Raw genomic sequence first — 72,089 nt, forward strand, 5'->3', positions numbered from 1 at the left:
CTAAGAGTTAACACAGTTTTTGGCGACAATGATTCTTGTTTTTGCAGCGAACGACGGCACGGATGGATGACTAGATCAACGCACGACCTGGTTATAGATCGAACTCGACGCCTTGCCGAAAGGCAAAGGAGACGTGAGGCTTTCCAGCAAGCGGCGCAGGGAATTAGAGCGGATCGCTCGTTTTCCAACATAATCCGGAGAGTAGCGGAGGACTCCCTCTGATTACAGCAAACATCGCACTCGGACGACGGCAACAGCCTAAGCAACCTCCGGGAAACCGAATCCCTTCTCCAGGCGTTGGCAAACGGAGAAGGCGAAGAAGAAGCCTTTTCAACGTATGAATTGGATTCCAAAGGGGAATACAGCGTGCACACGAACTACCGTAGCAGCAACGAAACCCCGGGCGGACCGGAGGACGAAGGATCGGACACCTTACCGACACCGGAACCAGAAGTGTTAAGGTTGGAACCTCCGGAACCAGCAGAGGAAGAGCGACCTCCGACACCGGAAGTCGAGGAGGAGAGGCCGCCGTCACCAAAAGAAGAGGAAAGACCACCGAAGCCGGAAACAAATCAGGAAAGACCACCGATGCCGGAGAAAAACCAGGAACGACCACCAACACCGCCAGCCCGCGCACCGATACCGGATGACGACATGTCGTTCCAATACTCCAAGTATAGAGATGATTCGGACGCGGAAGCTCATGTTCACGCCTTTGAACAGACATGGCAAGCAAACCATGTGTCCCAACGATTGACCCCGGAGGAAGAGGAACGCTCTAAGATAGCGGAATTTGCCGTCACATTGGAGGGACCGGCAGCAAGATGGCGTCGGACGCAGGACCCGTCTACCATCACCACCTTTGCAGATTTAAAAGCTAAATTCTTGCATTTTTTCCAAAAGGAGGTGGACCAGACAGTAATGGTGGGCTTATTTTATACCATCCGACAGGAGGCAGGGGAGAGCATTCCCCAGTTTGTCATCCAGTTTCAACGGATGCATAGTCAGCTTGCCCGCGCACCCCCGGAGGAGGAATTACGGACTATATTCCTAAATGCGCCTACGCACGGTTTGCACGGTAATTGACTTCCACACGGTTTGCATAGTAATTGACTTCCGCGCAAGTACCATCGACCAGGTCATTGACTGTGTGAGAGAGATGGAAAAGACAAGCTCCTGGCTCACACTGGGAGCACTCCAACGGGCGTTACCGTCCGATGAAGACCTCCGGTTTCGGTAAGCAATACAGTGTACAACCTGCTTGAATTCCGGACACTCGGCACTAGAATGCACTATGAGGACGCAATGTGTAATCTGTCAATCCAAGGGCCATACGACGGATAGGTGCGAGTATAATCTATTGAACCGGCAAGCACCACCCGTCCGACAAATAGAGCCACGCAGCAGCTGGGATGATGAAGAGGAACGCTGGCGGCGAATGGACCGCGACCGACCAGCACAGGATGTCCGGTATGGTGATCGACGGGAGAATGATGTCCGGTACGGTGATCGACGGGATAACTATGACCAGCATGATAGATATGATCGGTACCGGGATTACAATAGACGATACGAACATTACGATCGGGAGCACTCCCCCGGGTATCGTCAGCAACGGGAGGAATACAGCAGATATAACGACCAACCTCGTCAAGAGTACCGCAATAAGAAGAACTATAACAGAAAACGGCATTTCATAAAAGGTGGCTACCCACGGGATCCGGAACAAGGCGCTTCAAGCAGCCAACCGGCCCAAAACCCCGTGCTTACGAAGGGACCGGCCTCAGGTACAACAGACAATGCCGAATCCAGCAATACCCGGAAAGCCTACTGCTACTACTGCTGACAGGAAGGCCATTATAGTAATCAATGCCCGGCGAAGACCTATGACAAACGACCGGCAGTAAATATGGTAGTCCCTGAAGTGGTAGATCTATAGCAGGTGACCACAAGGTCGAAGGGCATGGCCAAGGAATGGGAGACGCAGGAGACCATCCGGAAGCAAGCGACGGAATGGGTGAAGAAAGCGAACAAGCAAAATGTCACAGACTTATAGCAGCAAAAGGAGAACACCGTAGGGCTTGCCGGCGGCAGTCACTCCGAGAACGAGACATGGCAGGCGTTGCAAGAATGCCAGATTACGCTGCCACTAGGAAGACTCCTACAGCTCGTGCCGAGATTCACGGAAGGATTGAAGACAGCCATGACGGAAGGAGAATCATCACCGGCACCGGTACTCTTCTAGAATCCGGAGGAGGGACCAACAGTGGTGGACACCAACAGTCCGGTAATTACTGCCATTATAAAAGGGAAAGAACTCCCCGGCACAGTAATAGACGGAGGCTCCGGGGTGAATGTAATAAGCCTCCGGAAGTGTGATGCCCTGGGAATCCACGAGTGGGAGTCGTGTCCGTTCTGGTTACGAATGGCCGATACAAGCTCAGTGCGCCAGACAGGATTAATACGAAAATTAGAAGTCATCGTTGGCGGTCATACATTTCACATCTCGGCAATAGTGCTACAATTACAGGCACAAGGCGCATACCCGCTATTGCTGGGGCGGCCGTGGTTGAAAACGGCACATATCAAACAGAATTGGAGGAAAAATATAATTACCTTCCGGCGAGGAAAAGCCAAGGTACGGGTACCAACACAACCAAGGACGAGCACTGGCAAGGAATGTACACCGTTGTATGCAGAGTGCGTCAACCTACTAGAAGGGTTAGCTGACGAAGAAGAAGCTCAGTACTTGCAGGAAAACCCGAAGATCGTACCCCTCTTCGAAATTGACATTGCTGAAGCAGTAGCACCATACTTACTGCAGCCGGAAGAGACTGAAGCAGAACCGGATAAAGACGCAATCCAAGAGTTACAGCAAGCGCAGGAAGCGTTGGAACGGGAAATGGCCGTTTCACATCGCGTAAAAGCGTCGCAACTTGAAGAGGTGAACCTAGGGACCACGGACGAAGCAAAACCGGTGCACATCGCCAAGGAGATGAAGTCCGAAGACAAAACGGCGATGATTACACTTCTCACGGAATTTCGCGACGTGTTCGCCTGGTCATACGAAGACATGCGAGGGCTCGACCCTTAGTTATACCAGCATCAGATTCACTTGAGCAAGGACGCAAACCAGTGGCACAGAGACGGTACCGGATGAATCCCAATTATGCCGCCAAAGTCAAGGAGGAAATCGACAAACTGCTAAGAGTGGGCTTTATCTATCCAGTAAAGAAAGAGACATGGCTGAGCCCGATTGTAGTCATACCGAAGAAGAACGGAAAAATTCGAGTTTGTGTGGACTACCGGAAACTCAATGCAGCTACGGTAACGGATGCGTTTCCACTTCCGTTCACAGATGGAGTGTTGGATGCCGTCGCCGGCCATGAGGTCTATAGTTTTCTAGACGGATTCAGCGGGTACAATCAGATCCGGATGCACCCGGACGACCAAGAGAAAACGGCTTTCGTCACCGAATGGGGGGTGTTTGTGGCCGTGGTGATGATGTTCGGACTCAAAACCGCACCGGCAACATTTCAACGAATCATCATGGAAATCTTTGGTGAATATATTCCGGCTTTTATGCAGGTTTTCCTTGACGATTTCGCCATCTATAGCCGGGAGGAGGACCATTTTCAGTACCTCCGTCTTTGTCTAGAAAAGTGTAGAGCGTACCGGCTAAGCTTGAATCCGGCAAAGTGTGTATTTGGCGTGTCTAGTGGAACCTTATTAGGACATATTGTGAGCCAAGGAGGTATTGCAGTCGACCCGGATAAAGTGAAAGCCATATTAGAAGCACCAGCACCGGCAACGGCAACGGCATTGAGCCGGTTCTTAGGCCAGATCCGGTGGCACAGCCGGATGCTCCGATACTTGGCCGACCTGGCTACACTGTTGCATGCCGCCGTACATCGAACACCATTCCAGTGGACCGACACCGAGGATAGGGCGTATAGGGCCCTCAAGGTACTATTGTCACAAGCACCAGTAGTGCAGCCTCCGGATTGGAGTAAAGAATTTCATGTGTTCGTGGACGCCTCCGACATCGCAATCGGAAGCGTACTGATGCAGCTTACGGAGCCAAAGTGGTACCGGCCAGTGTACTATGCCAGCCGAAAGTTATCCCAAGTGGAACGGAACTACTCTACCACGGAATGGGAAGCTCTAGGGATGATCTACAGTGTGACAAAGTTTCGGCATTATTTATTGGGAAGGAAGTTTTCCTTCCATGTAGATCATTCGGCACTCCTCTACCTGGTGTCCAAGGCGTCACTCACCGGTAAATTGGCCCGGTGGACCTTACTGTTACAGGAATTCGAGTTCGAAATATTCCACCGACCCGGTATACAGCATGCCATAGCGGATTATTTAAGCCGATTAGAGTCCGGAGAGACGGGCGACGGAGTAGCGGACGAGTTTCCGGATGCGGAGCTGTTTCGAGTCACTACGGAAACGGTAGCAGATGAGACGGTGGCACAGGAAGACAAGTGGCTCACAAATATGCACCAATTTCTGAGCACAGGACTGCCTCCGGAAGAGATGAACCGGGACGAAAGGAAACGCCTGGCGGTGCAAAGCCGACATTTCTGCTTCCTGCGAGACACACTTTACCACAAGGGCGTGGACGGCATTTGGAGACGGGCTGTGCGCAGCGATGAAAAGGACCTCATACTGAGGGAAGCCCACTGCGGAGTTGCCGGAGGTCACTATGACGAAGATGCGACGGCCAGGAAAATATGGCAAAGTGGCTTATGGTGGCCAACTACATTAAGAGATGTTGTACGGTACGCAAAAGAATGTGACCTATGCCAACCAACAGAGTAGGGTCGGATGCCACACCAGCCTGTACTACCACTCGAGCCATTCCAAAAGTGGGGGTTGGACTTTGTTGGACCGTTCAAACCACCGGCAATGAGAACAGGTAATCGGTACGTCATCGTCGCGACGGATTACTGCACGAAATGGGTGGAGGCCAAAGCCTTAAGAGTGAACACCGCTGCGTCAACGGCAAAATTTCTATACGAATACATCTGGTGCCGTTACGGATGCCCAATCGAATTAATAAACGACCAAGGGGGGGCACTTTCTCGGCCAAGTAGTTGAAAGCCTGACGACATTCTATGTCGTTGTCCATAAACGGAGCACGCCATACTATCCGCAAGCAAACGGGTTAGCTGAATCGACGAACAAAACGCTCCAGAATATCCTCCGGAAGATTGTCAACGAAAACCGAACGGATTGGGATACCAAGCTACATAGCGCGCTTTGGGCATACCGGACAGCATATAAAACGAGCATCCGAACAACACCGTTCCGGTTAGCGTTCGGACTAGAGGTAGTAATGCCAGTGGAATTCCAAGTACCCAGCTTACGAATCCAGCTACGGGAAAGGCTGAACGAGAAGGAGTCGGAGGCAATACGGTTAGCAGCGCTGTGTGAACTCGAGGAGCAACGACTGGCAAGCATCCTGCACTTAGATTTGGAACAACGGTGACGGAAAGCATTTGTCGACCGGCACCGGAAAGGAAATGAAAAAATGTTCGCAATCAGCAAGCCGGTGTTAGTATTTCAGGCCCGGATGGGCAAGATGCCGGGTAAACTACGGTTTAGATGGATCGGCCCGTATTGGCTGACACGTGAGTATAATGGGTCCTACTAGTTAGGGACACTTGTCGGCGAAGTGCTAGGCAAATGGGTCAACGGATTCTGATTGAAGCCATATAGAGGACCGATGCACAAAAACCCATTTGAGCAAAGGACCGACACCGGTGCGGAAACGGCAACCTATGAGGGAAACGGCAACCACCAAGACGGCAGAGACGGCGAGCCGGTATCTGGGGAGAATGAGGCCGGTAAGGGTCCGATAGGACCAACGGACAAGTAACCTCACACTAACATTTAAAATAAAATAAAATAAAATAACGAAGTAATCATGCAAAAGCGAGGTATGAATGGACGAGAGAGCGAGGAGCGAAAAGGTATGTAGTGGGCATTTAAGCGCCACCACAAGACATAATGCTATTTTAGTACACGACGTGCACACACTCGAAAAAGGCGCCAGAATGCACAAAGAAAAACCACTGCGCGTGGACACCCTCTACTTTCGCGAACCCAGGAGCACAGAAGCACCAAGGCGCTGGAAGATCATCAGACGAGAACCTACGCACAGAGAACCCCCGCTTTCTGAACTCTCTCTCTCTCAACCTCACTCTCATCACCATCCAACCTCGCCACCACAATCCGACCTCGACACAGACATGGACCCGCAAACGCTGTCAGAAGCCGCCAAGAAATGGCTAAACCAACACGGGCTCGAGGGCTTCTTGACGATTATGGAGGTACCGCCACACAAAGAAGCCGACAAAGTGATCAAAGATATTGACACAGAGGTCATAACGGCGGAGGCGATCCGTGCGTTAACAGGCCTTCCGGAGGGAGGCATACTCACGATTGACAATCCGACCTCGGAGCAACTCATCAAGTATTTTGGTGAGTACTCCCTAGCCAGCAAGGGCTACCGGACACAGGGCGGTGGAGATATGATGTTTCGCGAGATTGTTCGTGTGCTCCACGAATACGGCCATGTGTACCCTAGACCCCCTGTCATGCCGCAGAACCGGGCAGGGATGATCATCGCCACCTATGAAGGGATCAAGGTGGATTGGCCGGTATTGATCGCAGATGGGTTGTGTGCGGCGATCGAGATCGTCAGAGGCAAAGACGCCAAAAGAAGGCCGAGACAGACGGAGGATATGGCACGCAGTAACGCAGTGGCTCACCTTACTTGTGCCACCCGTCCAGCCCGTCCAGCCCAAGAAGCGGGGAAGAGTGGCGGACGGCACCCCAAAGACTGCTTCCAAAAGACAACAGTTGTTGGCCTCTAAGGCCACTAAGGGGAAGGCGGCGGACGCAGAACAGGCGAGAAAGGAGAGCGCCAGCCAGAAGTGGCCAACGGATGTGCAAGAGGAACCACCGGTACGGCCCGTAAAGGTTACACTCCGCCGACTGGTGAATAGAGAAGCGGACCCCTTGGCGGCAAAACTCAATGCCAGGACTCAGGAAGAGGAAATAGAGGAGGAGCCTACGGAGCACCTCCAGCGACGGTCGTCGGCAAGGACCGTTGAGGCAGCCGGGAAACGTTCGGACCCTCAGACGGAGGGAACACCGGCTCCCCATACTGAGACTCCCACGCCAAGGGAGGAACCGGAACCGGTGCGCATGGCACCGGAATCAGAAGCCCCTGCACCACTGGCAACACTGGCAAGTCCCATCCCACCAGAGCCGGAAAGGTCAATGCAGCCTCCCTCGGCCAACCAAGAAGAAGCGCAAGGGGAACCAGGACAGCAGGGTGGTCCACGGGCAGAAACAAAATTGCAACTCGGCGCAATCAGGCAGGACCACCCACCTACAAGCGAGCCCATCCGTCAAACCTCTGTTCAAGCGCAACAACAATGCACCGGTAGCCTGTGGCTCCGGTGGATAGGCGAACAGATTGCCGGAGCAGTGGGGTATATTGAGGCAGAAGAAAGAGCGTAAAGTGTTGAGAGACAAGCTCAACATCGGCCGGATTGGCTGAAGAAGCCGAGGACCGGATCGGTTGGGACTGATCGGTTAGGCCGAATGCGTAAACCGATACGCAGACCGGTGCGTAGGTAGGGCCGGATCGGTGCGTAAACCGGGAGGCCGTTAGGAAAGATATTCTGTAAGGAATATATTTGGGAGTTAGTGTAGGAGCTCTTAATGAGCATTGAAGTACTGTCAGTACTTCTGTCAGTCCTTCTAGGGCTTGTATAAAAGTGTTCATTGAACACACATATGTATAGAGTACTTCTTTGTTGAATATAGTTCTCGTGTTTTTCTCACTATCTCTGTCTCTCCCGCGTATACTGCATAAGCTCAAGCTCTCCATTAAACCTGAGCGTTCTTCCTTCTGTTCGGTCTTCATACTTTCTTCCGCACGCTACTTTTTACATGGTATCAGAGCGGGAGGGTTGAGAACCTCTCTGCAACCGACATAGCTTGACGAAGAAGAACAAGAAGAGCGATGGATAGAGGCATGGCGAGCTCGCTTCCAACAGAGAAGCTCGACAAAACCAACTACGCGTCTTGGTCCTACAAGATGCACTAGTACCTGCTCGGGCACGGCTACTGGAGTTATGTCGAAGGAGCTAATGACGCGGCACCCGAATCGACACACAGAGATTTCCCGTCATGGGAGCAATCGGCGAGCAGGGTATTATACTGCTTCGCGTCGTGTGTGGGCGAACAGCTATTAAGCTATGTTCGGGATGCAAAGACGCCGAAGGGTGCGTGGGAAAATCTGAAGAAGATTTTCGCCACGAGCACCACAGCCAGGAAGCTTCAGCTCCGACAGGAGTTGAGCAACCTACGACAACGCGACTTGTCGGTGGCGGACTATACCTCGAAGATCAAGGATATCTGCGACTCCCTCGCCTCCATAGACGTGAACATCGAGGAGAGCGAGATGGTCCAGATCTGTCTCGGAGGTTTGGCGTCGAAGTTCAGAGCGTTCTGAACGGTTGTGTGTACCCAGGAGAGTACGTCGTCCTTTTTCGACTTACATTCAATGCTCCTGGTAGAGGAGAACCACGCGGGTGCATCTACAAGCACGCACACCGACAGCAGAATGTTGTACACGGAGGGAGATAGGCCCCGTGGACGTGGAGGACGAGGCGAGTCGGCGCGCAATGGAGGCTGCCGACGAGATCAAGGAAGAAGGCACCGAAGTGATGCCGACAGCAACTTTGGACCCTCCGGAAACAGGGGGAGTCGAAGCGATGAGAACCGACAAGGGAAGGCCATCGTGGAGTGCTGGTATTGTGGCAAGAAAGGCCACAGGGAAAGTGAGTGCTGGAAGAAGCGCGCCGCAGGAGGAGCGTCAACACCGCAACAGCAGAAGAGCTGATAAGGGCCACATGAGCAGACAAGCCGACCGGAAGGGTCGAAGCGCGCGGAGTCGAATAGGTCGAGGAGCGCGAGCAAGGCGTGAAGCCAGGAGGAACCGGAGTTGTGAGCCCGAAGATCCCGAAGAGCCTCAAGTTGAGCTTGAGGGGGAGTGTTGAGAGACAAGCTCAACATCGGCCGGATCGGTTGAAGAAGCCGAGGACCGGATCGGTTGGGACTGATCGGTTAGGCCGAATGCGTAAACCGATACGCAGACCGGTGCGTAGGTAGGGCCGGATTGGTGCGTAAACCGGGAGGCCGTTAGGGAAGATATTCCGTAAGGAATATATTTGGGAGTTAGTGTAGGAGCTCTTAATGAGCATTGAAGTACTGTCAGTACTTCTGTCAGTCCTTCTAGGGCTTCTATAAAAGTGTTCATTGAACACACATATGTATAGAGTTGTGAATAGAGATTGAGTACTTCTTTGTTGAATATAGTTCTCGTGTTTTTCTCACTATCTCTGTCTCTCCCACGTATACTGCATAAGCTCAAGCTCTGCATTAAACCTGAGCGTTCTTCCTTCTGTTCGGTCTTCATACTTGCTTCCGCACGCTACTTTTTACACAAAGCGAACGGTTGCTCGTCACAACCGAACAACTAGAGACGGCCCGGTCTAGAATCCGGTGCCTTGAAAAAGACTTGGATCAGGTCACGGCAGAAATGGCCTTAACGGCAACACAGATCCAATCACAGGTGACTCCGGTAAGTGTACAGAATAAAGAACCAGACCAACCTGTACATACTAATAAGACCCCGGCAAAGGAACCCGTCACAGAGAGAGATGCGGCGCAAGCCCAGGAGCTTGCGGAATAGAGAGATGAACTTGCCGCACAAGAAGCGTAATGAGCCGTGAACAGGAATTGAAGACAGCGGCCGAAGCAGAATTAAAGAAGACTGCTGAGAACCTCCGCCGGGCAGAGGAGAGCCTCCGGAAAGGCCATCAAGCGTACGACCGGTTAAGGGAGGAAAAAGACAAAGTGCTGCAGGAAAAGGACAAGTTGTGGAAGACGGCAGAAACGGAAATTGAACGGCTAAAGGAAGAGCTTCGCCAGCAGAAGGACCGCGAGGACCGAGCCCGTCGACAGATCAACGCACGGCTCAAGCAAAAGACAGATGATTTTGAGCACCTGCACCGGGACTACAAACGGCTGGAAACGGAGCATAAGGAACGGGTAGCCGAGCTCCAACAGGAAGTTGATCGGGCCGCGATGGCGCTCGCCGACAAACGAGCGGAAAATACAAGACGGTTGGACGAGGCAAAGAAGGTCCGGATGGAGCTCCAGAAGCAGCAGCAAGAAGAAAAGGAGAGAGCGTCAACGGTATTGCAAAAATTACAAAGCACATATCAAAAGCAATTGACGCATTACAAGGAGCAGGCGGAAGACAACCTCAAAATCATCAAGCAATTGAAGGAGGAACGGCAAGCTGCGGAGATCAAATCGCAGTTGGGAACGGGCCGGATTCAGTGCATCCTCTGGGCAAAGTGGCGAACGCTTGATTGACGAAAGCTCCATAAGATGGTGGACAAAGTGGGCACAAAATGCGACGGAACTCCAATTGCTACGGGCAGACGTGGCAAACCGGCAGAAGGAAGGAGATGATTGTTACACGTTGACTTCTGAGGACTTCACCGCCATACGGGACGAGCTGGCCGAAGACTTCCAAGTCCTGGCCGATGAACAGCTGGCGCAGGTCCGGCAACTCGTAGCTCAGCTAGACGATGATAGGCTGGACGCTCAAATCCAGTTTGAAAGCTACGAGCGGTCCCAGGTTCGGGAAGAAAAAGCATGGGAAGCGGCAACGGTTAACCTTAGTGATGAGGAACCGTCGTCGGCCGAGGGCCAGGCCGAAACCAGTCAACCGGAGACCACTATGACGGAGGGAGCAACGACGGAGACGCCGGTGTCAAAGCAACAAACGGAGGAACAACCGCAACAGCCACCAAAGGACCAATCGCACCAGCCATCAATGGAGCAGCAACAGCAACAACAACAACCACAACAACAACAACAACCAATTCCAGATGAACCATTGGAGACTCTCGAACAAAGCATTCTGGATATTTTGGACGAAGAATAGCAAGGGTCAGATGGTGGATTTGACGTACAAGGTACTGTCCCACGGGCGTGCCATGTGTTACCGGCCGGCAAAGGAGTCCAGAGTGGGAAACGAAGGAGTTAATTAATTATTAGGAATGGTTGTAAGTAAGCTATTAGTGTGGACGGACGGACCGGAATCGGTATGCCGTTCCGGATCCGGACCGATCCCGAACAGGTGCAGATGGCACCGTTTTGTACTACAGACGAGAAAACTATTTAAAGGCCCGGATACAATGTAATGAGCAGCGGTTATTTAATAAAGCTTAATGTTTTTATCTCTCTGTGTGTTAATTGTCGTTCTGCATTCATCGTTATATCCTACGCGTGTGATCATTAAGGACGATCTTGCTAAGTAACCTAATTAAGGCGGATTAATCGTTGAAGTATAATCCTCTTGCCATAACACCCCTTGGTGAAGTGTCTTCCGTAGACACCCTGTGTTAGGCCATTGTCCGGCCCTAAGAGTTAACAATCAATGTAAAAAATTACATATTGACCATACATGATTAGATTGGGAGAAGAAAGAATCGAAAAAAAAATAAGAAAGAGTTACCGAAGTTCCTTTGTTGATAGCTATCTGGATCAAGCTCGATCGTACATCGATCGATCGCCATCTAACAAGAAAAAATATAATCAACAAAAGAAACATGAGAAACATGGCTATGATACGAATTGTTAGAGCTAGCAACTACTGTAAGCATGAGATAAGGATATAATAGATATAAAATAAGAAAGGAGAGAGAAAAAAGGGTGTTGATCCACCCAACCACCCCCGAGCGAAGGGATCGAGACCGACTCGAGCCTCGATCGGTGTCCCATACCACCGTCATGGCGTCGAGTCGTACTTGGTGCTAGCGCGCTCGCTACAAGAGTTGACCCACCACAATGACGAAGTCTCGACGTTGTCGATAATGTGTCCAATGAGGGTAGTTAGGCCTCATATTTATAGCCAGACCTAAGGCCCCATGCAAGTTCACACTTGGCCTAATGGGTTGTCCCTATCCCAAGGATTAAAAGTAATCATTTCCTTCTTTACACTCTCGTTTAACCCTCAAACTTTATCCACGTGTATAGAATACTACGATAAAACTTAGCACGGGATATGGCCATGCCCGTAACAATTTTCGTGCACACGGTTTTGCTTGTGACATGCACAAAACCATGGGCTTAAAACCATGGTTTTGTGCACATGGTTTAATACGATTTTTTCATATGGAAAACTGAATATGATAATAAAATATATATAATCTACAGCACTCAATAGTACTCTAGTGGTAAGTCAATTGTCTCTTACCTTGGGGGTGCAAGGTCCAAAACCTTACTTGCACTATTTATGCACCGAAATGCCACTAGGCCCTTGGCTTATTTTCATATTTACAAGTGTTTGTGCACTTTTACGATTCTCATTCCGTTCCCATTTACAACATGCTAGTGTACACGTCTGCCCATCACTCCTTCCACACATGTGCACATTGCACCTTCTCGATTTTGTCCGTTCCACACGATTTTCACGTTGTTGCGGAAAATCTTCACGACATTGTCATATCCCTTTGTCAGATATTGTTGAGCTCTTGACAGAGGTGCAACTTACGGGTCGTGGTACTCACAGTGAAAATCGTCTTCAAATTTTCCCAAGCCTCCTTCAGTGTCTTTGCATCTCGAATGTAGCCTAGCATCTAGTCATGCACACAGGATACAAGGCAATATAAGACTCTACTTGCCGCCTACTCCCACACTGGAAAATCATTGTGTCAACTCTAGTGCAACTTTATTTTCTCCATGAATTTAACTCCAATAGCCATGCCCGAGCAAGTACTGGTGCATCATGTATTCCCAAGATGCATAGTTGCTTCTGTCCAACTTCTTTATCGGAAGAGCACCACCTATTCCTCTGTCCATTTTCTTCTTATTTGTACTTGTCCAGGGATTAGGATTTGTCTGTGTTGAAATGCTTATTGGCAGCAGAGGATTCTCAACCCTCACACTATGATACCATTAAAAGATTTACGTGCGGAAGCTAAACATAACACAACCGGCCCAACCGGACAGCAACAGAGAAAAAATGGAGATACACAGAATGCTGGAGAGACAAAGAGAGCAAAAGACTAAAAACTCAATTCAAATAATACGCTCTGTGTACATACAAATGTGCTCTAAGAGGAATTTTATACAAGCCCTTAAAGGACTGACAGAAGTATTGACAAGTACTTCAATGCTTCTTGTTGAGATATCAAGCTCAACTTAGGTTAGCCATTTAGTTAACCACGTAACTTAGTAGTTACCTACATAGAATCTAGTTAGTGTATTTACCTTTTAAACCCTTAAATAGGTTCTTGTACTTGTACATAAGTGGGGATACATTCTAGATCCTCCACTACCAAGTATATTTAATATAGGACTTACATCCTTGTACCTATATTCTACTCACACATGTGCACCATTGCACATGAGTTGTATATATACCTCAGTGTGGGTATTTTTGTACCTTGATATTTATTAATATAAAGAAAGGTCTTTAGCTACACTCTTGTTAATCATACCCCATTTATATTATTGTTCATAAGTGTATCTTCCTCTCTCTCTTCCTCTCACACACATACACACACAAATCACATAATCTTCTGTTGCTTTATTAATACTCACATAATTAAACCCTAATTAACCCTAGTTAATTACTTAATTATTAACACTTGTTACCGATACGGAACACTATCTATCTCAATCCTTCGAGATAGACCTCAAGGTGATTGTGTGGCAAGGTATGTCGTCACACGAGGCGTGAGTCGTACTCCGTTGGTTGCATAACAATGCATATCTATGGGTGAAGGTTCACAGCTACGACCGAGAACCTGAGTGCGCTACTACGCAACTCGTGCCCTATGCTTATAGAGACGTACTTACGAATAGTACAGAGATTACACAAGACAGCACGGGTAGCACAAACACAGAAAATCAAAGAAGATAAGATATTATTAGAAAGAAAAACCTCACGCTCCAAAATTACATGCTACCTCTTACAGAGGATTTCTGCCCTTTATATACACAGGGCGTTCAGCCGTTCACGCTTCCCGCGTGAACCGTTACATTTCTTTTCTTAACGCTTTTAATATATTTACGGATTCTGTCTAGCGGTTACAATTTCGGCGGACAACACCTGGCACGCCTGTGGGACAGTGCCATGGCACGTCGGACCCATCCCTCTATTCATCCTCCAAGATGTCCAGAATGTTCGGCTCCGTTTGCACGTTCCGGTCCGGAGATGGCGTAATGTTCGTCGGTGCTTCGTTGCTCTATTGCGTGTCATGTCCCTACTCGGCCGTCGTGGGGGTTTCTATGTTGTCCACTTCTCTATGAGTGGTCGGACCCGGCTCTGCTGGCTCGCTCATTTCTGTTGCGGTTGGCGCTTCTGTCTGTGGAAATGTGGTTGACTGAGGCTCTGTCCTGTCCATATCATTCTCTATGTTGCCTTGCGTAATTGTCATTTCTAGTGAATTGGGGTGAGGCTCCTCGTGCTCGGTGGAATCGGTGTCAGGTACCGTAGTAGGCTCCGTATGTTGTTGTTCGCTCCTAATCTCCATTAGTCGGCTGAAAATATCCTCTTGACTTTCCCCGAAGTCGTCTAACAGCTGTGCGAGTTCCTCGGAGTGTTGGTCCGCTAGCGTGCAATAATCTTGTGCTAGGTCCTCGTGTACTGCCGCAATGCCTTCCTCATTGAGTTTGTAGAACCCTCGGCCTTCTTTCCTTCGGTTCTCCCAGTCTGGCTGGTAGGTATGCAACTCCGCTGCTTATGTTCCCCACGCCATCTAGCCTTTGTCTAGCGTTGTTTTTAATTGCGCCGTAAACCTCTCCCGATTTGTTTGAAGAAGTATGTGTACGTTTTGCGCTTCTTCTAGGGTTTTTTTGAGGTTTTCAATTTCTCACTTATTAACCACAACCGCTTCCTCATAATGGTTTTTCATCTCTGCCCATTTCTGGGATTATTTCAAGTGTAGTTCCTCCAGCCGGCCCATTTCATTGTTCAGGTAGACTTCTACTTGATGCGTCACCTCCTGTTCCCATCCGAGTTGCTCGTCGTACCACGCTTTCTTCTTTTCCAATAACTCCCGGAGTCTTGAGATCGCCGCTTCCGACTTTTGGCCTTCCTCCCATAGCTTGTTGTTTTCTTCTTTCGTGCTGGTGTGCGTTGTTGCCTCCGCTTCGACTTTCTCTTCGAGTGCCTTCACTGCCCTTCGGCCTTTGGCCCGGATGTTCGTTTCTCTGTAGGAGGATTGGCGTAGTTCAGCACGGAGGGGGTCAATCTCAGACTCCGCAAGCTGCGTAGCCCTTTTTGCTTTAGCGGCGATGGCCTTTTGTGTTGCAATCTCCTCTTGTAGGGTTATTGATGTGTCTTCGCCGGATGCTGGTTCGGGGTTTTGCGATGCCATAGTGACGTTATGTTCTAGCTCTGTAATGCACTCTTGGGCCTTCTGTAGTAGGGCTTGAGTCAACTTGACTGTTTTCCAAATGTTTGTATTCTTGATAGCCATATCCTTGGCGCCTAAACTGACTCTAGCCAATTCCTGATGTGCCTCGTCAAGGGCCGCATTCAATGGGGGTAGTTCAAGCTCATACGTCGAATCCCTGCGTTCCGCTGCCTGCCTACCTTGGCTAGAGGCGCCTCATCCTCACTTTCCACTGTTTGCGTTAGAGCGCGCTCCACCATCTGCTGCTCGGCGTGTTCTTCGGCCATGCACTGCGACACCTTGATCTGTTGAGTTGCTAAAAATTCCATGAGCTCATATGTGGTGCCATACTGCAATAACACACTGAACTCATGTGCCATGTCCAGAATGTCCGGATATGTCAGGACTTCACTTTCTTCTGTAAGAACTCCTTTGCCACGCTGAGATTGTGCCATAATGATGGGTTGCGGTTCGCGGAATATCTCTAGTGTCGTAGTGGGCTCTTCGGGGGCGGTCGTTTCAGTGGTGACGGTCGTATCTTTTACCAATCCGCAGCCGTCCTTTCGGTCTAATCATCACCGTTTGGGTCTGGGACTGTCACCGATGGGCTCTTGCTCGGCTGCTGTCATGGAGGGTTGCGTCTCTGCGTCTTTGGCTGGTGGTTCCTTCTGTGTCATCCGTTGGGTGGTAGGAGAAGGTTGTGCTTCTTCCTCCCATTCGGTGGTAGCTAACTCTGCTAGCCGTCGTTTCACGGATCGCGGCCGAGGCGTCGGTTTGCTTGGTGTGGGGGCGGGGGGAGTCCACGAGGAGGAAATAGTACAGTAAGGTATTGTTGAATGATCGGTCGGAGTTTTTTTCTAGCTTGATACACGTAGAGTCCTTCCCTAAGTGTTGGCCCTGTGATTACACCCTAGTCTACGACACGTCCTTCGAAGGTTTCCCAAGTGTTTCTGCAGGAGAAATGTCAAAGTGTTTTTCCCTTATCACCGATAACCCGAGTTTCTTCCGAACAGTGGCGTTCGTCATTGTGTCTATATCCAACTTCTTGGCTATGTCAAGAGCCTCAGGGTGCGGTGGCGCTTCGGTGACCCTGATATAGCCCTCAAACCCCTTTTCTAGGAGCCATCAGCGTAGAGTTGCAGAGATAGTGATCGGCATCGGGGGTGGATGGGGTTGTTGAGAGACAAGCTCAACATTCGGTGCGTAATCGGGTGCGTAACCCAGTGCCTAAACTGGGTGCGTAGAACCATGCACACAATACGCCATAGCGGTGCGTAAACCGCGAGGCCGTTGGAAAGATATTCCTCGAAAGGAATAATTTTGGGAGTGAGTGTAGCAGCTCATTTATGAGTCTCAAGTATTATCAGTACTTGTGTTAGCCCGATTGTCATGGCTTGTATATAAGGTGCTCACCGAGCACAAAGTATGTACAGAACTGAGAGTCATTATTTTGAATCGGAGTTTTCTGTTGCTTGGTCTCTTTCTCCCTGTCTCTCCATCTCCATCTCCATCTCTGCATTTTCTGTGTTTTACCGAACTGTCTTATTCCTCCAAACTATGTACTCTGTGTTTACAAACACGCTTCCACACAACATATTCTTTTACATGGTATCAGAGCACGAGGGTTGAAGTCCTCTGCAGTCGACAAGAAAAGCTTGCGACAAAACAGAGTTGAAGTTGTTCTTCATTTTTTTAGGAAAAGAAAAAGATAGTACTATGGACAGAGGAATGTGAAGCTCACTTCCGACTGAAAAGCTTGACAGAAGCAACTACGCATATTGGTCTTACAAGATGCACCAGTACCTACTCGACCATGGCTACTGGAGTTATGTCGAAGGAGAAAACGATCTGGCACCCGACTCGACACACCGGGACTATCCGGCTTGGGAACAAGCGGCAAGCAGAGTGTTGTACTGCGTCGCGTCCTGTGTGAGCGATCAGCTTTTGAGTTATATTCAGGATGCCAAGATGCCGAAGGACGCGTGGGCGAATCTCAAAAGGATTTTCGCCGCCAGCACAACGGCCAGAAACCTGCAGCTCAGACAGGAGCTCAGCAATGTACGACAAAGAGATATGTCGGTGGCTGATTACACCACCAAGATCAAAGAAATTTGCGACTCTCTCGCCTCCGTCAACTTGAATGTCGAGGAAGATGAAATGGTGCAGATTTGTTTTGGTGGCCTGGCGTCAAAGTTCAGACCTTTCCGAACGGCAGTCTACACGAGGGAGATTACGCCTTCGTTTTTAGAGCTTCAATCAATGTTGCTCATAGAAGAAAACCGCGCAGATGAGTCGACAAGTGTGCACGCCGATGGCAAGATGCTTTACACAGAGGATGATAGGCCCCGTGGTCGTGGTGGACGAGGCGGATCGGCGCGCAATGGAGGCGGCCGAAAAGAGTAGAATGTATGGCATAATTGAGATGTTAGAAGCAATTCCGAACCCTCCGCAAGCAAGGGGAGTCATGGCGGCGCCAGAAGACGGCAAGAGAAGACCACGCCGGATTGCTGGTACTGTGGCAAGAAAGGCCACAAGGAGAGCGAGTGCTAGAAAAAGCGAGCCAATTCGGACAAAGCCGGATCGAGCCGAAGAGACGCAGAGAGGCGTCAGAGATCGCACTACGTAGAAGGCTCTGAACGAGCCAGAAACAAATCAAGCCCAGCCTTCTAATGAAGCATAAGGCCAATTCTATGGCCATGAACACCTCGAAATCAAGCAAGATGTGGTATGTTGATTCCGGAGCGTCAAATCATATGACGGGTCACGAGGACGCGTCATATGAGAAACCGGTTCTCATACTTGGAGAAACCGGAATCACAAGGAGTGGTCAAAACGGGTGACGACACTCCGCATACCATCAAACATGTCGGCGAAGGTCCTCATGAAAGGGAAACTCATGAACGTGTTGCACATCCTGACAATAATGAAGAACCTAGTGTTGGTCGGTCAGATCGTCGACCAGGGAATGCAGGTTCGATTCACGCATCTCGGCTGCTTCATAGAAGAGGAAGGCAAAGTAATTGCGCAAGGGCGTAGTGAAGGGAGGATGTTTATCCTCGACACTAATCAAGCCGGAACCGCATTGTACGCGAAAGGACAAAAGGTCGAATCGGATATCGACCTGTGGCACAAGCGGTTCGGCCACGTAAATTTCCCACGGCTTCATGAAATGCAGACGAAGAACATTGTTTTCGGATTGCCGAAATTTCATGGCCGGGATGGCCAAGTCTACGAAGCCTGTCAGATGGGAAAACAACACCGACTTCCATTCCCCAATGAGCGTAATCGTAGTCGAAGTCCACTGGATTTGATCCATTTGGATGTCTGGGGTCCGGCACAGAACGTGAGTCTCAGTGGAAGCCGTTACTTTGTAACCTTCATCGATGACTTCACTCGGCACACGTGGGCATGCATGATTGAGAAGAAGAGCAAAGTCTTCGCATGTTTCCTGAAGGTGAAGAGCCTTGCGAAAAGGGAAACGGGGCGTAAGATCAAATGCCTACGGTCCGATGGCGGGAAGGAGTACTTCTCCGACCAGTTCACAAGTTATCTACAGAAGGAGGGAATTCGACACGAGTTCTTGTGTAGAATCGGACGATTGAAGAAGTCGTCAAGGCAATGCTTGAAGAGAAGCATATGTCGAAATTCTATTGAGCCGAATCCGTGAAGACGGCTATCTACCTGCAGAATTGGACTTCTACTAATGGGGGAGTGTGTCCACATGAGTTGTATTTCGGGAAGAAGCCGAACTTGGCACACTTGAGAATTTTCGGCAGCATCGCGTATGTGCACGTGTCGAAAGAGAAAAGGAGGAAACTAGATGCTAAAGCTGAGAAATGTATCTTGGTTAGTTATTTAGATGAGCAGAAAGGATATAAGTGTTATAACCCTCGAACAAAGGAAGTACGCGTAACCCGTGACGTTGTGTTCGACGAGTCCGCTTCATGGTACCTGCCTTCTCCTCTAGAACCTCATGACTCCATTTCAATTTTTGAAGAAGAAATCAGCGAGGTTGAAATGCCTCCGCATGATGAGGACGTCAGAGCTCTGAGAGAGAGTCCGATCTCATTTCAGCTAAGCAGGCCAAATGAGGGGTTGGGCCGAGATGGCCAACCAGATGATGAGACGGCGAGTAGTGGAGACTCAGTCGTGCATTCCCCGCGCAGGAAGCCGAGGAGACGGCTTACGCGCAAGGAAAAAGGCAAGAAGAAAAAATGCTGGAATACGACTTCGGTAGTGCCAAGTCAGATCGAAGTGAGTGCGCTACTACGGGCAAACTGAAAAGGGACCTCCCCTGAAGAGGTCAACGGTAGGCGAAAAGGTCGTGAAATCAGGTAATCACGAATTACGCCGATCTACCTGCCTCAAGAACCCCGTAAAGAGATACGGGTATAATGAGTACATGGCGCACCATTACGCGTACATGACGCAAGTGGCGGAAGTGCATGAGCCGGAGATCTATGCAGAAACGGCGAAAGACGCGAACTGGCGTGCCGCAATGGAAGAAGAGATGCGCGCATTGGCGGAAAATGAAACATGGGACCTGGTTGACGCACCGAAAGGTGTGAAGCCGATCGGATGTAAGTGGTTAAGTACAACACCGACGGCTCGATCAATAAATACAAGGCCCGTTTAGTAGCGAAAGGCTACGTGCAAAAGCACGGCGTGGACTATGACGAGACCTTCGCACCTGTTGCGAAGATGACGACCGTTTGTGTTTTGCTCGCGGTAGCTGCGGCGAAGGGGTGGCATTTATATCAGATGGATGTAGTGAACGCGTTCCTGCAAGGTGATCTTGAGGAGCAAGTGTACATGGTACAGCCCCTTGGATTTCTATCCGAATAAAACACCTCGGCAGTTTGCCAATTGAAGAAATCCTTATATGGACTAAAGCAAGCCCCGCTAGCTTGGAATGCAAAGATTACGTAACAGTTGCGTAGGATGGGGTTTGAGCCGTCGAAATCGGACTCTTCTCTATTTGTTCGGCAAGGTCAATATGGACCGGTCAGCCTACTCTTGTATGTTGATGATTTAGTCATCGCTAGTGCCGACCTTGATGAAATCCACCGCGTGAAGTCTCAGCTTGCGGCATCGTTTGAAATGAAGGATCTCAGAGACCTTCATTACTTCCTCGGGATCGAAGTGATGTGTACCTCCGAAGGCATATTGATCAACCAACATCATTACGCGTTGAATATGCTCTTCAAGTTCAGGATGGCAAACTATAAGCCCATCTCGACCCCTCTGGATAGAAATGTAAAGCTTCGCCAAGATTCGGAAAAGGCGTGCGACCCGACACGGTTCCGACAGTTTGTCGGAAGCCTCATCTATTTGACTATTACTCGGCTAGACCTCAGTTACCCGGTTGGCATGATCAGTCAATTCATGTCACAGCCTATGGCCGAACACTTTCAGTGCACGCAACGGATATTGCAATATGTAAGCGGCACGAAAGACATGGCGTTGCTATATCGAGCAGGCGTGCGTAGCTGAACAGTTTGTCGGCTGCACGGATGTCGATTGGGCCGAAAACACCCACGATCGTCGATCCACATCTGGATACACATTCTCATTAGGAAGTGCAGCGATCGCGTGGAGCAGCAAAAAGCAGCCGACAGTAGCAGTGTCGAGCACGGAGGCCAAATATCGAGGGGCGATTGTCGCTACGTGCGAAGTTATTTGGCTGAAATGGCTATTACGGGATCTGTAGGTAGAGGTGTCAAATCCGATGAAGATCTATTGCGACAACCTCAGCAGTATCCACCTTGCAAAAAACCCCGTGTTCTACACCCGGACCAAGCACATTGAGGTGCATTACCATTTTTTCCACGAGCGGGTTGCCGACATCTTCACAAAACCTCTTGTTCTCGACAAGTTACGGCATTTCTCGTGTGCGCTTGGGTTGCGTCACCTCGACACGCCGAACTTGAGGGGGAGAAAAGAAGAACAAGGACATGAGCGTGAAAGGAGCGGAGGTAAGCATCACGATGGAAGTGACCGTGACGCGAAATCAGATGTTGAATTCGATTTCGGGCCGGTTGAAGAAGCCGAAGACAAGAGCAAGGGCCGTAAGCATAAGAAGGAGCCAAGGACAGCCGAAACAGGGGGAGATAAGGCCAAGACTAAGATGTGGTCGGATGTTGTCGGGGTCCTAAAGACAGCTGACGAATTGTAGACAGCCAATTCGGATGAGGGCAGAATTGAATCGGAATGTTCGACTCGGATACACCGAATCAACTGAAGGCCATGAGGAGAAAAGGGCAGTGAAGGACACATCGACACCGCGACAGCAAGCGAACGAGGTGTGAAGCCAGAAGGAACCGGAGCGTAGATCCGGCGGAGCAAGTGGAACCTCAAGTTGAGCTTGAGGGGGAATGTTGAGAGACAAGCTCAACATTCGGTGCGTAATTGGGTGCGTAGAACCATGCGCACAATATGCCATAGCGGTGCATAAACCGCGAGGCCGTTGGAAGGATATTCCTCGAAAGGAATAATTTTGGGAGTGAGTGTAGCGGCTCATTTATGAGTTTCAAGTATTGTCAGTACTTGTATCAGCCCAATTGTCATGGCTTGTATATAAGGTGCTCACCGAGCACGAAGTATGTACAGAACTGAGAGTCATTATTTTGAATCGGAGTTTTTTGTTGTCTGCTCTCTTTCTCTCTGTCTCTCCATCTCCATCTCCATCTTTGCGTTTTCTGTGTTTTACCGAACTGTCTTATTCCTCCGAACTATCTTATTCCTCCGAACTGTGTACTCTGTGTTTACGAACACACTTCCGCACAACGTATTCTTTTACGGCTCGTGAAGGCCAGTCGAAGGTTGCAGGTTATGGTGAGCGCGAGCTCTGTTGTATGGTGGAGAGCGAGGAGAGCGAGGAGAGCGAAGAGAGCGAGAAGAGGTTTGTTGTCTGTAATGCGCAGAAGACCTTCTACTTTCCTCTTTTTGTGGTTTAGGGTACATTGGTCTGTGTGACATCGTAGTGTCGCGTGTTCTTGCCCCAGAAGTTTGTGCATGCATAAAGCCCCTTTTAATAGTCGTCACTACCTTCTCTTCTTCTTTTTCTTTTTTCTCTTTTTTTTTTCGTTTTAACGGTTAAATACATTATTACTGTTTACAGTATTTTACAAGTGGCCCTCAGCTTATTAATTAATGTACGGGCCCCTCTGTTGTGGCAGTCACAACGTGGAACGGGTTTGGAGGCATAGGTCCCAGAAAGGGTTTCAATTGGAACCCATTTACTTTCTGTCGAAGTACCTCTCTAACCAAGGTGCCTAATTGAAAAGTGTCGTTTTCCTCTCCGACTATCCAGTACGGCCCCGTCCAGCGGAATCTCAATTTTCCGGGCACTTGACCCATGCGTGTTTGAAAGACCAATACGGCCTTTCCGGCTATGAAGTCCTTCCCCCGTGTTACTCGATGTCGATCAATGAATGCTTTACATCGTCTCTGTTCCTGCTCCAGTATGGCCATACTATGTACCCGAGCCTCTCCTAATTCGAGGAGTTGTTGTAACCGTAGCTGCTCGGACTGGCCTTCCGCTAGTCGGTCTCGCACTTGAATCCGCAGACTTGGCACCTGGAATTCGACGGGCATTACGACTTCTAACCCAAATGCCAGCCGGAATGGCGTAGACTGTATGCTAGTCTTATAGTTTGTTCAATACGCCCATAAAGCGTTGTGCAATTTAGTATCCCAATCTGTTCTATTTTCAATCACGATCTTCTTCAGTATTGTCTGCAAGGTTTTGTTCGTGGACTCTGTGAGTCCATTCGCCTGTGGATAGTACGGCGTGCTTTTCTTATGGACGACGGTGTAACGGTACGTGAGGTCATGGATGACTAAATTCAAAAAGTGACTCCCTTGATCACTGATGAGCTCGATGGGGCAACCAAAACGGCACCAAATGTATTCATACAGAAATTTTGTCGTAGATGCCACCATGTTATCTCGTAACGCCTTTGCTTCCACCCACTTAGTGCAATAGTCCATGGCTACCAGAATATATCTGTTACCTATTCGCGTTACTGCCGATGTAAAGGGTCCCACAAACTCAAGACCCCACTTCTGGAATGGATCTAGCAGAATAACAAGTTGATGTGGCATTCTCACGGCCTCCGTGGGCTGACCCAATCATTGACATAAATCACACTGCTTGCAATAGAGGTGTGTGTCCTTTTGCGTGGTAGGACACCATAGACCGGCTTGCCATATTTTTCTAGCCGTAACATCCCCCGCATAGTGCCCCCCTGCCGTACCGCAATGAGCTTCGTGCAAAACAACTTCCTTCTCATCTTGACATACCCCGCGTCGCCAGATTCCATCGTTGCCCTTGTGATACAGTATTCCTTCAACCAGGCAAAAGTTACGACTACGAACAGCCAATCGCTTCTTTTCATCAGTCCTTAATTGTGGCAGAGGCACTCCTATAGTCAGAAAGTACGTCATTTCCATTAGCCATCAATCCGGAAAATTTTTCTCTTCCCGTGACGCTATCATCGCGACCCTCAGCACGTCCGCATCGGGAAAGTCATCGTCATCTTTCCTTGCAGTTTCCCCGTTATCCACCCTACTTAAGAAATCTGCTATGGCATGTTGCGTACCTGGGCGATGTTGAATTATGAAGTCGAATTCTCAGAGCAATAGCATCTATCTAGCCAATTTTTCTATCAGTGCTTGTTTCTCCACAAGGTAGAGCAACGCCACATGATCTACATGAAACGTAAATTTTCCCCCCAGCAAATAATGGCAGAATTTATTGATGTTGTATATCATTCCCAACGCCTCCCGTTCTATTGTGGAGTAGTTACGTTCGGCCGTTGATAACTTTCGACTGGCGTAATAGACTGGTCTGTACCAATTTGGCTCCATGAGCTGCATCAACACGATGCCTATTGCTATATCTGAAGCATCCACAAAGACATGGAACGGTTTCACCCAATCCGGTGGTTGTACGACCGGTGCTTGCGTTAACATTATCTTAAGTGCGTCGTACGCTTTTTCTTCGACCGTCGTCCATTTGAAAGGTGTGAGGTGTACAATGGCGTGCAATGGCGTAGCGAAATCTGCCAAATACCGTAACATACAACTATGCCAACGTATTTGTCCTAGGAAACGGCTAAGTGCTTTGGCAGTCGGTGACGTTTTCGCTTGAATGCTCATGGAAATTTTATTCGGGTCCACCGCTATCCCCTCCTTGCTTACGATGTGGCCGAGGAGGGCTTCACAAGCGACGCCGAATGCGCATTTAGCCAGATTCAAACTTAAGTGTGAAGTACGACAGCGCTCCAGAAAAAGTTGTAAATGACGCAGATGTTCGGTTGTTGTCCCATACACCATAAAGACTTGCATAAAGGCGGGTATGTATTCCCCAAAAATTTCTGTAATTGTCCGTTGGAATGTGCCAAACGTCATCTTTAACCCAAACATCATGACTACCGTGACATAAACCCCCCCAATCGGTGACAAACGTCGTCTTCTCTTGGTCGTTAGGATGCATGCGCACTTGATTATATCCGCTGAAGCCATCCAGAAAACTGTACATGTCATGCCCTACGACTGCGTCTAGTACGTTGTCTATGAAAGGTAAGAGGAACGCATCTGTAATTGTTACGGCTTTCAATTTCCGATAGTCTACACAAACGCAGATTTTGTCAGTTTTCTTCGGTACTACGACTATTGGGCTTAGCCACGTAGCTTGCTTAACTGGTCGAATAAACCCTGCCTTGAGAAGTTTGTCAATTTCCTCTTTACGCGAGCCGCGTAATTCGGATTCATTCAATACCGACGCTGTTGTACAGGTTTCACCTCGGTAGCTAAGTTGATCTTATGCTGGTAAAACTTCGGGTCCAACCCCTTCATGTCTTCATGGGACCAAGCGAACACATCTTTATATTCCTTGAGCGGCGCTATCATTGCTTCCTTCTTACTCGGGGGTAAATCCTTTGCAATCGAGAGTACTCGTGGATCTATTGTCGTTCTAACGTTGACGTCTTCTAATGCTGAGGCGAAGACTCACCGTGAGATTTCCATTTCCCAGTCAAATGTTGCTCGTGCCTTGCTTAGCTCTAGTAACGATTCTGGATCTGGCTCATACGCCTCTTCCTGAAGCGTATTACTAGGCGCGTAATCAGCAGCAGTTTCTATAATATCAATTTCAAATAATGGGACGATCCGTAGGTGATCATCAAGGATGCTTCCAGTTCCGCATCTTCTACCCCTTCCAGCATATTTATGTCTTCTGCATATAATGGTGTTATGCCCTCAGGTTGTGTAGCCATTTCCTGAGTGGGTACGCGGATTTTGTTGCGTCCTCATCGGAAACTGATACAATTATGCTACCAGTCCTGTTTGATGTTAGCCACCCAAACCCACGGTCTGCCAAGCAATATTGGGTACGCTCCCGGCGCGTCAAGTGCCAATACCACTGTTGAAATGTCAAAACGATGACCGTCGATGATAATGCCTAATTTCCGGATCAACCCTAAGGGTCAGACAGATCTGGTGTTTGCCATGCAAAACCAAAAAGGGCAAACTTTCCAATTCAAAATTCCTAATCGTTCGCATGTAGTCATACTAATGACATTGACGTCGGAACCCCCATCGACTATACATTCGTCGACTTCTTGACCCTGTATCACCAGTTTAATGGTTGGGTTGTGATGGTCTACCACTGTTGGACCGGAACTGGTTTCTACAAAATTTGTCGAGACATCTATCCTAGATGTGCTCGTAATGTGTTTCTCCACTGCTTGTCAGAATCGCGGAACCAGTTGAAGGAGCTTCTCCATGGTCATCGTTATCTCGCAATCCACCAGTGCTTGCCATATGGAATCCGGTGATGTTGTATCTTCTTCCCTCGGTAAGATGTTCGTGGATTCCTGCCTCATACGTTCTGTATTTGCTATGTTAGCCTTTTCTACCCAAGCTTGGGCCGCTTTGCGTATCTCCTCTTGCACAGCCCAATCCGCGTTCTTGATTTGTTGTCGTGTTGTCACTTGCTGAACTTCCGTCGTAATCGTATTTACGGCGGGTCCTTTGCCCTTGCGAAGTGGACACTGAGTCGTGTAATGTCTGGGTTGTTGGCAGACGAAACAATGGACACTGGACTCGCTTGTCTCTCTCTCTGGCGGTGTAGCCGTTTCCGTGCCTATTGCTTGTTCATCCCAATTTTGTTGAAGCCTCCTGTTATTCCGTGGTGGTTTCCGGGGTTCGCGATGTGTCTGCCCACGCCGCTCATCTTCCGAACTTTCGTCATACCGACGTTGGTCCTTATAGTACTACCTATTATGTCCCTGTGGTCGTGGTCCATTGAATCCCCCGCGATTGGTTGCAAAATGTAGACTGTTATAACAACGTCCCCCTTTATTATATCGGTTGTTGCCCCGATATTCTTCGTCCTCCAGTTCCTCTTCATCGGAATATAAGTTGTTGTTTCGGTGATTACGGTTGTGACAGTCTTCGCGCGGATTTCGTTCCATATATCGGGGTCGTTCTTCTTGTCGCCCTTGATCATTTCGGCGAAGTAGCCGCTAAGGTTCTACGCGTCATACTATGGGTGTAGGTCTGTTAAGCATATTGTATCCACATTGCTCGACCGTGTGTGTCTTTGAGTGACAAATGGGGCAATGAATTCTCATCTTGCATTCCACCGCGGAATGCCCGAAGTTGAGATAGATCGTGCACTGAATAGCCTGGCGGAAGCGGTTTTCCTCGTCCCGAGGCAATGCCTAGTGTAACGACAACATGGAAAATCCGTCATCTTCTTCTTCCAATTCAAGTTGTAATGCTCGATCGATAACCATATCAGTTGTTTCCCCTTTCACACTATGCGGATTTAACGTCGTTCTAATAGGTCGTCGAAGGGCTGCCAATAATGTCTCCTTAGCTTTCTCATCTATTGGGGCCCGTGTAAGCTGTTGTCGTAGACTTTGGAAACGTAGACTAAAATCCGCGACGGATTCTGTTGGCGATTGCTTGATGGTGTAAAATTGCCCAATAATCTCTCGTTGCGGTACCCTTCTATGGAAAAATCGCAAGAATGTTGATTGTAGTTGATCGAAGGTCGTGATTGCTGCCAAGTCCATCTGAGAATGCCAGCATGCCGCTCTACCATCCAGAGTTAATCCGAACTCTGCGATCTTCGATCTATGCGCTTCCGCTTCTGGAAGCCACTGCGCCATGTGATTAGCGTTCCAAACATTCAGGAACAGCCGGATGTGGCTTGCGGCGACTGTTTCGTCGCCGAAGCGTGGATAGGAGAAGGCCATTCCGAACGCTATGGTGGGCAAGGGAAGACCACGGTTCTCGTGTGGTGACAAGACTTCCTGCTTGACGTCACGGTGTTCTATGAGCGTGGAGTCGACTTTGTAGTCCTGACAGGAATAGCTAAGGTGAGATTTTTGCTTTGCGCGCTCCTTTGTCTGGCATGTGATTGACCTCGTGAGTGGTCGGTCTTGCCAGGTTGGTTCTCTGGGTCGTCTACGACTAGACATCCATCCCTTGTTGTTCGTCTACGATAAATCACAGATCACTAGGCGTGCCAAACGTGTTACCGATACGGAACACTATCTATCTCAGTCCTTCGAGATAGACTTCAAGGTGATTGCATGGCAAGGTATGCCGTCACATGAGACGTGAGCCGTACTCCGTTGGTTTCATAACAATGCGTATCTATGGGTGAAGGTTCATGGCTACGACCGAGAACCTAAGTGCGCTACTATGCGACTCGTGTCCTATGCTTATAGAGACGTACTTACGAATAGTACAGAGATTACACAAGACAACACAAGTAGCCTAGACACAGAAAATCAGAGAAGATAAGATACTATTAGAAAGAAAAACCTCACGCTCCAAAATTACACGCTACCTCTTACAGAGGATTTCTGCCCTTTATATACACAGGGCGTTCAGCCGTTCATGCTTCCCGCATGAACCGTTACATTTCTTTTCTTAATGCTTTTAATATATTTACACATTCTATCCGGCGGTTACAATTCCGGCGGACAACAACACTTATAAATGAACTACTGAGACTAACTCCCAAAAATATAACTACCTACTAAACTAGGAGCGTAGGCCTCTAACGACTTGTCGGCTCTCTGATCTGGCCCATGTTGAGCTTGGTTCTCAATAAGATGCTTGGGTTGCATCATCTTTACATGTTTTACTTGAGGGGGAGAATCAACAAGGGGAGGTCAGAGGACGAGCCAGCCGCCGAATCAGTGACAATTGATTCGGCTTCGGACAAGCCGAATCAAGAGGGGGGGGCAAAAAAGCGAAAGGGTTGCCGTAACGGGAAAGTTGCATGATGAAGAGGCGTCGAAGTTGAAAGGGTGTGGAGAAGGCCAATGAGGGCCAGTGGAGCAGACAAACCGCACGCATGCCAAGAGGAGAGCTAGCATGAGGAGTCGGAGCGGCAAACCAGTAGAGCGGATGTTACTCCCTCCTAGAGAACACCTTCAATTACCCCTCTTGAGTAATTGGGTCAAGGTATTGTGATGCGAAGGAGAGTTGGGGGTCATGGCGTCCTACCGAGTCATTACGAAATATATGACTTCTTGGGGCTCCTAGTCATTGTTTAGTTTGTCCCACTTGGGGTGGGATCCCGACTGGGGAGATAAGAAGGATACGATGTGGGATCGGCTACAACCGATCTTTGTATATGTCTTTTTCACAGACCGAACTTGATATAGATATAGGTATATAACGAAATAGAGATGAGACAGAACACTGAAGTCTCCCACAAGTTATATATATTCGATTAAAGGGTAGCATACAGATACAAGTACCGAGTATATCATGTAGACACTCACTCACTCTCTAACTGTCTATTCCCATCGTGGTCCTCTATATCCCCCCTCTCTATTCTTTGATACTCGATATATATAGTCTCTTCTACTTGGCGCTTTCCACCCGTGCCTTCCTTATCATTCGTCTTCCCTTGTTTTGGTTGTTAGTTCTTGGCTTCCTTTGGTTCGTTTCACACTTGTCTCACCGGGTAACAACGGACAAACCCAACCCCCAACTTGATCTTGAGGGGGAGTGTTGAGAAGGCAAGCTCAACAAGAAGCCGGATCAGCTATAAGCCGAAAGTCCATAAGTCTAAATCGGTTGTGAGGCCGTTAGGACACAAGGTGTTGGGAATTGAGCCTAGACTTCCTAAACATAGTTATAGGAATATTATAAACCAATCAGTTGTCAGAGCTCATGAATGAGCTTAGTTTAGTTGTGACAGTACCATTTGTATAAAAAGTGCTCTGTGAGCACACTGTAAGTGTGTCGACTTTTGCAATAGAAAATTTGTGAACACTCCTTGGATTTAGGGCTTAGTTAACTCTTCTATAACTAGGAGGAATTCCTCCTTGTACGATCTGATTAATGTTAATACAAATCTATGCTTCGCCATAACGGTGTAACTATCTTTCTCTGTGCATACTCTTTGTATATGTTTTATTTTTTATACTACACAGATCCTCACACTAACTCTATGTCTTGCTTGTTCCTCAACAAGATCCCCACTTGCTTCCGCTCAGTTGACCATAGTCAACCAACAGACTACACATAGTAGTCGACTAGACACAACAAGTGTCAACATAGTTGGGACCATAATACCTCCACGTCATTCAAATGAGAGGCGACACTATCGGTTTCCGTCATGCAAAGATCATAGATTGTTCTCATTCGATAAACTTTATTTTATGCAATCTCTTTTTCATAGGTAGTTTAGTCCATACTTTTCCAGCCGAGTCACAATCCAAGACCATGAAGTATACACAATGTCTGCTAAGTGCAATCTTATGGTGGACATTGCCAAGAGATCGAGCTCTTTCCAATCGTCATTGGTCATGGTCATAGCACTCTTGGCTTCACCAGTTAATGGCCTTTATTTCCTTCTTTGAAGGAAAACATCTCTCATCTTATTCTTCCACGAGGTGAAGTTGGATATGTTGAACGTGTGTATCTCAAGGTGGTATTCTCCAGTCATAGAATAATTTCTATGGCAAGTAAAGGAACCACCGCGCGAGGTACTCAAAACCTCAAACATTTTGGAAGCCATTAGGTGGCAATGAAACTTAGTTGATTGCAACTCTGAGCACTTAATGATAGTTGGGACACTACTCATTATCCTCTCAAGCATAATTATCACTACAGGCAAAATATGCATACGCAAATATCACTGTAGGCCAAAAATAAGAATTGTGTATGCACCCTAACCTAAAGCAGCACCTCGTGCTTATGTCAATCAAAGATCAATAAAACTTACGAACATGCAGCTTCCATTCCATAATCTCACATTGCTAAGCAAGCATTCAACATGTAGTTTCTATGTCACAATCTAGTGCACATAGAAAACACTCCTCTCTTTTATAATCCGGAAAAGACTAAATATGTATTTATTGTTTGTAGTTGGAGAGAGGGAAAAACACCTCTTGAAAAATTTGTTGAAATGTGGTAGAGAAAGAAGAACAAGTTCTAGAACAACAAGAATATAGTGGAGGTTACCTCACTTAGCGAGTTCTTGTAACAACATACACAACGAGGGAAAAACAAAAAACGATTTCTACCACTCTAATGCATGGAAGTCTTGGTCGGCTCCCTTCGAAGTCTTCCACCAAACCCTTCGAAGTATTAGAGCTCCTTCTAGAGGTAGCTAGTCCCCTTCTCGAAGTTGTCAAATCAAGATGTTTCCCCTATTGGAGAACAATTCTGAAACCCTTCAAATAGAAGAGGTAGAGAAGAATAAGTGGAAAAATCCAGAATTATACCTTAACGCAAGAAGATCCTCCTTCTCACTCACAATTCCCCATACAAATGAAAATAGTATCTCTCTTATTCACATGCACCTTCGCTTATCTTCCTGAAGCATCATCCTTCATGTCCATTGATTCACATTCTTTTCATTTGTTTAATTGAAGTTACCTTGTCCTCTCATTTAGATAAGATTCAAACCTTTGACCTTTCATTCTTAGTATACGCTCTTGATGATTCACCTACCTCCTGTCTCATTTTGCTTGAAGAAGTGTAGTGACTTGCAACCAATAAATAGGAACCAAGAGGTTTGGCATGTTAAGGATCAATAAGGAGATGCCTAATAGTAGCTAGATTTTGAAAACCCCCTCTATGATGTTGCTAAGTAACCCAATACATTTCTCTCATGGCCTAGAGTTAGTTCAAGGAGGCTTTTTCTTTTCCACTATAGCTTTTGTTAAGTTTATCCCAAGCTAACATTTGGAAGAGATCAAATACACTTTATTTATATGTGGCACACATAAAGCATGCATGTGCTTTTTTAAATCTTATGTGTAATTTCACATTAATATATCACAATGTTTACATATTTGAGTAATTTGCACATGTGCACACATGCTACGTTCTCCTATCCTCTTGTTGTTCATTCAATCAAGAATGTAGACTACGTCATTTTAGTATTGGTGCACACCATGTGTTGATGGCTGAAATACAACACTCATCCTCACCGAACTAGCTCATCCTCGAGTGTATGCCATGGAATCATTTGCCTTTATCTATTGTGATTGATTGTTCACACTTATAAACTTCTTCGTCATCTTCATGATCATGTAGAGTCAAAATATAAATTGTCTTTGGTTGCTTTCCCGAGTGTACCACCCAATTCGTTGAGGCAATAAGTCAAAGTACAATGCTAATGATTGAGGCTATTATCATATACAAGGACCCAATTGCCTTCTTCAATCATCCTCTATCATAATGATGTTTGCTTATCGAACCAATATTTGTTGTGATGTTGGGCCCCTTGGTATCGCCCAATTGCAAAATTGACATCCATGGGACGTTTCTCAACTTGTGGAATTCAAAGCCAAGTGGAAATTTTATTATGAGCATCCCTTCTTCTCATAGCAACACAACCACCCAAGTGGGCATTTTACTTTTGATGGACATCATCAATTGTTGTCCCAACATAAGCTTAGTAGGAATGTATTTTTGGTGATTGTGTTGTATATTAATTCTAATATAAGATTTTGTTGACAAATGTATGTGTGATCCATCTCCCTTAATTTTGAGTGAATTGTGCATAAGTATTTTAGTTAACTCATCAATATCAAGTAATTAAGTGCTTTGTCCTGATTATTATTAAGTCCAATTCCAACGCATGTCCTAGCCAACTCACCAAAGTAGATGAGAAATTGGCTCCTTGTTGATGACAATGGACCTCATGCAACAAACTAATCACTACTCTTCACCACCTTAGGGAGCGGATGCACCATGTCCCACGCTCAAGCTGCAATGGCCAACGTATTGTAGTAGAAAGTGTAACCATGTTGTCGTGGGACCTTACCTTTCCATCTAAATGATACCATTGTACGACCACAACCCCAAGGGACTACTACTCCTACTGAAGCCGACAAACATAAGTTTGTGTAGCTTCCAAACTCCCCTCCCCCACTTGCCATCGCAAGCTCTCTCAAACAACCCCTACCTACTTCACCAAAACATACTGACTTCCAGCCAATAAATAACATCCATTCATTCATTCATTGCTCGAGAGCTCAATGTGGGGACATGGCCTTGGGCCTTGGTCCCCACCAAACAATATGTATATAATACATACATACATATATGATATATGTATATGTATGTGTGTGTGTGTGTGTGTGTGTGTTACATGTATATATTTATATTTCAACCCCTCGCCAGACAGCGCAGGATCCAATTCCCTCTCCTAGCCCTGCTCTGCTCGTCTGAGTCCTTGGAATCCCAGATGTCATACATGATACGGTCATTTCACGATGAAGAAATCATGTTGTATCCTTAACCTCCCAAGTACAGCAACACAGGCAACATCTATCTCATCAGGTGCCTTTCTCACTATGTAGTAATGTTGTACATCAAAGGCACATCATGTCTCCCAGCACCTCTCCCTCTCCCTGTCAGACACCTTTTCACGATTATGTGTGTCCTTTCTCTTCAATGTATTCTAGTTCCTCTAATACTGGTAATTGTATCACAATTGGTGAGCCCAATATGTTCGAGACATAGCTAGCAACTTGGACACAAATGTAGACATTTTCTTACAAAAATTCAAATTATACTCCAAGGTTGAAAATCTTACTCAATGTTTCTTCCCCAACTCCGTAAGGATGGCTTAAACAATTGTAGAATTAAATAAGTTATTACATTACTCTACACAGTTCCAAAGTTGATGATTGAGTGGAATCTGCAACAAATTATCAAGTTCAACCACTTTTCTCTTAACATACAATGTTATGATCATACACATGGCTACGCCTTCAATATGTGATTAGGAGTCATCCTAGCTTCAAACGGTCCTCTGCTCTGGCATGGCACATACATATACATATATACATATGCATACACATATACTTATATTTATATTATATTGTACATAGGATATTCCCTCGGGTGAGTACCTTATTCAAACATCAAGGAAGAGAATACTCTTCAAAGAAATTGTTACAACAATGGCATTTTTTACCATATGCAGACAAATGATAAAATATTTGCCCTCAAGATGCTGCTCTCCATTGCATTGCTCCACTTTGTTGTGAATAGCAACCTATCTATTATCGCGAGTGGGGCATCCCCATATTTTATCACATGGGATGCACCAAATGTAGCCAGATGATCAATACACTCCCAGAGTTGCCACCATTGATTGGGTACCTCATTATGAGCAATGCAAGTAACAATGCCTTCATTTTACAATTTTTATATATAACAAGATTTCATTTGCATTGACACTAGCAACTGGCATTGGTACACTCTTCTTTTCGACTCAGACCAACGAGAAGACCTTTTTGTTTTCTTGTTCTGGTTCAAGTGATAACCACAGAGATGAAATAATAATCTTCAAGGGTGTAATACCATCTGAATAACTTCTATAAGTTGCTTGGCTTGAAAAGGTTTACATGCATATGCATCCATCCCAGCTTCCAGGCACCTGTCTTTATATCCTTGTATGGCATGAGCTGTGAGACCGATAATCGGCTTCCTTGTGTAGCCAAATTGTTTCTCATTCGCTCGGATTATCTTTGTCGCTTGTAATCCATCCAAAACAGGCATCTAGCAATTATATTAAAGTATTTGCATTTAATCAGTACTGTCACAAAAATTAGGAAAAAAATGAAGACATCTTTGGCAAGGATATGATAAACACTCAGGATTGGGATACATACACGGACTGGGGTATACATACATGCATATATGTATATATGCATGTATACCCATGAGAACTACAAAGTAAAAAACATATGCTAATGTTAAGTTTGAGAATAAAGATGATAAATCTTTTGAGGAAAAAGGTGGTAAAACAACATACGAGCTAAGTAAAAAAAAAGAAAAAGAGATACCCACCTGAACATCCATGAGAATTAGGTCATACTTCTCCCAGTCCTTGTCAAGAGCATTGAGGCATTGTTGACCATCATTCACAACCTCCACTTCAGTTCCAAACTTCTTTAGCTGCTGGCATGCCACCTTCTGGTTAACAAGATTATCTTCAGCCAGCAAAACCTTTATGCCTTTCAGTATAAGACCTGGATTCACCCCACCAGATTGCTTGCATTCTGATATGTTCGCATTGGAAGCAGTTAAGTCTGTTACTCGTGTCTTTTGGCATGAATCCTCCTCACCCATTCCAACAGTGACAACATTATCATCAAGCTTGAGGCAATTATTTCGTTGCACAATATCGACACCCGTCTGTCCTTCTAACAGTGCCTCATCATGAGAACAACTACCCTCAAGACAAGGATGGGTTCTAATGCCACCATCTGATACCTTCTCATCATCAACCTTTTGGTCAGAAGATGAAGATCGTGTTTCTGTTGAAGGATTGATCAAATTCAATCTAGATAAATTTTGCCGTGTTCTTGAGGAGCTCTTTGAGAGATGGTTTTCACAATTAGATGAATCACCTTTCTCAAAGCAAGCAACAAAATAGAAAGTGCTCCCTTTTCCAGGTTCACTCTCAAGCCAGATGTGACCACCCATCATCGCAACTAGCCTGGCGAAAAAGAAAAACACTTTCCCGAATAAGAAATCAAACTTCACATGTGTTTCAAAATTAGCATAATTTGATGCTAGGAGTGCAAGCTGTCCCAGAAATGCGATCACATTTGCTATGTTTTTATGGGGTTCTCCAGTTAATGTATTCATGCATTCAGGTTTCATGTTTCAATCTATATATTGCTCAAAACAGTGTTAGCCATTTCTACTATATTTCATCATGGCCCAATCAGAAAAAAATAATTGCACAGTTATGTCATACCTTTCCACAATGCTGAGCCCTAATCCAGTTCCTCCATAGAGTCTTGTTGTAGAGCTGTCGGCTTGCGAGAATGCTTTAAATATCTCTTTTTGATTTTCCTTGCTTATGCCAATCCCAGTGTCTGTGACTGAGAATAACAGTTTCACTTTGTCATGCACTTCTGGATCAATTGATAAATTAGTCAAGCGATCCGGTACAGATGCTTCTAGTGATGGGCAACCTATCTTGCCGACATCTCCTGCAAACAAATGGTCATCACCATGTATTGATGTTATATGGTTGAGTTCATATCTTTCTGGACTCTTGAGAGGACACTTTGAAGACCTAATCTTAGCCAGTGAACAGCTTCTTAAGTGCTTATTCTCATGTGCATCATATAAATCACCATTGCTGTCCTGACAAGTGTATAGCTTTGTTGAGACAGATACACATCCTTCATGGGTAAACTTGATGGCATTTCCAACTTCAATGATGAACCACACATACAAGAACGTTAGTAATTAAATTACATCAAAGTCAATGCAATCATTTTAATAAAGCTCTCAATAAGTTTATATAATTTCCCTCTTACCAAGATTTAGTATACATTGTTGCAACCTCCCTGCATCTCCGATTAAACACTCTGGAACATCAGAGTCGATGGTACAGTATAATTTTAGATTCTTTTGTGTTGCTCTGACCTATAATATAAGTCGAAGATTAATATAGCATGTATATATGAAGTAAAACAAACTCGCGTATTTGTCAATGTCAACAGTCCATTATGAAAATACAGAGACTCTTCACATCTATAGAAAATTTCCAATGATCCATTGATCATAAGTTCCCTGTACTAAAACAATTCAACAATAGTATAAGCAATACCACACTTGAAGTAGGCTCTTGCAGTATTCATTACAAATAGACACATGTCTCAAAAGGTAATGCCAGTTTAGTGAGTAAAATCATTTTCGCCTTGACCAGAAAAGAGAACACAAGCCTAAGTCAAGAAAGTCATATTAAGGTTATCCACTTCTTGTCATTATTATTCATTATCAAAATTGTTGATCTCCGTATCTTTGTTCAATATTAATCTTTATCTTTATGAGAAAAGTTCTAAAAAACATTAGAACTCTATCCATTACCTTTTCATGCAAGCATTGCATTGTACAGTGTTATGACAGTGGTGATTTTCCAAAGTGAACTTAATTTTCAATTAAAAGAAAGGTAATAGGCCCAAAAGGTTAAAAGGGGAAAAATCAAACCTGAAGCATCTTCACAGTCGATTCAGTAATTCCCGAGAGGTTGAACGGAACACGTTCCAGTTCTAGACGGCCAGCTTCTATCTTTGCGAGATCAAGTATTGCATTTACAATATGCAGAAGACAATCAGCAGATTGTGAAACCGTTTCAAGATGTTCTCGTTGTTCATCTGTGAGGTCGGTATCTAGAGCCAATGAAGTCATCCCAATAATTCCATGGATTGGCGTTCTATAAAACAAGCCAATATAAAAATAAAACAGTTGCTTTCTCGAAGTAAAACAGATTCAGAGGGTGGTCGGTTATCTTTTACCAGTCTTTTCATCTACATATTCTTTAGTTACACTTGGCAATTATATGATGACATCCATTTACACGGAGCGGCTCCTAGCATTGACTTAAATTAAATTCAGTTTTGGATTTTTTTTAACATTTGGCAAGCTTTTTTCAGTGCATTTCTTTCAGCAGATTTCATGAGCTTTGGTGGAATGGCATTTCGTCATACATACCATATGGTACCAGGACGATCCTCATCAATGACGCGGTGCTACTCTGCAACATGCTTAACTCCCCAGGAATAAAGGACCCCAAATACCATTCTCAATTTATTGGTGTTTGCCCTTACATGCAGGGCCCACCAAATGACCATGGGGAGCCACGGCCACCAATCAATCTTAGGGTTAGGAGAAGTTATTGAGATATCGAGCTCAATTGTCTCGCCTGTGTGTTTACATTACACACAAGTGGTGGTGTGCACATGTTCACATTAAAGTCCACCTCCCTTGTCACATACTATGTACTTATACCTTGCTGTAAGATATAACTACCTTTGTCATATAAGCGACCCCCGCGAGTATATAGTTATGGTATAAAATACCAAATTACTTGCCGTGCCTTGGCTTTCTTCAAACTAGAGAAAGATTTCCTCTAAAGCTTTGATAATAACTCCTAAGAACTTTTTGGTTTTGTAAGCATTCTATACCACACATCTTCTGAAAATGTCCCTTCCAAAAACTCAGATTCTGAAATCTCAAAGATTCAACTCTATTCTCCTGTTCCTTCGTCTTTGAGAAACAAAAGTTCAAAACTTGCATTGTAACTATGGAAGTTCTCTTTTCCCCTATAAATAAGGTTGAGAGATTAACCCTCCTTCCCGGAATGTATTATCATTCATGCACTCTCTATGCAATGAGACACAATAAATAAAAGCCTTGTATATGTAAGATGCCAACTTTCTATATGTATGCAAAAGACAATAACCTGATCTCATGGCTCATATTCGCAAGGAACTCGGACTTTGCTCTACTGGCTTCTTCAGCTGCTGTCTGTGAGGCCTGTAATTCCTTATTTGCTTTTTGAAGTTCCTTAGTACGTTCCCGAACCTAAACAATGTTTATATGCAAAATGTTATGATAATTTCACCCAAAAGAAAAACAATGTTAATCAAAAGTGAAAAAAAATTTAGATGCGTTGAAAAAGAACCTGAGATTCCAAAGTGGAATTCATTTCATTCAGTTCACCCTCCATTTGCTTGCGATCATGCACAATTGCAGCTAATGTGATTGCTACCATTGCCAACACACATACAAACATTTGAACCTGCAAGATGTTGATGCATTTCCCTTTATACATGTTTAATTAACAAATATTTCAACGTCCAAGAAGTTTATGTTTTACCCATGCCTAGAATGCATTCTAAAAATATTCAAAACCTATTGCATTTTCATAAGGAACTGCGGAGTTATTAAATGATAGTGTGCTTTGCTTTGAATATGTTTTTGTATGTTTATTAGCATGGAAAAAAGTATTTACATTTTGGTTTAATTTCCATTTCATTCGAGTAATTACTTTCAACAATATGTTTGTTGCATTCCACAATGATTTTATTTTAACTAATTGCCTATGTCTCCTTTTTGTTTTGTTTCGCCCTCATAACTATGTTAGTTTCTACAATGGTTTTACCTTTCCGGAAACCCTTCCTTTCCTCTTAACTCCCTCTTACCCATGCCTAAAATGCATTCTAGGATATTCAAAATCTACTGCCTGATATAAAGGGCTTCTGAGTTATTAAATGATAATTTGCTTTGCATTTGAATATGTCTTCGTATATATATTCACAAGGGAAAACGTTTTGCATTCTATTTTTTCCCTTACATCCGAGTAACTACGTTTTCCACAATAATTTTATTTCCATTTTTCTCATTCCATCCTTGTTTTCAAAAATGCTTTACACAATAATTTGGTGTAGCTATGACTATTTTCCCCTTGTTCCATTTCACCATTGAAACTATCTTCTCCACAATAGTATTACTCCATTACAAAATCTAGAAGAAGTATGATGTTTGATGGGTCTCTACATTTGTGATCTCTTGAGACAGAGTACAATAGATTTGTGCTTTGTATTATTTTTTTATAGGGTTTGCCCTTTTGAGAGTAGTGATAGCATTTTATGTTATAAAAGAGATATGAGGATGGAAGTAATATAGGTCAATGAAGGCTCTTCAGAGAATAGCCAAAATGGGCAAAGAGGGACCTTGGCATCTTGCATATCTAGCTTGGCTTGATGACATTCTTTTGTTGCATACTCATAGATAGCATGGTGATCTTTCTATAAGAAACTCGTATGTAATTCTTTCTATAAGAAATTTGGATTTTTGCGTAAGAATATATGTGTATCATTTCCTTTCCCAGTGCAGATCTTCACGATCTTTTAGGCAACTATAAAAAATTCATCAAACCATGAAAATGGGCACGAGACAATGGTTGTTGACATTGTTTTCAAGGGACTGGAGACATCGAACCATCTGCTGTACCTGAATTGATGCACCATGAGCTTCTAGAATTATATTCGACCTAGTATGAGTTTTTGTGTAAGGTTCTGATTCCCCTCAGCTTCACTGTGCTTTGTGTAAATAGAGAAATTCTACTCTGGCTACAAGGCTCATGGGGGATAGCACGTCTTGTGATCCAGGCATATAATCAAGTCTTCTACTCTAGGCTTGTCTCATCGTGTCCTGTGATCTAGGCAGGCATAATCAAGTCTTTTCCTCTAGTCTATCAACTTCCAAGCCTTGATTTGAGGCATTAAGTAAATGTATTGTCACCAAGGGCTTGTAATAATTTGTCGTAGCATATATTAGAGTAGTTTCTGAAGTTATTCTTGTACACGGTTACTTCTTGATGATAATTACATAACTGGGAAGCATCACTATTTAAGGATGCTGGAAGTGGCCTACTTAACACATTCTGGTGCCATTACCATGTCAAATTTTACCTCTCTTTGTATCAAGCAGTAGGCAATTTACTATAGTATCAGTGACATCTTCTTACAACCTATGGGTCATAATGTACAATTTTTTATAGTATTACGAATTTGCATTTTAATGATAAGAATAAGAACAAACTCATTTCAATAATCAAAATACAGAGATAACACTCTTTTTCAAAAGGATATTTACCTGAAGCAATGAGTTATCACTATTGTCATCGTGATAAAGTGGTCCACGATGCTTTGCAGTGCCTGCACTTGCCATAATAGCTACCACAACGACAGATAGAGGCAAGCCAACACGGTTGAAACGAAATGATGCCCATATGACCATTGGAAATACCAAGTAGGATAAGTGTTGGACAAACTCATTATTGTTTTGAACCCCGAGATTGAAGAAAATGAACATGCAGAGACCAATTAGAAGGAGAAACAATGTCACACATTCAGAAAGCCTTATCAGGAACTTCTGAATGGAAAAGCCAGAGTGACCCCAAGGATGAGTGTGATGAGCATCTGGCAGTGTTGAACTTTCATTATCCTCTCTCACATTGTCAGTTACACCATGTCTTCCATCTACGCGCACATGCCTTTGTGTATCCGCTATACGGCTTTCTCTCTTGCATTTGCTACAACACTTTTTCATGAACTCATCGAGTGATAAACCGCAGTGGGAATCGTATTCATTGTTCTGATACTCTGGTATAGCAATCTCAACATCCATCATATTCCGTCGTTGGCACTTTCCATTAGAGCTACTTACTTGCCATGAGCTTTCTTTGTTGGGCAACGAGTCTGAGACTGAAAAACTCTGGGTAGAATGAAATTTTGATTGCCGATTCTCATCCCCAAGAGAGTTTCTTTTGATACAGTTTTTTTTCCTTCCCTTGAAGAATGTTTGGAAATCTTCATCGAAAAAGTTCCAAACATGGAGGATACAAGGGGTATAGCAAAGAATTGCCGATAAATCACCAAGTACCCAAGTTGACCAAACTTGAACAAAGTGGTTCCACGTAGAGAGTCTTGAGAGCGAGAGGACAATAGCATTTCCAGTTCCAGCAATAAGTGTTGTAATTGGTGCTGCGACAAAAAGCCACAATGCATCGTGGAATGTATTGACTGTGAGAGTGCCATCTCTCGCATCCTACAAATGAAACGAAATCATAATAAACTAAGTCAGATGGGCACAGCTGCATCTCGAATTAGGTATAATCCAAAGCCTAGTAATTATAGTTTGAGGATGTCAGAATCCATGAATTAAGTAAGTCTACACAGTTTGAACAATAGATGGGTGATTCCCCACATGTGTAACCACAGGAAATGAGTTCGATGGAAGGAGGCTTTTAAATTCTTTTCTTACACATTATTTACATACAGACATATGGATACCATTACAAGGGAAGTATACTTGGAACAAATATTACAAGAAAAAAAGGGTGCATTTTATTCAGGAAGAAAAAGCATGTTTTAAATAAGTGACAAATCAAAGGAAGTGAGGCAGATTGCTTGGACATAATAGAAAAACTTCATAGGCATAAAAATTCTGTTCATTGTAAATAAGGGGAAGATAAACGAAGTGCTGACACATTGTTTAGACATAAATAAATAGAAATAAAGCTCGTGAAGTATGAAGAAGACATGATTATTTTTTCTTGTTCATTCCAAAAATAAGTGACAAGTAAAAGGAAGTGTGACACATTGTTTGGGCATAACAAATAAATAAATATTCATGAGCGTGAAAAAGGAAAATATATTCTATATGCTCTTTTCTTCCCCCATGGATGTTTTAACAACAAAAAAATGCCAACACAGAAGAAAATGAAAGGCAGGAAGGTATAGATAAAAAGATAGTAAAGGCGTACCTGCCATCTGAAGCAACCATTCTTGTAACAAAGAGGGTGTTTGAGGAGCCAGGCACAAGAAAGAGACTCAACCAATGAGAACAAACCCAAAGCGATAGAGGCCGGGAGGCATGAGCGAAGCCGTTGTTTCTGAAAATACCACAAATTTGATGCGACGTTACCTGAGAAAATCCCAGGAAAGACTTTACAACCGAAGATGAGGACGGCAGCCACCATTATCCCAGATGGTGCCCATATCGGAGATGATTGTGTCCTTAATGTAGACAGCGTCTCCGATAACTGCCCTGCCCCTACATATACACATGCAAGCATAATGTTCACTATGAACCACCTTGCTGAACCCCACCTTAGATCTTTCATATTTTGGGCCTTTGTATGTTTTCAACCATGAGATAGAAATGGCAGCAATGATTTGAGCATTCAAGTTCATTCATAGCATCACACTCCTTATCATCAAATCATTCTCCATGTCACTCAGGATGCTACCATTTGTTGATCTGGTGATTGCATATCTCTCATGATAACGATGCCCTTTGCTGCATGGTCTAATGATGAATATCTCTCATTATGATGCTATTTGTTTCATCTCGTGACCTGGTGATCGAAAATCGTGTAGAACTTACACGTTAGGTCTCCGAGATCAACGTATTTAGCTCTTCAAATTCTGCTTTCATCCTTTTTCTTAATAAAAATTAAGTCAATTGAGTCTTCCAATTCAGTTCCAGGGCATATTCCAAAAAACCTACTTCAAGACATAACTCTATATCCTCTTTGATAAATACCAAAACCAAGTGAGTCCAAAATTAGCAAAAGAGGCATCCGAGAAAGCCTCAGTTTTCTAAGATAAGCTTAGATCAAACAAAGTGTGTATTCAATAGTTTTCAAAATCAAGTGTATTCAGGTCTAAGACCAACTTAGATCAGACTGAGTTGATTCTACTTATTTCGTCATCACCAAAAGAACCCTAATCCAGGATTTTCGGCTGTACCAAAGACTACCTTCATCCTCGTGAAGATTAAACCCATTGTTTTCATTTTTCAAAACAAGGTTATTGAAGAACCCTAAACCATGATCCAAATTATCTTAGAGATTATTCCTCTGTTTGCAACACCAGCGCCTTGGTCCAGTAATTTTCAGCTCTGAAGATTCACCTTTATTCCTTCTTAAAGATAGAGCGAAAATGTGATGTGTTCATTTTATCCATCCAGGAAAGGAAGGGAGGGAGGAAAAGAAAAGAAAACACCAATCCATGAATTTTGACACCATATTCATCTGGCTAAAAATGTACGAGAAATATGTACTGTATCTTCTTAGAGTTCAGCCCAAAATGATAGTATGTAATTGGTTTAGAAAGAAGAAGAGAGAGCATATGGTGGTTCCAGGAATAGGGTCAGATGAGAAGCCAAATGAAATGAAAGCAGCAGAGGAGTGGACTGAAGTTTCCTTAGAATGGATTCAGCATTTCCACCATAAAGAGACGACACACATCAATTCTCTGAGAGAGAGAGAGAGAGAGAGAGAGAGAGAGTATATAATACATAGTCCCTTGCGAAGAAAAACGAGAGTATAACAGTCACAGTGTGTGTGTGTGTGTGTGTGTGTGTGTGTGAAAAGGTCATACGAAAGACAAGGTGAAGATTCTAAAGTGAAGAAGAAGATAAGAGAAAGGAAGGGTAGTCAGTCAGTCAGTCATGATACATATATATGTTATATGTACATACATATGATACATACATACATACATACATGCATAGACTACAGAAGCAGTAGGAGTAAGTATGTACATATGTATGTATATTTAGTAGGAATGGAATAGTGAGTGGTAGAGTGTAATAGATAGAGCATACATACATACATACATATTATGAAATTATGATATATGTATGTATGTATGTATGTATGTATGTAGACAGACATAGAGAGATAGTGAGAAGCCATGGAATGGATTATTATTATTATTGGCAGCTTGCTTCAAATAAACTCTAGCTTTTGCAAAACTTCTTTGTTGCATTATAATTTATAACTATACTAATATATATACTGTATACATATACATCTCTCTCTCTCTCTCTCTCTCTCTCTCTCTCTTTCTCTCTCTCTATCCGCCTCTCATGAGAATGGAAGGTTATGTGTATGACTTTTTTTGTCTTTATTGTTTTATTTTATTATTGATGATGTAATGAAAACCCCCAAGGCCCAAAGTTCTCCGAATTTTTCTTCGGTTCTCACCTCCCTTTCACACCGCATGCACCACTCCCACCCACACACACTCACTCACAATGGAAGCGAGATGTAACAAATTTGTGCCCGGGAGAAGAAGTCTCACAGCTAGAAAGATCCATTCTAGCATCACACCGCATTGCACTTTGTTCCCTTCTTCTTGTTTTGGGTTACCACTTCTCTTCTTCTCGTAAAGAAATAAAAGGTGTAAATAAGTGTGCTAACGACACGATGCAATTTCCTCCATCGTAGTATCGGTGAAGTCTTAGGTGGTGTGCCTACAATAGTTTTGCTACTCAAGAATTCCATTTTACGATATTTGAGATCATATCTAGACATTACAAGTTTCAATCAACGAAGCGATTGGTTATCAAGGTCTTTTTATCAATCAACCATGGTTCCTCTTGAGATTAACACAGTACACGACGTAGTTAGATATGGCATACAAAATGTTGATCCTACAACACTCATGTAGCTTGATTCTAGAGAATAATGACCACCAAAGACATTTAAATATCAATGTGGAGGTAAGTATATGTAGTTATAAACTTTTTTCAAATATTTTGACTATGATTACTTCGAATGAAGATGCAATCCTCAAGTTGTGTAAAAGAGAAACCCCCTAGTAAACCCTCAGAGTCATAAGATTTATGTTTCAATGCTAGTTCTTTACCCTACAAAATTACATTGATCTTAGTGATCTTGTTTCCTAGTTTTGAGTTTTAAAATTAGAAGCTTAGTTTTCTAAAGCATCAAAAGATTGTCTAGATCATCTTTTATATTCACCAAATCTACAAAAAATATTTAAAGAATGTAGTTCACGAAGGCTATTATTTTATGATCACGTAAAAGAGAATGGCCTAGTAAAATTGTCACAATCAATTTCATGGTGAAATTAAATTCCAACATGAACTCGTATAATCCCGTGGCATTGAAATATTGAATTTGATGCTGATTTTCAGGTGCAAATCAAAATGACCTTGCATTTCTAAAGATCATTGTCTAGTATTGCAATCATCATGTCTACGACACATGCATAAATTGAATGGGTAACTCATGGGGCTAGTTCGCTTACAACCCGACATGTATTTCTCTATTCATATGGGCGCATTCATGTTTGAAATCTAATCTATGAGGGAAATATTTCATATAAGCTTGATGATAAAAGGAGCAATAAGTATTATGTATTGACAACCTTTAGTATTATGTATTGGAATGGATTTTGGTTAGTTTTCTCCATTGCTATAATGCATTGACATGGACATAATGTCTTTGTTATGCCCTTTGTGGAACAAGCCTTAGGCTCATGTGCAAGAAAGATAAGTAGACCAAGCTGATCGCAATAACTGTGGCTGAAGTTGTTCCATAGGTGTTGAATCTAGTCCCGCGTTATTGCTTTGATAAATGAAGGGTGCTATTTTGTGTCGAACACAAAATTTATGACTTGGCGATTACCAAGGGAATGAAATTTGTCTCAATGAGAAACACACTTTCTCCATATTCATTATTTAAAATAAGCTCGTTAACTTTTGACACGTTCATCAAACTTTTCTCAATGTTATCTTATATGTTATATTGGAGATTTGCTACTGATGTCAATTTCAACAGACCAAATGAGTTTAAAATATATGATTTCACACGGAATTGAAACCGACAAGTACACAACCTTCTAGTGTGTCAATTACGACCTTTTTGTGTGCCCCTCATGATATTTTCAACCTACCTATAGGTCGTCTTTGAGAACATTAAATTTATTTCTCTAAAAATAAGGTGGTTGTATATGTGGCGAAGAAATATTTTAAAAATGTACCAATGAAAATAAGGGGTTTGGACATTTAACACCATCATTTTGTGTGTGAAGACATTCTAATATGTAGAACAACAAAGCGGCTACATTGATGATGATGTCGATTAATGCATTTAAAGATGCCTTAGTCTATAAAACAACAGTTGCTCCCTATAAACCAACACATGTTTCATGCAGTTACAACAAGAATTTCATTAGAACAGTTAAAGATGAAACATTAGATTTAGATAGACACCATGATGATTTTGTCTAATACATCTAGTGGTTCATGGATATTAATTTACAATAAGTTTTGCTTGAATGTAATTGAAAGCTATACCACCATCATCATCCTATGTTGTATTATGTGTGTGCAGAGGCATGATATTAATCACGCTTGTACATGCGTAAAGATGTCCACTTTGGAAATTTTTAGTATCTATAACCTTTGTTGCATTGCGTGATTTTATCAATACATGCATCCACATGTTGGCAATCATATCAAATACCAACATTACAAGCAATATCGTGAGATCTATCATTGGTTTTGATTACTTTCTATTAATTATTTATGGATTCTCTCATAAAAGTCGCCATTTCAAGTGAATGAGAAGTCATAACACATTCATCTTCCGCATTAAAGTTGAGTTATTTATACATAAAACATTGCACCTATAAATGTGGAATTCATTAATATAAAAATCACAAAACGTAATGACGCTATTCAAATATCATTTCTAAAAGTTTGCCTTTCCCTAGAGATGCTTATTCAAGACATGCCCCTTTTTTCCCCTTGTGTGGTTGTCTTATATTACCAATGTAAAATGTTTGAAAATTTCTTGTTTTAATAACGGGCTTCACCCAGTAGTAAGCATTAAACTATCAACAAAACAACTTGCGTTCAAGCTCTAGTTTCACATGTGTTTGTCCAAACAATCCACAAGTTTGAGTACCAAACTCTATGGTAATGCTCCCCCACCTTCATTAACATTCTAGTTTGCTTTTCTCACATTTTAAACTTGCACATATCTCTACACACATTTATCTCAACCGCAATGTGTATATCACAATTGTAACATTCATGAATACATAATACTTGAACTTTCAAAGTCATTAATTAACTTTACATACACATTGTAAAAATGTTTCATTTTGGCCCATTTGTCATATTTGATCCATGAGGACAACGATAAACGTCTCTCTAATTTCTCATCAAGGTATTGTGTATATTAACACAACTCGACAATGCCAAAAAATACTTGTCCTATTATGATTATGAGGATCTTAAGGAAAGTAAAGCCCCTCTAAGGTGATACAAGACTAAGAGGATAAGGTGCCATTAGAACTTAGTTTGCAAAAACTGTCAAATCAATTTCCTATTCACCTATGGATCTCTCGTGGTAATCCATGGAGGCCATCAAACAATAACCTAGTCTCATCCTTGAATTGTACCACATACTCTAATGCCTCTCTCACTCTCTCTCCTACCACCACCTCTAACTATATCATGCTCTTGGAAACAAGTGTTCAACCTATAGAGAGGTGTTTGTAGATACATTACAAAAGTCAAGAATATGCCAAACCATAGATTATTGCATGTTTCTTTGAATGTTTGATGTAAGCTAAAATAGAATAGCACGAGAAAAAATCTCTCATTTGGTTGGATAGTTGACATAAAGAAAGGGATGTAGAAGATCTCCTAGAGCTTTCAAATGATGTTATGCAATATGTGGTTTTTAAGGAAAGGTTAATGGAATGACTAAGGAAGAAGTGGGAAGATGCTAAAAGGACAAAATTATAATATTACATTGCAAACATCAACATAGAATGTCAGGGTTCAAGACAAGGCAATAATGCTTCTTGATTGTATTCAACCTTATTTCATGATCAATATGTCTATCAATTCTTGTAGAGCCCTTACAATCCTTCACACTCGGTCACCCAAGAGATGCATAAGTTGCATTATGTCATAAAAACGCATCAAATTTAAAGCCATGTAAGCTATGTGGTGGAAGCCTTAGCAAAGTATGAATATCACTTGATTTTTAAGTCCTCAATATATAGTGTAATTTGTGAAAGCTATAATGACATATTAAGAGCAGGTGATAACACAATTGTCATACTTAAGACACCACCTAGAAGGTTAAAGTTCATATGTATACCTTATTTACACATAGAGATTTTGTCTTTCAAGTTATAATTACCCCTTAAGAGGAAGGAGACACACATCAAGAAAACATGTGTATTCAAGGCCCATGGGTCAATATTGGCCTCTATATGGATGCAAAAACAATATCTATCTCTTACTCTACGTTGGAATGAGGGGATAGAGAATTAAGAACACCTAACACCATGATCTAGCATTGACAGCCATTTGATAATGCCATTATTCAATGTAGCAACCTTGAACTTCTCCAAGTTGGACACACTCCTACTCTTGCATCTTAACCGTATACATTAGCTCCCTACTTAGCCAAAGTTGCAACCTTAAGGAAAAGACATGAACCATGCATGGAAATTTATCATAGTGAATGTTGTCACAACATTCCCTATAACGTCTTTCTTAAAAGAGACATGAAAATTTGCAAAAGAGTTTTCAAATAGGAAACTGAAATAAGAACATACATTAACAAAACGACTATTGCATTTAAGTAGTTTAATAAGAAATTACCTTGTTCTCCACTTTCACTCTAGGTTACATACATACATATAAAAAATTCAATAATAATGTTTATGTCAATCAACTATTTGGTTTCAACTCCAAGTTTGATATAGAGGAAGTTTTAGATAAAATGTTAAACATCATCGTACCATTTAACATATAGTCCCTTTGTATTTAAGAGAGCATTCATGCATGCAAATTCAATAAACATCTTCTTTATACATACTTAAACAATTAGTTGGACTATGTTTGTGATCTCACCTCCATTAGGAAACCCTTCATTGAACAACTATCAAGGAATTCTATATTCATACTACTCTTTATCCCAAATTCTTGAGCACTAGGAAAATGGAAATGAAAGCTTTATTCCATTATTATTCATGCTTTCTTGACAGGGATCTATAAAGTATGACAAGTTCATATCCCACTTGTTTTATGAAATAGTATCAATGCACTTGATCTATAAAGTATCACATGGCAAAATGCAAAATGTATCACCATGGATGAAGATTTTCAAGATGGGGGAAGTGAATTTGTATACATATTGATCTTTTAATGCTAAATCAATATTTGCTATCATTGATACGTCTATACACCTAATCTAATGCCTATGGCTAGAAAACCACTACAATCCTATTCAACTCAATTTAAAGTGCTTTTCTATCACTAGTTGACGAGAATGAAAGGAGCCCTCATGAATTTTTTTTGCATTGTGTCCACCCAAGTAAGAACACAAATCAATAGATAAAACATTAGTATAATTGATTAATGTAAGGTATGTGGAAAATAGATTGCATGGTTAACATGATGTATTGTTGACCTTCTCATAAACATAATGATATGTATGTTTGTTGGTACATATTCCATATACTAGCATATAAATAGTATAATTTAGCCTCAAGCTATATAAGTAGTTGTGATTGGAAACCTAATGACGTGCTAGTCTCACAATGTGAAAGGATTGTCTTTACATGTTACATATTGAACTAATATGAACATATGCAAAAAAGCTCATATGTGCATACATGCATACATACGCAATGAACAACATGCAAATGATCCAAGTTCTTCCTGGGAATCCTTATCCAAGACTATTCAAACTTTATGCTCTATGACTACAAATTTGTTAGAAGGTCGAGTGTCAATATATCATAATATTAACATACTGATAGAGTGTATAAGATAATAGATAGTTATACACTATATGAGGGCTTGACCAAACCGATTAGATGGAGTTAAAAATCATAATATATTATATAGCTCTAGGTAATTATGATTAGAGAGTATAACTCAAGAAACTAAGAAAAAAGATAGAGAAAGCGAGCAAGAAATAAGAATGTTCTGATATTCCAACATCAAGAGAATACAAAGGAGACAAACTCCACATTGAACTAAAACCGAAGACCTTCCTCTTCTAAGACACTTCTTCCTAACACTCCTCATCCACTCTTTTCCTTTACTCTTCGCCCCCCTCCTCACTACTATCACTTCTTCTTTTATAACCTTCCTCTTCTTATCCACGTTCATGCTATTTTTAGAAGCTTTTTATCTCCCTATTTTTAGCTATGACACATCGACCTTCTAATCGTCATATCTCCCTCATCCGATATCCAAATTAAGCGATTTAAAAAGCTATAGAAAGCTCTTTTTACAAGCTTTCTAATCCATATTTAAACGTGATATTTGGATAAACAACGAGGGAGTTATGACCATTCTATTTTTACTGTTTTTTATAGTCTGCGTTTTCTCTTTTTACTTTTCTCTTGGTCTCGTACTTTTACTTTTGACTTCTTCCCTAAGGTCTTAGTTCGTGTTCTTATCCTCAAAAGGTGAATTATCTATACTTTATATTCTCCTAATGTTCAATGGCTTAGATTCTAAAAACACTTTCACATTTAGCCCTCCCCCTTGTTAGAGGCTAAGCCATTTATGGCGAAGCACTTATTGGCAGTACTTAACAAACAAAAGCTCTCTCGCCAATCTCTTGGCTATAGACAATGAGAGAGATATAATAAAAAGAAAATAAAAAGATGTGAGTAAAACCCCCGCTAGTCGGTAGGAAAAACCTCACACTCCTAGACACACCCACACACACATTGACAATTCCATCATCATCTTTCTCCTTGTCAACACAAAGAAAGAGGTTACCACAATCATTATGTCTTCGTTAACTCTCCAAAGACTAGTAGGGCCATGGGATACATCACTCTTGATAGCAGTAAGCATGTCAACATATAAATGAATCTTTCGAGCGAGCGCACCTTTTGCACAAATACTTTCAAAGCTTCAAGACTTGTCGGAATTGTCATCTTTGTAATTATGTTAATCTTTGAATCATCCACATGAAATCCTTTTTGGCACAACATATTGTCCACACTACCTTGTTTTGTATAAACAACCATTTTATCGACAATCTCATCTCGAGAAGGAAGTGAAAATTCATCTCGTTTGGTCGAATCATTCAAGGGTTTGAAATTGATCTCATTCTTCTTTGGAACCAAAACTATAGGTGACACACACCTCAAATCTTCCATCTTATAATTGGAACTTTCTTGTAACCATGCGTTGAACTCTTGCATAAATTCTTCCTTTTGTTCAACACTCAATTGCCGAAGCTTTGGGGAAATTGATACACTTTCCTTCAAGTTGATGTGGTATTTGTTGCAAGCTTCTCCTCTTATTCCAAAACACTTGATGAACACATCCTCCACTATGCTTGTGCAATGCACCACTCCACTATCTACTACAACCACCCTTGTTGAAGATGACCTACTAATAGGAATTCCTACTTTGTTTACTACAAATTCAGAAATCAAGCTTACCCTAGCACCACTATCAACCAACGCATCTTTGATGTGAAACCCTTTGATGGAGACGGGGATGGTGGGTCGTATGTCCTTTCGATCTTCTACTCGCACGATTCCCACATAATGCACAGTCTTCCGACTTTGGCGAATACTTGCAAGTCGCCCCCACTCCTTTCGTAATGTGGGAGATAATTGGAGAAGTTGCGGCCATGTTATCCTTGGTCCACTTGAAATCAACTCATGCTTCAAATTGAAAGCTTCTACACCTTCACCCATAGGAATGTCCTCCATCTTGATCTTTCTTCTAGAGTGTCTCCTTCTCAATTTTTCCTCTTTCTCATTCTCCTTAGACTTCTTCTTTTGTCTTGAGGCACTAGATTCTCCTTCAACTTCTTTCTCCTTTTGCGAGGACCTTGTCCTTTTCACAGGAGCTACTTCAAAAGAATTATCACTATCATCAATAAAATTAAGAAGATTCACATTATGAGGAATTGTAGGAACCTGAGCCATAGGGAGTGTTACGTTTCCTTCGACTTCATTGTTGTTAGGTCGTTGTCCATTCCTTTGCACTTGATAAATGCCTCTTCCCATGCCTCTTTGTTGTCGATGAGGACATCTTGTTGAGATGTGTCCCTCCTCTTGACAAGAATAACAAATTACACCGTGATGCCCTCTAGAGCCACCACCATCGGGAATAGTGTTGTGAATTGCTTGGGATTGTCGCAAGTAGGTCATCACTTCATCAAAGCGCCGATTTACCAATGCCATGGTATCTTGTTCACTCCTCACTTGTTCAACTTCTTGGGATATACTTGTTGGGTTTATTGTTGTGGTGGTATACACATTTGGAAACACTTGTCCCCCATGCACAATTGAAGATGAGGCTTGAAAGTTGGCACGAGGCATCAAATTTGCACCCAAAGCCGTCATTTGGGGATCCCCCATGGAACTCATCATCTTCACTTGTCGATCATAATCTTGACAAACTTGGAGAAGAGCTTGAAAAGTCGTTGGATCCTTCAAGCTTGCCTCCAAACGGAAATGCATATCAAGGCCCACCTTAAATTGTTCTATCTTAAACCACTCGTCTTCGGTGCCACCACGAAGACGAATCCACGTCGTCCACAATTCTTGGAAATTTCGTTCATACTCTAAAAAACCAAAAGGTGATTCCATCTTTAGTTGAAAAAGCTCCTCCCTTACCTCAGTTGCACTTTTCCATTGAATATATCTTGTACGAAATTGATGCACCAATAATTGATATTCTCCTTGTTCATTTTGCGGAAGAGAGTCATACCAATCTCGAGCACGACCATAGAATGTAGCTACCAACAAGGGCAACTTTTCGTTGTCGGTGATGCGTCCAATAGATATGGCATGATGCTCAAAGCATGCCAAAAAGGCACCAGCATCTTGTGTTCTTTCACCCGAAAATGCAAATTGCATAGCTAAGTTAATGTAATATAGTAACACAATTAAATGATAACTTCTCTTCCTATACGGAAAGGATCGACCCTCCCTGGAGCGCCAAAATGATAGAGTGTATAAGATAATAGATAGTTATACACTATATGAGGGCTTGACCAAACCGATTAGATGGAGTTAAAAATCATAATATATTATATAGCTCTAGGTAATTATGATTAGAGAGTATAACTCAAGAAACTAAGAAAAAAGATAGAGAAAGCGAGCAAGAAATAAGAATGTTCTGATATTCCAACATCAAGAGAATACAAAGGAGACAAACTCCACATTGAACTAAAACCGAAGACCTTCCTCTTCTAAGACACTTCTTCCTAACACTCCTCATCCACTCTTTTCCTTTACTCTTCGCCCCCCTCCTCACTACTATCACTTCTTCTTTTATAACCTTCCTCTTCTTATCCACGTTCATGCTATTTTTAGAAGCTTTTTATCTCCCTATTTTTAGCTATGACACATCGACCTTCTAATCGTCATATCTCCCTCATCCGATATCCAAATTAAGCGATTTAAAAAGCTATAGAAAGCTCTTTTTACAAGCTTTCTAATCCATATTTAAACGTGATATTTGGATAAACAACGAGGGAGTTATGACCATTCTATTTTTACTGTTTTTTATAGTCTGCGTTTTCTCTTTTTACTTTTCTCTTGGTCTCGTACTTTTACTTTTGACTTCTTCCCTAAGGTCTTAGTTCGTGTTCTTATCCTCAAAAGGTGAATTATCTATACTTTATATTCTCCTAATGTTCAATGGCTTAGATTCTAAAAACACTTTCACACATACAATTAAACATTCATTAGTAATATTTTAGTATGCAATTCAAGCGATGTTTTTTATTTTCATGGTTCGAAAGTTTGACAATATTAACTTTGGAATTACATTTGTGGGAAGTTAAGAATATCAATTTTAAGTTTAGGACATCATCTAAACATGTTCTAGACTCTACATTACTCAATTTATCAAGAAGCAAATTAAATTTATTACAAAAGCACATTAGAGAATCATTGCAATCATTATGTGCATCATGTACAGAATATGGATGCTTTCCGAAAATTAAGGTAAAATAAAACATGTAAATAAAACCATATGCCTTGGTTACATATTTGTGCCAATCGATAGCATCTTCGATTAGAAATACATAAATTCTCTTGATTAGCAATGGTAGGGATGAGAAAAACAATTCTTCCTTACTTAAAAAGTATGCATATCCTAGTACTCCCTTTCTTTAAACAAAAAATTCATTTCAAATTATAGGTAACATGAGGAAACTACGTGGGCATTATTACTATTGACTATATATTAACATGGTGTAATATCAAACTTCATGGGAGGGATATGAGAATGGGTAATAATTAGAGTAAATAACAAGACTATATATATCATTCACTCATCGATCATAATTAGATTCTCATTGCTGTTGCTACTGGGAAATAGCCTTAAAATCAAAACTACATGGATAAACAATCATGTTGACGCTTATCCCAAACTATTCAATTTTAATGACTCCATGCTATTATAATAAAGTCGTGTACTGTATGCATTCTTGTGTATTTCTCATTGTAGGTTTATGACGTGGGTTAGTTAGCTCATATTTCATGGATTATATCAAATACATCACAAAGAGGTTACATGTGGAGTTATATCATTGAGAAACTTACAAAGCATAGTGATGGGATCACATCTTATTTGTTTTAGCAAAAGTCGAGAAGGATATGTCAAAATCTTATTGAATTCATTATAATAATTTCATGTAAAGAGGTTGGCTATGTAGTTGTGACCATCAAAACTTTGCCAATCATGGGCCATCAACTCTTTCTTGATCATAAAAATGGGTTGACAATGAATAATGGGAGACTGCTTAAGTGCTCATTGGGGGGGAAAACGATACATGCTTCCAGATCACTCATTCTGTTAGGCAAGGGTGCCCTCTTTTTGTTATCTGTTGAGGTGATGGATGTTGGCTTACATTCCCCTAAGATGAAAATTTAGGGTTTGAAAATTATGGAACACAAAGCAGATCTAAATATATCCACCTTTGTAGATGATACTATGTTATTTGTCAAATGCACCAATGATAACCTGTTGAGATGTGAACAATGGGTTGACCAATTTTGCAAATGCTCAGGAGCCAAAATACATTGGCACAAATTAATAGGACTATGGATTGGAGTAGGTCAGAAACCATGATGGTGTCCAGATTCTGCCTTCTGTTGGCCGGATGAAAATGTAGCAATGTGGTACTTGGGGTTTTGGATTGCCATTAATTTGGATAGACAACTGTAGGTTGAATCTTAAAAAAAAGGTGCATAAAAAACAAGGTCAGAGTGCGGAGCACAACCATGTTTGCTCTTGCCGGAAGAGTCCTAATTGTTAATCAAGTCTTTCTATCAACGCTATGGCACACACCTTCTTGTTGGATTTGGGACAAAACAAGACTTGCAGGAATAAAAAGAGACATTACTCAATTACTTTGGAACAACAAAACTAAGGGCAATGTAATGATTAAAGTGGCATGGAGCACCATATCAGGAATAAAGAAAGATGGAGGCCTAGGTTTAATCGATTCGGAAATATAGAGCATGGCCCTGATAGCGAACTTTGTTATGAGATGCTTAACTCTAGGAGGGGAAATGTGGAAAACATTATGCCATTGTAGATTAAATGTTAGGAAACCAGAATGGGGGGGGGTAAGTGGATGGACATGCCTTGTTGAGCATTTATAAAGGAATTGAACATGAACATTGCACATAACATGGACAATAGATTGATACAATCGGTCACAGAGAGCCCCAAACTTTGCCTTGGAATGGTCTCTTCAATCGCTGCTATGGAACCCCAACTTCGGGGATGCCAATGGTAGTATGTTGGAATAGTCTACGGGTCTACCATGGGCAAATATTGACAAAACCAGGCGCTTCACGTTGGCATCTTGGTGTGAATAGAAGGAGCTTTTTCATGCAGCTACTATAGAAAAATGTAGAAGATGGGTGACTATGCTGAATGTGATCTCGAACACTATGAGATTCTATGAGGGAATAAGGGATAACATGGATGGAACAAATGTAGGGTATAAGTGGGCAAGCTAGTTTGACACAACAAATGAGTTGCATGAGATCAAGCATATGGTGCACTCTGACACCTGGATACAGGTCAATGAAGATGTAAACAAAACACAAGAAGGATGCTGGAAGCTAGTACGGTTAAATACTACTAGTGGTAAAAACTGGGAAATCGACCTAGAGGCCCATAAGCTGCGTGATGCGTCTTGGGTCTCGATCCAAGAGGGGGTGGATCTAGAGAAAGTTACTTGGAACCCATCAAAATTGTTATGGGATGTAGGAAAAACGGGTAACAATAGTTTCAATGTACAACAAAAACTGGCCTAAATATCATTAAGCAACAAGGAATCCATAAAGATGCACATGGTAGTAAATGGAGGGAGGAGGGCTTCGATGACACTAGTATGCATGATTATTGGAGAAAGTTGTGGGCAAAGACTTGGTTGAAAAATGCAAATCCTTTCTCTAGCTTATCAACCATAAAGCCCTCATAGTTGGTATGTAACTACAACGGAGAGGCAAAGATGGTGCCTGTAAGAGCTGCAACTATGATTTAGAATCGACTGAACATTGCTTATCATCTTGCACGTACACAAATATTATTTGGGAAAGAATTATATGCATTTTGGTGGCTTGTAGCATGGAAGGTTCGATTTCATTTGGTTATGCTATATGGTGTCTCTACAAAAGAATGCGTGGATGTGTGGTGCACAAGACTCCTCCTTAGTCCTCATAGTCCACATAACCCATTGGACATGGGACAATGATTGGATGTACGCAAATTTGGGATCACGAAATTTGCAGAAAGCATGGTCAAATGTGGCATCAATATGTAATGGAACATTTGGAAATATGGATGTCTCATATGGTATTCAGGGGAAACACATATAATTGCAAATTATGCCATCACAACTATATGGACCATAGTATGAACCATACATACCATACATGCATTCACATTTGAGAATGTTTCAACCATTCAAGTAGGTAAACACCCTCGAATAATGGTAAATACCATACTTTTGGATTCATTATTTATTATAATGTTTTTCTTTTCAAGGTAAAAAAGTTAACAAAATTGCAAAAAAAACACATTACTTTCTTAATAACAATATGCTTTTTTCGTAAATTCTAGTAACAAATATCCAAAATGCATAATCTTCAAAAAAAAATTCTCAATGAGTTGTTACGTCAAAACGAACATTCCAAATCTTCATTCAAGTTGATATCATCATCTTCAAAATCATCATCCTCATCTTGTGTATTATCATCAAGATAAGCGGCGCATCACATTGGTGAAGTTCTCATTTTCATCAACTTCTTGTGGAAATCACTCAAAAATTACAAAAATTATAGAGAATTTATAGAAATTACAAAAACTACAGAAATCACAAAGAAATTATGGAAATTATAGAATTTTTTGTACTGTATTCTATATACTATGAATTAAAGTTTAAAACTTAAAACTTAAAACCCTATTATTAACCCTAAACATACCTGGACGGGAGAAAAGGGGACCTTGGTGTCTCATTGATATGGAGAAATTGATGACTATGTAGGCAATAGATCATTCAATGTTGGATGGAAGAGGAGAGGAGCTCGACATTGTGGGAGAAGATGTGCAGTGTAGAACGTTCTCAACTCCGCTCCTTTGTGAGAAAAACAAAAAGTAAGTTACTAAGTGTAAAGAATCAAGTGTATGATTTTGTGCAGCGGAATAAACATGTATGTGTGTGAGAGAGAGAGAGAGAAAGAGAGCTCGATGACATAGATAGATAGAAAGCAAGGAAAGCCAGAAAGCAAGGAAAGCCGTATTAACAAGAAAAGATTGCAACCAACAACTTGTCTTGGCTCTTGACTTGTCTGGTATCCGTGTTTGGCTTTTGAGAGCCTACTCAATCTACTTGCTTTGTCTGTGTTCGACAACTCCAACTCACTCCCCCTCAAGCTTGGCTGGTGGGGGTCGAAAGTCCTAGGTTTGTCGTGAACTGCCGCAATTTGTGGATTCCGAGGGCCTTTGTGGAGATGTCCTCCGTCTTAAGGCTCATGCCGATATGTTGTAGGTCGACATCTCTAGTGAGGACCCATCCTTGGATGATGTCATGATATGGCAAGACTCGAACCCATGACCTTATGCTACATGGGTCGAGCTCTTGACCATTAGACTATACATTGTAATACGCAAAATATTATTTTCATTTATGTTTTATTATAGAAAATTGATGTATATTCCAGATTTCTAGAAATTTCAGGAGTATTCCTTAGAACACTATAAAAGGAGGCACGAGGCATTATTTCGAACCAAATCGGTCCAACGCCAGTCTTAAGCCTCCTAGCTACTACTGTACATTCTCTTCACATAATATATATCTTTTCTTATCATCTCTCTCTCTCTCTCTCTCTCTCTCTCTCCCTCCCTCCCTCTCACTCACTCTTTCCTTCTCTCGAGAGTTCTTCACCTCTCTTAGTACTAATACTTCTTTTAGTACTAATTCCTTCTCTGTCTTAGTACTGTTCCTGACAATTTGAACCGATTTCGATTGATCTTCCTTTCCTCCTTTTCCTTTTATCTTCTTATTAATCCTCTTATCCTCCCTAGTAAAATGGAAACTGTTAGCGCTCAGGAATACCAATCTGTTTTCTCGGAGCTCCAATGCTTAAAAGAGAAATTTGTAGTAGTAGAACAAGAAAATCATCGCTTGTTGGGGGATCTTCAACAAATAGCGCTGGAAAAACAACAACAACACGGGGAGCTGACACTACGTGCACAACAACTCGAAGCGACTATCATATCATTACAACAACAAGGATCAAGCACTCAAGAGATTCACAAAGAACCCAAGATCGGTCTTCCTGCAAAATTTGATGGGACTCGATCACAGTTTAGAGGGTTTTTGAATCATGTACGTTTAGTGATACAAATGCATCCTTCTCGATATCCCACCGATGCATCACGAGTGGGACTAGTAGGCACTCTCCTTAGTGGCTTAGTGTTAGCATGGTTTGCTCCATTGTTGGAAAAGGATTCTCCATTATTAAACAGTTTTGAAGAATTTATAAGTGAGTTTAAGGCCTGTTTTGGAGATATTGACAGCATAAGGACTGCAATCAACAAAATCCGGCGATTACGCCAAGGTGATCGTCCAGCTTCCGCATATGCTGCAGATTTCCGCCTACTCGCTGCCGATATCCCTTGGGATGATCACGCATTGATGGCGCAATTCCGTTATGGCTTACGCAATGATGTCAAGGATTTACTCTTGACCTTCCCCGAAGAGCCAAAGTCATTAACAGAAGCAATTAGTCGCGCGGTGAGATGCGACAACCGCCTTTTCGAACGACGTTTGGAACGACAATTCCAGATTCCGAGGGCAAGATCAGAGCCTACCTATGCCTCAGTGTTAGCGAAACCTTTTCCGAGGGAGTCATATAATGCGCCTCTAGCAAGTACTCCAACTCCGATGGAAATTGACACCACATGTCGTCGTGGACCGCTATTGGAAGAAGAAAAGTAACGACGCCGAGCAAACCGACTATGTCTTTATTGCGGTGGACCAGGGCATATCGCGGTAAACTGTCCCCATAGGCCAAGAAGGCAGGTAAACCAAATAGTTGCTAGTTCTAATTGTACTAAACCCGAGTCTATTTCAGTAGGGATATCTGATAGTCCTAATAGTACTAATAGCCCAAATCTAGCGAACAAATTTGATGTTCTTAGTCAGTTAGAAGAAGAGTTAAACGACTAAGTCCAGCCAAAATAGGAGCCGTTTGGTTGGACAACCCTAGATCTGTGCAGCCCATTAGTGGTTCCATTCCCTCTAAGCAAGTTGGCAATGTGTTCGTAGCCCAAGTAACAGTTAGTACTAAAAGTACTCCTCTAGTACATATCTTAGCACTTCTAGATTCCGGAGCTAATTCTTGCTTCATGGATAGGAAATTTGCCCAAGCTCATCAGATATCTCTTGGAAAACTCTCGTGTCTTGCCCTTGTAGTAGTCGTCGATGGTCGTCCCATTGCCTCAGGAAATATCATAGAAGAGTCAGAGCCCGTTAATGTTGTCCTAGATAATCTAGCATGTGTCATATCATTTAATATAATTAGCATCCCAGAACACCCCATTGTCTTAGGATTACCATGGTTTGAATTACATAACCCAGACATAGATTGGCGGACAAGAGAAATCAGGCATCGAAAAGCCCGAGGGTCTACTCATGAGATTGCAACGATTTCACTACATCAGTTACAATCCGAAATAGGTATGCACTCCCCTTTATCTCAAGTCTTTTAGAACGGATCAATGGTGCCAGGTTCTTCACGAAGATCGACTTACGGGGGAGCCTATAACCTCGTACGGATCCGACCAGGAGATGAATGGAAGACTGCGTTCCGCACCAGATATGGGCACTTCGAGTATACGGTCATGCCGGTCGGCCTCACTAATGCGCCAACAGTCTTCCAGCACATGACAAATGATATTTTCCGAGATCTCTTGGATGTGTGTCTAATCATCTATTTGGATGATCTACTGGTTTACTCGAAGACCCAAGAAGAGCATGATTCTCATGTACTGTTAGTACTAAAACGACTTCGAGAACATGGTCTCTATGCAAAGCTAGAAAAATGTAGTTTCGGGTGCAACCAGGTGGAATTTCTCGGCTATGTCATTTCCTCAGAAGGCATCTCCATGGACCCAGCTAAGGTCAAAACGGTGGTAGAATGGCAGACTCCATGTTCGGTGCGGGATGTGCAAAGCTTTCTAGGCTTTGCCAATTTTTACCGGAAGTTTATAAAGGATTACTCAAAGCTCGTTTTGCCTCTTACACAACTTACTAGGAAGGGACAATCGTTCGTTTGGTCTGAAGAAGCGGACATGGCTTTTGAGAATCTTAAACAGGCATTTACATCGGCTCCGATTCTAGCTCACGTTGATCCAGAAAAACCATTCATCATTGAAGCGGACGCATCGGATTTTGCATTGGGAAGCATTCTATCACAACGAGGTAATGATGAAAAGCTACATCCTGTGGCTTTTCACTCACGCAAGTTTGACGCCGCCGAAATCAACTACGAAATTCATGATAAAGAGCTATTGGCTATAGTGGACTCTTTTATGCAATGGAGGCATTTTCTAGAGGGATCTTCTCATCAAGTCATTGTATTCAGTGACCACAAAAACCTCGCCTATTTTCAAGACGCTCGTGTGTTAAATCGATGTCAAGCTCGGTGGGCCCATTTTCTCACGCGTTTCGACTTCAAGATTACATATCGACCTGGGAAACATCAAGGGAAAGCAGATGCATTATCACGGCGTTCGTACCTCGCACCGCGTCCCGGCGAGCCAGCTTTCGATAACCAAAAGCAAGTAATCTTGGGACCGGCACGACTGCAAGCAACACAGGTCTTTGGCATGCCCATGGATTCCCACGTTATCGATATCATACGTGCGGACCTCAAGACAGATGCTTTCGCCCAAGCTATACTAGCACAAATTGATCCCTCTCGAGCGTCGTGTTCACAACCGCAACCACCAGGTACGGACTATCGACAATTCAAATACCATGATGGAATACTCTTCTTTAAAGAACTTTTGTATGTTCCTAATGGTTCTTCCTACCTTCAAGTAGTACAAAACTGTCATGACACATATACAGCTGGGCATTTTGGTAGTACTAAAACATTAGATTTAGTACAACGATCATTCTGGTGGCCCCGTATGCGACAATTTGTCGAAGATTTTGTTCGGACTTGTGACACATGCTGCAGAGCGAAAATGCCAAGGCATCATCCATATGGTTTATTAGAACCATTACCAATTCCAAGCAAGCCGTGGCAATCCATTGCTCTAGACTTCATCACAGATCTTCCAGTCTCTAAGGGGTTCAATGCAATTCTAACAGTGGTAGATCGATATACGAAGATGGCTCATTTTTTGCCATGTACTAAGGAAATCTCCAGTGAAGACACCACCGAAATTGTCATGCGTGAAGTATGTCAGCATCATGGACTTCCCGATAGTATCGTCAGTGACCGTGGACCCCAGTTCGTGTCAAAATTCTGGAAGCACCTTTTTAAAATGCTCAAGGTTACTTGTAACCTCTCCTCCGGCTACCACCCACAAACCGATGGCCAAGCTGAACGAACAAATCAAACGCTGGAGCAGTACCTACGGTGCTTTCTCAGCTATCATCAGGATGACTGGGTAGATATTCTCCACTTCACCGAATTTGCCTATAATAACTCTATCCACGCATCGACTAAAGTTACGCCATTTTATGCTTATACGAGATGTCACCCCCGGTGGTGTGTACTTGAAACCCCAGAGGTGTCCACAAATCCTTGCGCAGAGGATCGTTTGGAGCGGTTACACAAGATACAAGCGGATTTATCTACTCATCTCCGACAAGCTCAGCAAACACACAAGGTTTATGCGGATCGTCATCGACTCCCATCCAGTTTTAACATTGGAGATCAGGTATGGCTACTCCGATGACACATCAAGACTACTCGCCCATGCGAGAAGTTGAATTATCGGCGATTAGGTCCTTTCCGTATCATAGGAAATATTAATGATGTCGCTTTTCGTCTCGATCTACCTCCACAACTTCGGATACATCCGGTGGTTCATAGTTCTCTCCTTGAACCCTATCAAGAGAGCACCATCCCAGGACGTATTACACAGTCTCCACCCCCGATCGAGCTTGAAGATGGACCTGAGTACGAGGTTGCCGCCATCCTTGATTCCAAGATTGTTCGCAACAAGCTCTACTATCTAGTCGATTGGCTAGGATATAGTCCCAGTGAGTGTACTTGGGAACCGATAGAGAATGTCACCAATGCTCGTGCACTTCTTGAAGACTTCCATCATCAATATCCAGACAAACCGAGTCCTCAATCCAAAACGACTTGTTATACTCGTCGTTTTAAAGGGGGGATAGTGTCATGATATGGCAAGACTCGAACCTATGACCTTATGCTACATGGGTCGAGCTCTTGACCATTAGACAATACATTGTAATACGTAGAATATTATTTTCATTTATGTTTTATTATAGAAAATTGATGTATATCCCAGATTTCTCTGGAACATTCTAGAAACTTCAGGAGTATTCCTTAGAACACTATAAAAGGAGGCACGAGGCATTATTTCAAACCAAATCGGTTCAACGCCAGTCTTAAGCCTCCTAGCTACTACTGTACATTCTCTTCACATAATATATATCTTTTCTTATCATCTCTCTCTCTCTCTCTCTCTCCCTCCTTCTCACTCACTCTTTCCTTCTCTCGAGAGTTCTTCACCTCTCTTAGTACTAATACTTCTTTTAGTACTAATTCCTTCTCTGTCTTAGTACTGTTCCTGACAAGGGGAAGAAGAAGATGTCGGGATATGACACCGGCAGTGAAGGAATTCGGAGAGAATTTTGTTGCCGATACACATCGGAACAAAATGGTGTGGCTGAGAGAAAGAATCGGTCAATTGTCGATGCAGCAAGGGCAATGTTGGAGGAGAAAAGCATGCCCAGGTTCTATTGGCGCATTAGTGAGGCCGAACGACATGACCGTATACTCGAAGTGCCCATATCTGGTGCGGAACGCGGTCTTCCATTCATCTCCTGGTCGGATCCGTACGAGGTCCGTAAGTTGATCTTCGTGAAGAACCTGGCACCATTGATCCGTTCTAAAAGACTTGAGATAAGGGGGAGTGCATACCTATTTCGATTGTAACCTTATTCAAGCCACGGTAATCTACAACGAGCTGAAGTGAGCCATCTTTTTTCTTGACGAAGAAAATGGGTGCGGCGGTTGGAGATTTCGAATGTCGTATGAAACCATTCTCCAAATTCTCCTCTATATAGGCTCGAAGGACTTCCAGTTCGGTTGGTGACAAATTGTAGATCGGTCCCCAAGGTGGCTCTTTCCCCGGTTGTAAATCGATGGGGCAATCATATGGTCGATGGTGAGGAAGCGTACTGGCTTGTACTTTATCAAACACATCGACATACTGATGATACTTCTCTGGAAGTTGAACGGTGGAATCCTCTTTAGTGGTGCTGGAGGGGTTTACTGATATTGCGAAGAGGAACATTTCTTTCTTGCATCCTTCCTCACGCAACTGATGTAGTGAAATCGTTGCAATCTCATGAGTAGACCCTCGGGCTTTTTGATGCCTGATTTCTCTTGTCCGCCAATCTATGTCTGGGTTATGTAATTCGAACCATGGTAATCCTAAGACAATGGGGTGTTCTGGGATGCTAATTATAATAAATGATATGACACATGCTAGATTATCTAGGACAACATTAACGGGCTCTGACTCTTCTATGATATTTCCTGAGGTAATGGGATGACCATCGACGACTACTACAAGGGCAGGACACGGGAGTTTTCTGAGAGATATCTGATGAGCTTGGGCAAATTTCCTATCCATGAAGCAAGAATTAGCTCCGGAATCTAGAAGTGCTAAGACATGTACTAGAGGAGTACTTTTAGTACTAACTATTACTTGGGCTACGAACACATTGCCAACTTGCTTAGAGGGAATGGAACCACTAATGGGCTGCACAGATCTAGGGCTGTCCAACCAAACGGCTCCTATTTTGGCTGGACTTAGTCGTTTAACTCTTCTTCTAACTGACTAAGAACATCAAATTTGTTCGCTAGATTTGGGCTATTAGTACTATTAGGACTATCAGATATCCCTACTGAAATAGACTCGGGTTTAGTACAATTAGAACTAGCAACTATTTGGTTTACCTGCCTTCTTGGCCTATGGGGACAGTTTACCGCGATATGCCCTGGTCCACCGCAATAAAAACATAGTCGGTTTGCTCGGCATCGTTGCTTTTCTTCTTCCGATAGCAGTCCACGACGACGTGTGGTGTCAATTTCCATCGGAGTTGGAGTACTTGCTGGAGGCGCATTATATGACTCCCTCAGAAAAGGTTTCGCTACCACTGAGGCATAGGTAGGCTCTGATCTTGCCCTCGGAATCTGGAATTGTCGTTCCAAATGTCGTTCGAAGAGGCGGTTGTCACATCTCACCGCGCGACTAATTGCTTCTGTTAATGATGCCGACTTATCAAACTCGACATCTCGACTTACTCGAACTATTTAGTCTGACGAGTATGTATTTCTCCGACTTCGGATCTAGCTTCCTCCACTTCTCATCCAGTACATGCACATATGCTATGCTACCGAATACCTAAAGGTGTCTCCAATTCGGCGTCCGCCCGAAATACAGCTCATGTGCTGACACCTTATCTCCAATCCGTTTTTGGATGTAGACAGCCGTCCGAACTGCCTCAACCCAATAGAACTTGGGCATGCTTTTCTCCTCCAGCATTGCCCTTGTTGCATCGACAATTGGCCGATTCTTTCTCTCAGCCACACCATTTTGTTCCGGTGTGTATCGGCAACAAAATTCTCTCCGAATTCCTTTTTGCTGCAAATAACTATTGAATTGGCCGGAAAAGTATACTTTTCCGCCATCTAACCACAGGCACTTGATCTTTCTTTTTGTTTCCCTCTTGACTAGGCTTTGTAGATTCCGGAAACAATCGAAGACTTCACTTTTCTTCTCAATGAGGTAGATCCATGTATGTCGGCTTTAGTCGTCAATGAAGGAGACGAAATACCGACTCCCACCAAGACTAACGGCTTGTGCCGGTCCCCATACATCCGAATGGATTAAGTCGAGCTTATTACGGCTCCTGTTTTGTTCAGTAGGGAATGGAAGCCGGTGTTGCTTCCCGAGTTGGCAGGCTCCACATATTTGGGCCTTCCGGCCACTGAAGCCTCCGGTAGTTGACGTGGCCGATTCGCTTGTGCTAGAGATCAATGTCCATTCAATCTTCTATCCTTTGGCAAATAAGGCGGTACCTACGTCATTGGTGTTGAGGATGAACATCCTCTTGCCTTTGCGCCCTTGTGTGATAATCTGGCCCTTTTCCTCGATGAAGCACTCAAGGTGCATAAACCGCACCTGCATTCCCTAGTTGACAATTTGTTTGACCGACACCAGGTTCTTTGTGATTGTTGGAACGTGAAGTACATTCATAAGCTTTTCCTTTTGTCCGACATGGCTTAAAGGGACTTCTCCGACATGCACAATCGGGTGAGGGGTGTCGTCTCTGGTTTCGACAATTCCTGGTTGTTCCGGTTTCTCTAAAAATGAGAACCACTCTTCATGGCTCGTCATGTGATTAGATGCTCTGGAATCAACGTACCACACTTCCTCCAATCCGGAAGTGGTGTGCTTCATCGAGTTCTCCTTGTGCTTCATCACGAAGGCTGGCCCTTTACAAGTCTTCCTGGTTCTGGATCCTTCCGATCCCTCAACTAGTGCGAACTTTGACTGTTTCCCTGTCCGGCCTTGACAGATCCAGATTTATCCGAATTGGCACGCTTCTTCCAACACCTGCTTTCTTTGTGGCCTTTCTTGCCACAATACCAGCATTCCGTGTTGGCCTTTGATTTCCGGTTTCTGGCACCGCCTTGACTCCCCCTGCTTGTGGAGGGTCCGGAACTACTATCGGCACTGTCTTTGTGCCTTCGGTCCTGCTCTTGCCGGCCGCCTTGATTGTGTGTCGACCCACCTCGTCCACCACGTCCATGGGGCCGATCCGCTTCCGTGTACAACATCTGGTTGTCCGATTGAGTGGTCCTTGGCCCAATCACGTGGTTTTCTTCGACCTTCAACATCGATTGTAGGTCGAAGAAGGACGATGGCTTCTCCCGAGTGCAGATAGCCATCCAGATTGGCCCATACCGTTGTGCTAGACCACCAAGGCCGATTTTGACCATTTCGTCTTCGTCCACCGTCACATTGACGGACCCAAGCGCGTCACAAATCTTCTTTATTTTGGTGATGTACTTTGTAACCGACATATCTCTCTGTTGGATGTTGTTCAGTTCTTGCTGGAGCTGCAACTTACGGGTTGTGGTACGTGCGGCAAAAATCTTCCGAAGATTTTCCTAGGCCTCCTTTGGCGTTTTTGCATCCTTGATGTAGCCGAGCATCTGATCATGCACACAAGATGCGAGGCAGTACAACACTCTACTCGCTCCTTGTTCCTATGCTAGGAACTCCTTGTGTGCCGGCTCCGACGCTACATTGTTCGTTCTTTCCACATAGCTCCAATAACCATGGCCCAATAGGTACTGGTGCATTTTATATGACCAGGATGCATAGTTGCTCCGGTCGAGCTTTTCTGTGGGAAGCGAACTTGCCATACCTCTGTCCATCTTGGTTCTCTTCTGTTCGTCACCGGGTGTTAGGGTTTTTCTTCAAAAGCGTCTGTCAGCTGTAGAGGAGTCTCAACCCTTGCGCTCTAATACCATGTTAAAGTTAATATGCGGAAGCGTATGACAAACCGGCTCAATCGGATACCAACAAAACGTAGAGAAGAAGGCTTAATGGAGACCTTACACAGAGAATACACGGGAGAGATAGAGAGAGCAGAACATAAACTCAATTAAAAAATAATAATCCACTATGTGCATAGAATGTGCTCAGAGCACTTTTATACAAGTCCATGAAGGACTGATAGGTACTTGAATGCTCATACGAGTGACTGACACTAACTCCCAAAAATATGCCTACGTACTAGGCTGGATCCGTAGGCCTCTAACAACTTACCAGTTTCAATCTGATCTGGCTCTCCGATCCGGCTTCTGGTTTCAAATATCATCCGGACACCGATCCGGCTTTGGCTTATTTAGTGGATCCGAATCCGGTTGAGCTTGTTCACTCAAGATAACGTTTAAATACGTATAGTACCTCATAATTTGTATAGTACGTACTATACCTCAATGTTGTTCATTCAAATATCATGTACATTTGTCTAATACGGTATTTAACGTACATTTGAAAAAACAGGTATAATACGTATTTATTAGAAAATGTAAGTAAAACCCCAACAAAAAGCAAAAGAAAAAAAAGATTTTAGTGAAAAAGAAGGAAGACAAAAGAATAGAAGAGATGATGATGAAGAACAAGAAGAAAAAGAAAAAGAGAGAAAAGAAGACAGAAACCTGTCCAGACTCTGAGTGTGATAATCACAGAAGATAGAAGAAGAAGATGATAACGAAGAAGAGAGAAACCTATCCCGAGTGTGATAATTGTAGACGATTCCTTAATCTATGAAGGCTTTATCATAAATAATTACAATTTGAAGTAGAACATCCTGATACGCACTTACACTAATTTATAGAATAAGTGAATGTCTACATCCATATTATAAATTATTTTAGGATGTGAAATGTTCAAATGTCTTATATGCATTTTAGGATGTAAAACTATAATGTATGTCACCACAAAATTGTGTAAACATAGATGCTTTTTACAATATTACAAATTACTTTTAGAAAGGTAAATAATTTTTAGAATCTAGAAGTATTTAACGTACTATATTTACGTATTTTATAAGTATTTAACATATTAAAAAACGTATTTAACTTATTTTTAAATTGGGCGGTACTATACACATATTAATACCTTATATATGTATGGTATCCGTGGCGTATCTAACGTACCTAACAACCTTGGGACTCTGCACTCTGAACTGTAAGCCGATACATGAGTAATCCAGGACGAGAACACTGGGAAGTGGTGAAATGGATACTCAGGTACTTAAAAGGCACCTTGGGTGTGTGTCTTAAGTATGGTGTCAAAAAACCCATGCTAGAAGGGTTTACCGACTCAGACATGTCGGGGGATGTAGGCTTGAGTCGATCCATGTCAGGGTACGTGATGACCTATGTTGTGTATTATAGATCATAGTACTAATGTAAGCTTAAGATAAGGATAATGAAAAGATAGATAGAAAGGAGAAAGAGAAAGAAGGGTGCCGATCCACCCGACCACCCCCGAGCGAAGGGATCGAGACGGACTCGAGCCTCGATCGGCGTCCCATACCACCGCCGTGGCGTCGAGTCGTACCTGGTGCTGGCGCGCTCGCTACAAGAGTTGACCCACCACACGAGCAGAGTCTCGATGTAGTCAAAAGATGATCAAATGAGGGTAGCTAGGCCTCTTATTTATAGCGAAACCCAAGGCCCCCAGGCAAGTTCACACTTGACCTAATGGGTTGTCTCAATCCCGAGGATTAAAAGTAATCCTCCCCTTCTTTACACTCTCCTTTAACCCTCACACTTATCCACGTGTATAGAATACTACGGTAAATTCTTACCACGGGATATTATATGGTCATGCCCGTAACATACTCCCCCTCTTTAAAACATTGCACTCTTGCAATGGAAAGTTAGGGAAGTTAGTTCTAAGTGTATTTTCGCGTTCCCATGTGGCATCTTTTATTGATTTATCCATCCATTTTATTTTGAATTCTCGGATTTCTTTAGTACGTAATTTTTTTGTTTTAACATCGAGAATTCTTTCTGGTACATGTGGTTTAGAAGATAATTCTTCAGAAGTAACCAGAGTTTCAGTCGTAGCTGTATTGTCGCCAGAACCTAGAAGTTCTTTTAGACAACTCACATGAAAGACTGGATGAATTCCGACACCATCGGGAAGAGCGAGACGATAGGCTGATGACCCAATGCGTTTGAGGACTGTAAAAGGTCCACAAAACCGTGGGGCTAACTTAGCGCACTTACCCGTAGACAATGTCTTAGAATTGTGAGGTACACGTAAAAATACCTTCTGTCCAGGGTTGAATACACGAGGTTGCCTATGATGATCGGCATAAAAACGCGCTCTATCTTGAGCTGTTTTTATATTATCTCGTGCAATATGCAACATATCTTGCATATCCCGAAGAAAGTTTTGCGTACTTCGCAACTCATCATGATGTATAGTAACATCAATCGGGGCTCGTGGCTGAAAACCATACATCAACATAAAAGGACTATATCCCGTCGACGTATGCTTGGAGCTGTTATAAGCAAACTCCAAAATTGGGAGATAACGTTCCCATTTTGTTGGTTTTACACCAACGTATGCTCGAAGCATGTCCTCAATAATTTGATTTACTCGTTCTGTCTATCCATCGGATTGAGGATGATCCGTGGAGCTCATGCTCAACGTAGTTTCTAACTTCTTAAAGACCTGTGTCCAGAAGTCACTAGTAAACTTTGGATCTCGATCACTCACGATATCCATCGGTAACCCATAAAAACGAAACAATTCGTCAACGAATTGGTAAGCCAATTCAGGAGCTGTTACCGTGGTTTTAGTAGCAATAAATCTGGCCATTTTAGTTAGTCGATCAACGACAACCCAGATGGCATCATGACCTTTTTGGGTGCGAGGAAGGCTAACAATAAAATCCATGGATATACTTTCCCACTTATTATTGGGAATGTCCAAGGGATGTAAAAGTCCTGCGACTTTAAGTCGCTCGGCTTTGTTAACCTGACACTGGTGACATTTAGTCACATAGCTATGTATGTCAGGACGCATCTTAGGCCAATAAAATTGAGTGGAGATGAGAACGAGTGTACGATGTATTCCAGGGTGCCCTGCTGAGGGTGCATCATGGCATTCAAAAAGAATCCTCTTTTTGACCTCGGGTAAATCTGGAACACAAACCTTCCCATTACGGTAGAGCAAACCGTTAGCAATGTGGAAGTATTCCTTCGAGGATGTGGTGGTGTCTGTTCCAGACTCAACTCTTGCCCAGTATTTTGCGAAATAACTGTCATCAGGATACTTTCCTCGAAGGTGATCATAAAGATCTGATGATATTTCAGTGAAGCTAAGCGTGTTAACTTCACGGATGCGACTTAGTGCATCAGCGACAGTGTTCATGGAACCTTTACGATATCGTATGGAAAAATCAAAGTCCTGGATGAGATCAGCCCATCGTGCCTTACGACCTTTCAGGTCTTGTTGGTCACAAAAATATTTCAAGGACTCGTGGTCCGTAGTTACCACAAAGTGATTTCCATAAAGATAATGGCGCCATGTTTTGAGCGCATGTATAACTGCAAATAATTCCTTTTCTTGAACGGTATACCGACATTGAGCAGAATCAAGTTTCTTACTCTCGAATGCTATCGGTTTACCATCTTGATACAAGACAGCACCTATAGCGTAATCGTTGGCATCGGTTTCAACCTCAAAAGGTTTTGAAGGATCGGGTAAAAGAAGTGAAGGAGCCTTGCAAACCAGGTCCTTGAGTTCCGTAAAGGCAAGGTCTAGTGTAGCATTCCACACAATAGGTTTTGTAGACTTACGCGTTTGACCTTTTAAAAGATCAGTAAACGGCGTCGTCAATTGGGAGTAATTACGAAGAGACTTTCGCAAAAACCCCACAAAACCAAGGAATGATCGAACTTCTCGAATATTCCGAAGAGTGGGCCAAAGCTTGATTTTCTCAATGCGAGAAGGATCAATTTCAACTCCTCGTTCGGTTATGAGATGTCCTAGATAAGTAATTGATTTCTTGAAGAACTCACATTTTGAGATCTTCGCATAAAACTGTTTGTCACGCAATGTTTGTAAAACAAAGCGGACATGTCTAGCATGTTCTTGTAATGTACGGCTATAAACTAAAATATCATCCAAGAAAATAACGACAAATTTTCCAAGTTGTTCTCGGAAAATGTCATTCATTTCTTGTTGAAAAGTAGCCGGAGCATTGGTCAAACCAAAAGGCATAACCAAAAACTCGTAATGGCCATAGCGCGTACGAAATGCCGTTTTAGGAACATCGTCCTCACTTATTCGTATTTGATGGTAGCCAGTACAGAGATCAAGTTTCGTAAAATACCGAGCTCCCTGGAGACGGTCAATTAGATCGTCAGCCCGGGGCAATGGATACGAATTCTTGATCGTCACTTTATTCAAGCGTCGGTAATTAATACACATACGCCATGTGCCCTCTTTCTTTTTAACCAAGAGAACTGGTGCACCCCATGGAGATTTACTATAACGTATATAACCCATTGGTAAATAGTCCTTGAGTTGCTT

The 72,089-nt window shown here is 43.1% G+C and overlaps 1 protein-coding gene and 1 long non-coding RNA gene across 2 annotated transcripts; one reads left to right on the forward strand and one right to left on the reverse strand.

The window, feature by feature from the left end:
* Positions 1-33,848: 33,848 nt before the first annotated feature.
* On the reverse strand, positions 33,849-43,481 carry LOC147866243 (putative histidine kinase 4). Its single transcript, XM_087316620.1, has 9 exons — positions 42,145-43,481; positions 40,473-41,426; positions 38,497-38,613; positions 38,275-38,396; positions 37,020-37,245; positions 36,347-36,455; positions 35,776-36,238; positions 34,860-35,511; positions 33,849-34,568 (listed from the first exon to the last, which is right to left on the reverse strand). The coding sequence occupies exons 1-9, from the start codon at positions 42,502-42,504 to the stop codon at positions 34,356-34,358; spliced, it is 3,216 nt and encodes a 1,071-aa protein (XP_087172746.1). The 5' UTR covers positions 42,505-43,481; the 3' UTR covers positions 33,849-34,355.
* Positions 36,396-37,004, forward strand: LOC147866244 (uncharacterized). The gene is made up of 2 exons (XR_015529471.1): positions 36,396-36,486; positions 36,913-37,004. It is a non-coding gene; the product is annotated as an uncharacterized LOC147866244 (long non-coding RNA).
* Positions 43,482-72,089: the final 28,608 nt, after the last annotated feature.

Source organism: Azolla caroliniana, unplaced genomic scaffold (assembly GCF_043228905.1).
Source record: "Azolla caroliniana isolate FFs.n. ecotype wild unplaced genomic scaffold, voAzoCaro1.0.p SCAF_3, whole genome shotgun sequence".
Classification (NCBI taxonomy): Eukaryota; Viridiplantae; Streptophyta; class Polypodiopsida; order Salviniales; family Salviniaceae; genus Azolla; species Azolla caroliniana.

Excerpts from the sequence above, each read along its gene's own strand:
- LOC147866243 (XM_087316620.1), bottom strand. The coding sequence starts at position 42,504 with ATGAAAGATCTAAGGTGGGGTTCAGCAAGGTGGTTCATAGTGAACATT. Across the intron at positions 36,239-36,346 it reads ACAATGTATACTAAATCTTG|TTGGAAATGCCATCAAGTTT; the intron begins GTAAGAGGGAAA and ends TCATCATTGAAG. Across the intron at positions 34,569-34,859 it reads TAATTCTCATGGATGTTCAG|ATGCCTGTTTTGGATGGATT; the intron begins GTGGGTATCTCT and ends TATAATTGCTAG.